The sequence below is a fragment of the Marmota flaviventris genome, chromosome 10 (genome assembly GCF_047511675.1).
Source record: "Marmota flaviventris isolate mMarFla1 chromosome 10, mMarFla1.hap1, whole genome shotgun sequence".
Lineage (NCBI taxonomy): Eukaryota > Metazoa > Chordata > Mammalia > Rodentia > Sciuridae > Marmota > Marmota flaviventris.
Window position 1 is genome coordinate 121462000 of NC_092507.1, and position 72089 is coordinate 121534088.

The 72089-nt window shown below is 45.1% G+C and overlaps 1 protein-coding gene and 1 non-coding gene across 2 annotated transcripts; both read left to right on the forward strand.

The window, feature by feature from the left end:
- Positions 1–8996: 8996 nt before the first annotated feature.
- Flg (filaggrin) lies at positions 8997–32078 on the forward strand. The gene is made up of 21 exons (XM_071618662.1): positions 8997–9134; positions 9709–9801; positions 10852–11025; positions 11152–11526; positions 11581–12800; positions 13098–13209; positions 13336–14324; positions 14442–14770; positions 14837–15894; positions 15949–16100; positions 16317–16508; positions 16626–16954; positions 17021–20492; positions 20790–20876; positions 20994–23060; positions 23178–24152; positions 24270–25904; positions 26202–26336; positions 26454–28520; positions 28638–29204; positions 32069–32078. The coding sequence occupies exons 1-21, from the start codon at positions 8997–8999 to the stop codon at positions 32076–32078; spliced, it is 16176 nt and encodes a 5391-aa protein (XP_071474763.1).
- A 2060-nt stretch (positions 32079–34138) lies between these two features.
- Positions 34139–34245, forward strand: LOC114106754 (U6 spliceosomal RNA). Its single transcript, XR_003585247.1, has one exon. It is a non-coding gene; the product is annotated as a U6 spliceosomal RNA (small nuclear RNA).
- The last annotated feature ends 37844 nt before the right edge of the window (positions 34246–72089 follow it).

The following is a 72089-nucleotide window of genomic DNA, read 5'->3' on the forward strand; positions in this document are numbered from 1 at the left end:
AGATGACTACAGCTCCTATAGGAAATCACTTAACCACAAATTCCAACTCCCCTTCACTCCTACAGCCTCAGTCATACATCTCAAAGGGTTGATCCCTTGAATCGTGACAACCTGACCCACATCAGCAGCCCAGAGGCCATATGGCAACATAATGCCTTTCCAGCCCACTGGATAGGAAAAGGGAGGGACAACCAATTGAATGATTGTAATTGAAATCCTGTAATTTATGATTTGTCAATAACTCCTGCCTTTGGGAAGTTCTCTTCACCCCTTAACAAATTCTGGCAGCTACAATATGTAACTAAAAGCACCTGAAGCATTTCTGAAAGCATTTTATTGTGTGGTACCAATAAGATGAAGAATAAGGTCTCTCTGGGGATTGACTGCCAAGGTCCCGACCAGTTCAACATTCTCTGGGCAATGAAAAGGAACTCACTATCTCCACAGATAATTATTTTTATGTTTAAACAATTCTATTTAAAAATTTACTCACTTATACAAGCTCCAAATATGATTTCACATGAGTTCTACCCATTTTTCTGAGTTCTACCTGCTGTGGAATTATGTGGCCTGAGTAGACTTCTTTTCTATATTACAGCCACTCACATGACTAGAGACAGATATTATATCATGCATCCATCTATCATTTCACTTGGTTCTTCCTACCACTATCCATTCAATCTTCCCAGTTGCATTACTCAAAACACATATCAAGTTGCCTATATTCTTATTGAAAAGTGATCAACAGAACAAAGAGGTATAGAAACAATCTGATAAATGCTGAACTAAGAACACTACCACTTGTTCTAGTTAATGTACTCTTTTATAGTCTACAATAGCACTCATTACCCTTTTGGCTATGACATCGCTGCTCTTGCCACAATATTACTTCTTTTATTCATATCTTTTAACCTGTCTTTATGAAGTTTAATTTAGAACCAAAGTCAGGATTTTATTTTGTTTTAGAAATATTCTTTTATTAAATGTGAATCATTGTTACAACATGCTAAAATCTTCTTGCATCCTTAGTCATAAAAATATTTGCCATCTGTCCACCCTTTCATTCAAGTTATTGATGAAATATAATGATTATGACATGATCAAAAGAACAGACCATTAATGACTACTCTCCAAATTGATATGAATTTGAAGATTTGGGCCTTCTGGCCATTAAAATGTCAGAGTCCAGATTTATCATCCTTGCCACTCTTGTACTCTATTAATCTTAAGTTCTCTTACATTGGATAGTCTAGTCTCCTGCAATGATTTCCACAGGTAAGTTCACCTAGGACTTGGGGCACTCTGAGAGAAACCACTGTTTTAAAAATATCAAATATAAATAAAACTAACAAAAGAAATGAAAAAAGCTCATACTGAGAGCAACCTGATATAGTGGAAATAATGTGAGAACAGGAGTCTGAATGACCTGGGATTGAATCCTAGTTGCTTACCTTATCACCATCAGTTCTCTCATCTTTAAATAAGAGATAATAATAATGACCTCACAGGATTGTTCTGAAGATTAGAATACATGCAAAATCTTACCACATTCTTGGTATATAATGAATACACAATATAGATTACTATTATTATTCTAGCAGGGTAGGAGACAATAACTATACTGGCACACAAAGACAATTAAACCCAAGAAGAAAAAATGAAAACATACATTTATTGAAAAGTGACCATCAGATCTCTATATGCTGTGAATGTTAACTGATATTCCAAAAAAGAAGACTTGATAGTCTAATAAGATTAGGAATGAGGGCATTAAAGCTTTTGAAATCTCAGACATATTTTTCTTTGAACCTAAACAATATTGTCAACCCCTTTCTTAATTGCTCATGTCCCTGGTAATTTTTATAGGGTCCAAAAATGCTAAACATGATTCAGATTCAGTCAATGCCAGAGTAAGAAGAATACAAAATGTGGGAGTTGGGGGTTTCAGACACATAAATAGATGATTGAAATATCATCAGCGCTATAAGAAAAGTATATCCAGAACGTGTGAGGGAATAGCAACTTAAATGAAGATGTAAGTTAAGGCTTTATGAACAAGGTGATGATTCAGGAGGGCATTAAAGGTGGAGATAAGTTAAGGAATGAGGAAAGTATGTAGGTAATGAGGAAAGTATGTAGAGACTGGGGGGCTCTCAGGCCAGTGAGGAGACCATGTATAGACAAGAACTCTCTGGGCAGAGAGGAGAACACGTGGAGATATTTTTGAAGAGTGGACCACTACAAGATTATCCACAGAATATCGATCCTTCTAGACTGAGTTTTCCATAATAGTCTGGTAGTAAGAGAAATGGATTCATGTCTATTGTGAAGGGGATTGTATGTCAAGTAAAAGTTTAGAACTCAGCCAGCAAATGGAATGACATTTTAAGATTGAAAGATGAATTTGGCAAACTAATAAAGAAAAAGTCTAGTTATGATACTTTTTACAAATACCCAATTGAAAGCTAGTGAGGTCCAGAACTAAAATTGCAGCACTGAAGACAGAGTAAGCTGCATAAAGAATATTTTAAGTCTGGGTAGAAATGACATGGGCAGGGAAGTAAAGGAAAGGAAGAAATGAAAAATGACTTTGTCTAGTTTGAGATGTTCAGTGGATGGGGATGCTATTAATCAATATGTTGACTTCTAGTAGGGAACACAAAAATAAATTGTTTTGACCAATGTAGACTAAAGTAATAAGGGGCATCCAAGTCGAGATGCAATCTGTTCGACATAGTGGTATGGATTATCGAGAGAGAGACTGGGGAGTTTGTTATTCTGGAATATCAGAAAACCAACTGTATAAAGAAGAACATGTCTCTGATCCCCAAACGTAATAACATTAAAAACAAGGTTAACTTAGACTAATAATTCTTGACTAATAAACTCAGGCTCTTCCTAATGACTACTTCTAACACAAGAACTCACATTCTTGCTCTTTTGAAAAAATCAAAAGTAAACTGGCCTTATCTTCTTCACTCATCATAATTTCTAGAATATCAGCATTCATCTTATGGCAAGTTCTCTCATTACCCAGAGATGGAGTTCATAGATTAAAAAGGGAGAGGTAGGCACTGGTGATGTTTTTCTATCACAGATTGAACTTCAGTTTTTAAAAAGTTTGTAGTGTACCCTTATAGAGACAAGGATCAAGAAGTACATTTATCAACAGGTATTTATCAAAGTCAAAGTAGGGATCACCAAAAAAAAAAACAAAGTAGGTATGTGTCTTGCACACAAAGAATCTGCAATAAACAATCAGACTCTTCCATAAAATCTCCAATACATGGGGCTTATATAAACCCAAATTTGAAGCTTGCTAAAACAAGTACAGATGAGTACGTGAGGATGTTGGGAAGTAAACATATGTCACTGGAGAAATAGAGGTGGAGATATGGGTGGATCTGGGTTTGGTTAAGAATGAATCAGATCATCCCACAGAGGGTGGCTCCTCCCTGAATGGACTTGCTATAAAAAGGCCATTAATCAGACTTCAGTACCCAGCAAGCTCCTTCAGCTGCATTCTATTTGCTCTTCTTGTGAACAGGTAAGAGGAATACATTTAACTTTGCCTACTTAGTGTTAACCAAAGTGGAAATCTGGATGAATGTGTACTCTGAGGAAAAAAAAAGTACTGGTGTTTGGGGTTTTTCCTTTATCTTTGGTGTCACTATCACTAAAAGTTTATTTCTATATAGAAAGAAAATGAGGGCCAAAATCTATTTTCCATGGGACGTTCAATGATCTCTTTGTGTTGTTAGACTGTCCTCTTATACATTCATATAACAAATATACATCATCTATCTTTGTATTTGCCAAGAGCTGCTCTTAGCACTGGTTTTTACAGAAGTGAATTATATAAACTCCCTACTCTGAGAGGCTTACATTTAGTAGGGGGAGACATTCAGTAAACAATAAATAAATGAATAAGATAATTTCAAATTATGTCAAGAACAATGAAGAAAATAAAAGAGTGGTAGAGTAATAGGAGGAAGAGAGTATTTTAAATTGTAAGGCCAAGGAGGACCTTTCTAGGAAATTAACTTTATTTGCCTATTGAATAAAGTTTCTTTTTTTTAAATTGGCACATAATTGCACATATTTGGGGGTAGATATGATATTTTGATACATATATACAATGGGTCATGATTAAATCAAAGTAATTAGCATACCTATCACCTCAAACACTTATCATTTCTTTGTGTTGGGAACATTCAAAACCATTCTCTAGCTATTTTGAAACATAAAGCAAATTATTGTTAACTATGGTAACCCTATTGTGCTATAAAATATAAATATTCCTCCTATCTAACTGTATGTTTAGTTTCCACATATAAGTGAGAATATGTGGTCTTTTTATTTCTGTGACTGGCTTATTTCACATACTACAATATCCTTGAGGCTCAATCCATGTTGCCATAAATGACAGGACTTCATTATTTTTTATGACTAATACTCTACTGTGTATGTATGCCATATTTTCCATATCCATTATCCATCAATAGATACTTACTTTTGTTCCACAGCCTATCTATCATGAATAGTGCTGCAATAAACATGGGCAGGCAGATATCTCTTTGACATACCGATTCCATTACCTTCAGAATATATACTCAGTATTGGGAATGCTAGATTACATGGTAGTTCTATTTTTAGTTTTTTGAGGATACTCCATACTGTTTTCCCTAATAGCTATACCAACATTCCCAGGAACAGTATATAAAGTTCCCCTTTCTCTATATCCTTGCCAGCATTTAGTATTACTTTTTCTAACTGGGATGAGATTCTCCATCGAGCTGAGATCTTAAAGATGAAAGACACTAACCAAGGCAAAGGGCTAGATTCTAAAGCAAAAACTTATTTCAAATTAGAAAAGGAGCCTACAGCAAATTTTTAAAGGGGAATAGTGGTATGTGGTGATATCAGAGAGCTAAACAGGTAGAGGCCAAGTAAAAAGGGTCATAATAGCCAGGTGTGGTGGTACATGCCTATTATCTTAGCAACTCCAGAGGTAGGCAGGATGACCATAAATTCAAGGCTAGCCTCAGAAACTTATCGAGACCCTGTCTCAAAAAAATAAAAATGGCTAGGCATTCGACTCAGTGCTTAAGCATCCTTGGTTCAAATCCCAGTCCCAAATTAAGGTGGTGGGCATAATAGAGTGGATATATTATTTTATTTTTAAAAATATTTTTAGTTGCAGATGGACACAATACCTTTATTTTATTTATTTATTTCTATGTGGTGCTGAGGATCGAACCCAGTATCTCACACGTGCTAGGCAAGTGCTCTACCACTGAGCTACAACCCCAGCCTCTATACATTATTTTAAATACACGAAAAGTCACTAGAGGGGATTAATCAGGATGAGTAAAATAATGTAATGTTTCTAAAAGATCACTAAATTGCTATGTGGAAAACAGGGTTATAGGAATGCAAAAGTGGGATTAAGTTGATAGACTATAGTAGTTTAGGTGAGAAATGGAAATAATAAAAAATCATGAGAAATATCTGTTTGTAGAATCCAAAAACTTTTAACTTATCTTTGATACCCTGTCTTTACACCACACTGATTCATTACCATGTCCAGTCAGCTCTGCTTAAGCAACATGTCAAGTCCACTTCCATTTGTCTCCTTCACCACTATCATCCTAGTCCCACCTCTATTATAGTACATGAAAATACCACAACTTAATTTATCATTTTTCTAATGATAATTATTTGGGTTGTTTCTATTTGAAGAGGTATTATAAATAACAGAGCTATAAGCATTTTGTGTGAAACTTTTAGTTACATGTATATATGATTTGGGGGGAATATGATAGAAGTAACTGCTGGTTCTCAGATATTACCAAGAAATTTTTCAAAATGTTTCTTCCAGTTTATACTCTCTTTAGCTGAAAATAAAAGACCTCAGTTCTCCACATCCTAATATTTGCTGATGCCAAGTTTCCTTTTTATCTTTTTAGTCATTTTGGTGGGTATACTGTAGTTCCACAGTATAATTTCAATTTGTATCTCCCTAGTGATTAACAAGGCTGAAAACTTATATATTTATTGGCCACTTGGATATTCTTTTCTGTAAAGTTCCTGTGGCAGAGACCCAATTTTCTGTTGGCTATCTGTATTTATTTATTTATATGAGTTATTTTTATATTCAAGACAAAGCACTTTATTGGTTATATGTGCTATTTATGTCTTCCACTCTATGGCTTGTCCTTCTCTCCTTTAAAGGTAATTTTTAAATGAAAAGACAATCCTACTTTTAATGCAGTCCAACTTTCTAATCATTTTATGAATAGTACTTCGAGTTCTATTAAGAAGTATTTACCTACCCTGAGGTCTTGAAGGTAATCTATATCTTTTATGTAAGATCTATTTTTATTCCATATGGAAATTCTCTTAACCCAGAACAATCTACTCAGAAGTTACACTTTCCCTACTGACTGAACCACCATCTGTGTCATAAAACAAAAGCCCAGAGTGATACAGGGTCTGATTTTGGACTACTAACTTACATTGTTCCTTTTGTTTAGCCATGGACCAATGCCATATTGTCTCCCTTTATAATACACATTACTATCTGGTATATCCTTCAACTTTTCCAAGATTGTTATATCTAATCTTAGTTCTCTTCATTTTCATATCAATTTTAGAAATCATCTTATCAATCTTTACTTTTAAAAACTTCAGGGATTTTAAATGTAATTTTATTGCCTCTGTAAATAAATTTCAGGAGATCTGATATTTTAACAATATTGAAGCTTTCAATCCACAAATAAGGTCTATTCTTCTATATTCACCATCTGTGTACAGATCTTTCATTAGATTTCTAGAAATTTTCTATTTTTTATGTTTTTATAAATAGTATCCTTTCTTATTTCACTGTTTTACTATTATGTAGAAGTATAATTGGTCTTTGTATATTTATCTTATAGTCAGTAACACTGATAATTTTACTTATTCTAAGAGTTTAGCTATACATTCTTTTTGATTTTCCACATACAAAAATATCATTCTGTAATTAAGGACAGTTTTATTACTTCTTTTCTAATTACTCTCTTTTTAATTGTTTTTCTTTATTGCTATGGCTAAGACCGTTATCCCAGGGCTGAACAGGATGAAATCAGGTATATTAAGTCTCATTCCCAAACCTGGAGGTGAAATTTTCTACATTTTACCATTAAATATGATTTTTGCTATAACATTTTCAGACATAATTGATGTGTTTTGTTTATAAATCAGAATTAATGTTGAATTTAAAGGTTTATTTATTTATTTTTAAATCTCGAGAGGTTTATATAATTTCACCATTACTTTAGCTCTGTAGTTGATTGGTTTTCCAATATTAAATCAAACTTGAATTTTTTGAAATAAAACTTACTTAGGAGTGTTGCAAATTCCTCTAATAAAACATCGAACGATGCTTACTATTATTTCCTTTCAGATTATTGTACCTATATTTTTGGGAAAAAATATACTGAAAATTTCATTTCTTTTAATATGGTTCTGAGATTTTTAATGAATTGAGAAGTTAATGTTTCCTCTTTTTATTTTCTCTGAAACAATCTGTGTAATGTTTGTATTGTAATGATTTTTGGATATGGTCTTAAATACCATCATAAATAAGAATGGCTGAAAAAAATATTAAATTTTACAAGGCACATAACTGTATTTTAAAAATTCAGTCTTTATAATCTTCCACAAAGCCAAAATCTGGTCTTCTTTACATACATTAAAATTAATAATAAAAGTATATATAATTCTACTAATTTATTTCATACTTTATATTAATCATGCTTCTTTTATGTTTTCTCCTTCTTTCTTTTCTTTTTCTTCTTTCCTGACTTATATTGAATTACTGGAGCTTTTATTTCCTCTTCTCCTCTAAAATAGTTTAGAAGATTTAAATTCTATTCTTGTAGTGAACAAACTTACCAAAATGTACATTTGATTTAACCAGTTAAAATTGATCAATATCTATTTCCTCTTACCAAGAATCCAAGGCCCACAATTACTTTAATTCTGATTACTACATATACATTCGTGTCTTTCACATTGCTTTCTATACTATTTTAGATTCACCTGTTTTTAATATAGTCATTGTAACTATTTCTTAAAATCAATGTCTATTTACACTTATTGAGACATTTATTAATTTTTTGACCATCAATGATATAACTGCACGTTATTTCTTAAATGGTAAAATAAAAACAAATCAAAACCAAATTTGTTTTAACATTAAAAAGCTACTGAAGTCACACTATCCAATTAAAAATAGTTTAAACTTTACAAAATGTTTTTAAAAAAGGTAAATTGAATATTCAGTTTTTGCCTTGACAGCGGGCAAATTGCATTTCTCAGCAACTTTACTGTTTATAAAAATCATCTTTTGGGGGTGGGTAACCAGGGCTTGAGCCCAGTGGTACTCAACCATCGAGTCACATCCCTAGTCTTTTTTATTTTTGAGATGGGGTCTTACTAAGTTGCTAAGGGCCTCACTAAGTTGCTGGTGGCTGGCTTTGAACCTACAATCTTCCTCAGCCTTCCACGCTGCTGGGATTAAAGGTGTATGCAAACATACCAAGTGAAAATCAGCTTCTGATCATTGATTTTCAGCTAATTATTCTAGTAAATACTCTAGTGAGTTTTTCTAAATCTTGTATGAGCAACAGCCATTAAAACAAGGGGATTATCTTACGTTGAGCATAAAAAGGTCTATAAAGCTACAAAACTACTGTTGCAAATGGGTTCAAGTCCCAGAAATTAGCAGTCTTAGGAAATCTGTCAAATTCTTTCTTGATTCTACGTAGATGAAATTCTAGGTGGACAGTAAAGAGATTTCATGATCAGCATTCGTTTACAAAGATAGACTACATAAGGGCTATAGGTTTAAAATGTGGAAAATCACTATAATAATTAAAACAATTTTTTAAAAAATGAAGTATAAGTAAACTTTTATTTCTTCTTTCTAGGTTCACATATACTGCCTAAAGATGTCTACCATCATGGAAAACATCATTGCCATCATTGATCTATTCCAAAAATATTCAGAAACAGATAAAGAAACTGAAACTCTGAGCAAAAAAGAGCTGAAGGAACTTCTGGAAACAGAGTTTCAGCAAATTCTGAAAGTAAGAGCTATGTGATAAGACCATAATAGAACTTTCCTGATCTTCAGCAATGATCTAACGAAGTATTGTCCTGAATGTTTTTTGAACCATTTAATTTGTAAGTGAATCTGAGTTAGTCTTATTTCAAAGAGGTAGAAATTTTTTTCATTTACCTTTAAGTAAACTGCATGTACATGCACAAACACACAAAGTGAAAGAAACAAACATCTTTCCTTCTAAAAAATGAATGCCAATTTGTTACTCTATATATTGTTCTTCCCAAATCAAGTTTAATAACAGGGTATTTCTTAAAACATGAACTGTGATTTAAAATCATGACTCTTAAATAATAAAAACACACATTTATCACATCAAAACTTTAAATTCTTTCATACTAACTCTTTAAAACTTACCTAAAACACAGTATCTACAAAATTTACCTAAGTAAAGATGAGGTAAAAACATCACAGAAAACAACTAAGACTCTGGTTTCGTTTTTTCATAAAAAGCGTTCATATAACGAAAATGCATGCTGATTTCCGTAGCTGACAATGGGAATAATATGACAATCTCCTTCTATCATTTCTCCTTACAGAATCCAGATGACCCTGACATGGCAGATGTCTTCATGGAAATGCTAGATATAGACCACAACGAAAAAATAGATTTCACAGAATTTCTGCTGATGGTATTCAAGCTGGCTCAAGCATATTATGACTCCACAAAGAGTCAAAATTACCGAAAATCAAGTTCAAAAGGAAAAAGGCATAGTCATCTTGATGAAAATGAAACAGAGGATGGAGAAGAAGATGTGGAAATTGAAAGAAAAAGAACATCGAGGCATTCAAGAACAGATAGAAAGTCAAGATCCAAAGGCGCAACAGGAAAAGGGAAAAACAAACATAGGACAAGGTCTGGAGAGCTTGGAAGAAGTGACTCAAGCAAACGTACAGAAAGAGAACATAGACAAAAACACCATGATACAAAGGTAAAGAACAAAAAGAGGTCTAACTCATCTGAAGTCAGAGAGATAAGAGAAAACACTATCAGTAACGACAGTGAAAGACAAAAATATTCTCAAGAATCAAACACACATAGTACATTGGGTGCAAATAAAAAACACACTCATGCACACAAGAACACAAGAGAAAGCATTAGACATGACAGAAATACGGACAGGGAGACTCAAGAAAACACACAGTATAGGCCTGACAATGCAAGAGAAGAATCAAAAACAACACGACACACACAAGACAAAGAGCAGTCAACGGGAAGCGCCGGGCACTCAGGCACAGGCTCCTCTCGCAGGCAGGCTGAATCTGCCCACGGGCACGCAAGAACAGGCCCCAGGGCAGGGCAGGAAACCCACCGCGAGCACTCAGCGGACAGCTCCCGGCGCCACGGCGCGGGGCAGGGGCAGTCCACCTCCCGGGGCGACAGACGCCGAGAACCCAGCCTCAGTCAGGCCAGCGACAGCGAAGGGCACTCAGAAGACTCGGCCAGGCAATCCCCATCGGCCCACGGAAGGTCCGGGTCCACGCCGAGGACCCAGCAGGGATCTACCCAGGGCCACGCACGAGACAGCTCCAGGGACACCGGGTCGCGTCAGGGACAGACTCCTAGACACACGCAGTCGGACACCGCTCACGGGCAGTCAGCCTCCAGCTCGAGGGGAGGACAGGGGAGCCGTCACCAGCAGGGGCCAGACAGCTCCAGGCACCCGCAAACCTCCTCTGAGGCCAGTGGCCGCGGACACAGCGAGGCCAGTGACAGCGAAGGCCTGTCGCAAGACTCAGAGAGTCAGTCCGACGTAGGCCACGGCCGGTCCGGGTCCCGACAGGGCCACCGCCAGGAATCCACCACTGGCCGGTCCGGGGAGAGGTCCAGGCACTCCGGGTCTCGCCTGTACCGGGTAGACACTCAAGAACGGTCCGAGTCCGCCAGCAGACAGGGCCAGTCCGGTGCCAGGGCAACACAGAGCTCCCGCCAGGAGCAAGCACGGGACAGTTCCAGACACGGGGCCTCCCAGGACAGGCAGACGTCCACCGGCAGACACGTCGACTCCTCCCGTGGAAGGACCGGAACCAGCTCCGGCCGAACACAGGGATCCCGCCACGAGCAGGCCCGAGACAGCTCTGGGCACTCCGAGTCCGACGAGGGTGAGTTCACTGCTCAGGGGCACTCAGCATCCGGCAGTAGACGGGGAGGACAGGGATCCCGCCAGGAGCAGGCACGGGACAGCACCGGGCACTCCGGGTCCCATCACCGCCAGCAGGCCTCCCAGGGACGGTCCGGGTCTTCCCGCGGCCAGTCAGGATCCACCAGTGCAAGCAGACAAGCCCACGGCCACCAGCAGGCAGCGGACAGCACCAGGCACTCAGGCACAGGCTCCTCTCGCAGGCAGGCTGAATCTGCCCACGGGCACGCAAGAACAGGCCCCAGGGCAGGGCAGGAAACCCACCGCGAGCACTCAGCGGACAGCTCCCGGCGCCACGGCGCGGGGCAGGGGCAGTCCACCTCCCGGGGCGACAGACGCCGAGAACCCAGCCTCAGTCAGGCCAGCGACAGCGAAGGGCACTCAGAAGACTCGGCCAGGCAATCCCCATCGGCCCACGGAAGGTCCGGGTCCACGCCGAGGACCCAGCAGGGATCTACCCAGGGCCACGCACGAGACAGCTCCAGGGACACCGGGTCGCGTCAGGGACAGACTCCTAGACACACGCAGTCGGACACCGCTCACGGGCAGTCAGCCTCCAGCTCGAGGGGAGGACAGGGGAGCCGTCACCAGCAGGGGCCAGAGAGCTCCAGGCACCCGCAAACCTCCTCTGAGGCCAGTGGCCGCGGACACAGCGAGGCCAGTGACAGCGAAGGCCTGTCGCAAGACTCAGAGAGTCAGTCCGACGTAGGCCACGGCCGGTCCGGGTCCCGACAGGGCCACGGCCAGGAATCCACCACTGGCCGGTCCGGGGAGAGGTCCAGGCACTCCGGGTCTCGCCTGTACCGGGTAGACACTCAAGAACGGTCCGAGTCCGCCAGCAGACAGGGCCAGTCCGGTGCCAGGGCAACACAGAGCTCCCGCCAGGAGCAAGCACGGGACAGTTCCAGACACGGGGCCTCCCAGGACAGGCAGACGTCCACCGGCAGACACGTCGACTCCTCCCGTGGAAGGACCGGAACCAGCTCCGGCCGAACACAGGGATCCCGCCACGAGCAGGCCCGAGACAGCTCTGGGCACTCCGAGTCCGACGAGGGTGAGTTCACTGCTCAGGGGCACTCAGCATCCGGCAGTAGACGGGAAGGACAGGGATCCCGCCAGGAGCAGGCACGGGACAGCACCGGGCACTCCGGGTCCCATCACCGCCAGCAGGCCTCCCAGGGACGGTCCGGGTCTTCCCGCGGCCAGTCAGGATCCACCAGTGCAAGCAGACAAGCCCACGGCCACCAGCAGGCAGCGGACAGCACCAGGCACTCAGGCACAGGCTCCTCTCGCAGGCAGGCTGAATCTGCCCACGGGCACGCAAGAACAGGCCCCAGGGCAGGGCAGGAAACCCACCGCGAGCACTCAGCGGACAGCTCCCGGCGCCACGGCGCGGGGCAGGGGCAGTCCACCTCCCGGGGCGACAGACGCCGAGAACCCAGCCTCAGTCAGGCCAGCGACAGCGAAGGGCACTCAGAAGACTCGGCCAGGCAATCCCCATCGGCCCACGGAAGGTCCGGGTCCACGCCGAGGACCCAGCAGGGATCTACCCAGGGCCACGCACGAGACAGCTCCAGGGACACCGGGTCGCGTCAGGGACAGACTCCTAGACACACGCAGTCGGACACCGCTCACGGGCAGTCAGCCTCCAGCTCGAGGGGAGGACAGGGGAGCCGTCACCAGCAGGGGCCAGACAGCTCCAGGCACCCGCAAACCTCCTCTGAGGCCAGTGGCCGCGGACACAGCGAGGCCAGTGACAGCGAAGGCCTGTCGCAAGACTCAGAGAGTCAGTCCGACGTAGGCCACGGCCGGTCCGGGTCCCGACAGGGCCACCGCCAGGAATCCACCACTGGCCGGTCCGGGGAGAGGTCCAGGCACTCCGGGTCTCGCCTGTACCGGGTAGACACTCAAGAACGGTCCGAGTCCGCCAGCAGACAGGGCCAGTCCGGTGCCAGGGCAACACAGAGCTCCCGCCAGGAGCAAGCACGGGACAGTTCCAGACACGGGGCCTCCCAGGACAGGCAGACGTCCACCGGCAGACACGTCGACTCCTCCCGTGGAAGGACCGGAACCAGCTCCGGCCGAACACAGGGATCCCGCCACGAGCAGGCCCGAGACAGCTCTGGGCACTCCGAGTCCGACGAGGGTGAGTTCACTGCTCAGGGGCACTCAGCATCCGGCAGTAGACGGGGAGGACAGGGATCCCGCCAGGAGCAGGCACGGGACAGCACCGGGCACTCCGGGTCCCATCACCGCCAGCAGGCCTCCCAGGGACGGTCCGGGTCTTCCCGCGGCCAGTCAGGATCCACCAGTGCAAGCAGACAAGCCCACGGCCACCAGCAGGCAGCGGACAGCACCAGGCACTCAGGCACAGGCTCCTCTCGCAGGCAGGCTGAATCTGCCCACGGGCACGCAAGAACAGGCCCCAGGGCAGGGCAGGAAACCCACCGCGAGCACTCAGCGGACAGCTCCCGGCGCCACGGCGCGGGGCAGGGGCAGTCCACCTCCCGGGGCGACAGACGCCGAGAACCCAGCCTCAGTCAGGCCAGCGACAGCGAAGGGCACTCAGAAGACTCGGCCAGGCAATCCCCATCCGCCCACGGAAGGTCCGGGTCCACGCCGAGGACCCAGCAGGGATCTACCCAGGGCCACGCACGAGACAGCTCCAGGGACACCGGGTCGCGTCAGGGACAGACTCCTAGACACACGCAGTCGGACACCGCTCACGGGCAGTCAGCCTCCAGCTCGAGGGGAGGACAGGGGAGCCGTCACCAGCAGGGGCCAGACAGCTCCAGGCACCCGCAAACCTCCTCTGAGGCCAGTGGCCGCGGACACAGCGAGGCCAGTGACAGCGAAGGCCTGTCGCAAGACTCAGAGAGTCAGTCCGACGTAGGCCACGGCCGGTCCGGGTCCCGACAGGGCCACGGCCAGGAATCCACCACTGGCCGGTCCGGGGAGAGGTCCAGGCACTCCGGGTCTCGCCTGTACCGGGTAGACACTCAAGAACGGTCCGAGTCCGCCAGCAGACAGGGCCAGTCCGGTGCCAGGGCAACACAGAGCTCCCGCCAGGAGCAAGCACGGGACAGTTCCAGACACGGGGCCTCCCAGGACAGGCAGACGTCCACCGGCAGACACGTCGACTCCTCCCGTGGAAGGACCGGAACCAGCTCCGGCCGAACACAGGGATCCCGCCACGAGCAGGCCCGAGACAGCTCTGGGCACTCCGAGTCCGACGAGGGTGAGTTCACTGCTCAGGGGCACTCAGCATCCGGCAGTAGACGGGGAGGACAGGGATCCCGCCAGGAGCAGGCACGGGACAGCACCGGGCACTCCGGGTCCCATCACCGCCAGCAGGCCTCCCAGGGACGGTCCGGGTCTTCCCGCGGCCAGTCAGGATCCACCAGTGCAAGCAGACAAGCCCACGGCCACCAGCAGGCAGCGGACAGCACCAGGCACTCAGGCACAGGCTCCTCTCGCAGGCAGGCTGAATCTGCCCACGGGCACGCAAGAACAGGCCCCAGGGCAGGGCAGGAAACCCACCGCGAGCACTCAGCGGACAGCTCCCGGCGCCACGGCGCGGGGCAGGGGCAGTCCACCTCCCGGGGCGACAGACGCCGAGAACCCAGCCTCAGTCAGGCCAGCGACAGCGAAGGGCACTCAGAAGACTCGGCCAGGCAATCCCCATCGGCCCACGGAAGGTCCGGGTCCACGCCGAGGACCCAGCAGGGATCTACCCAGGGCCACGCACGAGACAGCTCCAGGGACACCGGGTCGCGTCAGGGACAGACTCCTAGACACACGCAGTCGGACACCGCTCACGGGCAGTCAGCCTCCAGCTCGAGGGGAGGACAGGGGAGCCGTCACCAGCAGGGGCCAGACAGCTCCAGGCACCCGCAAACCTCCTCTGAGGCCAGTGGCCGCGGACACAGCGAGGCCAGTGACAGCGAAGGCCTGTCGCAAGACTCAGAGAGTCAGTCCGACGTAGGCCACGGCCGGTCCGGGTCCCGACAGGGCCACGGCCAGGAATCCACCACTGGCCGGTCCGGGGAGAGGTCCAGGCACTCCGGGTCTCGCCTGTACCGGGTAGACACTCAAGAACGGTCCGAGTCCGCCAGCAGACAGGGCCAGTCCGGTGCCAGGGCAACACAGAGCTCCCGCCAGGAGCAAGCACGGGACAGTTCCAGACACGGGGCCTCCCAGGACAGGCAGACGTCCACCGGCAGACACGTCGACTCCTCCCGTGGAAGGACCGGAACCAGCTCCGGCCGAACACAGGGATCCCGCCACGAGCAGGCCCGAGACAGCTCTGGGCACTCCGAGTCCGACGAGGGTGAGTTCACTGCTCAGGGGCACTCAGCATCCGGCAGTAGACGGGGAGGACAGGGATCCCGCCAGGAGCAGGCACGGGACAGCACCGGGCACTCCGGGTCCCATCACCGCCAGCAGGCCTCCCAGGGACGGTCCGGGTCTTCCCGCGGCCAGTCAGGATCCACCAGTGCAAGCAGACAAGCCCACGGCCACCAGCAGGCAGCGGACAGCACCAGGCACTCAGGCACAGGCTCCTCTCGCAGGCAGGCTGAATCTGCCCACGGGCACGCAAGAACAGGCCCCAGGGCAGGGCAGGAAACCCACCGCGAGCACTCAGCGGACAGCTCCCGGCGCCACGGCGCGGGGCAGGGGCAGTCCACCTCCCGGGGCGACAGACGCCGAGAACCCAGCCTCAGTCAGGCCAGCGACAGCGAAGGGCACTCAGAAGACTCGGCCAGGCAATCCCCATCCGCCCACGGAAGGTCCGGGTCCACGCCGAGGACCCAGCAGGGATCTACCCAGGGCCACGCACGAGACAGCTCCAGGGACACCGGGTCGCGTCAGGGACAGACTCCTAGACACACGCAGTCGGACACCGCTCACGGGCAGTCAGCCTCCAGCTCGAGGGGAGGACAGGGGAGCCGTCACCAGCAGGGGCCAGACAGCTCCAGGCACCCGCAAACCTCCTCTGAGGCCAGTGGCCGCGGACACAGCGAGGCCAGTGACAGCGAAGGCCTGTCGCAAGACTCAGAGAGTCAGTCCGACGTAGGCCACGGCCGGTCCGGGTCCCGACAGGGCCACGGCCAGGAATCCACCACTGGCCGGTCCGGGGAGAGGTCCAGGCACTCCGGGTCTCGCCTGTACCGGGTAGACACTCAAGAACGGTCCGAGTCCGCCAGCAGACAGGGCCAGTCCGGTGCCAGGGCAACACAGAGCTCCCGCCAGGAGCAAGCACGGGACAGTTCCAGACACGGGGCCTCCCAGGACAGGCAGACGTCCACCGGCAGACACGTCGACTCCTCCCGTGGAAGGACCGGAACCAGCTCCGGCCGAACACAGGGATCCCGCCACGAGCAGGCCCGAGACAGCTCTGGGCACTCCGAGTCCGACGAGGGTGAGTTCACTGCTCAGGGGCACTCAGCATCCGGCAGTAGACGGGGAGGACAGGGATCCCGCCAGGAGCAGGCACGGGACAGCACCGGGCACTCCGGGTCCCATCACCGCCAGCAGGCCTCCCAGGGACGGTCCGGGTCTTCCCGCGGCCAGTCAGGATCCACCAGTGCAAGCAGACAAGCCCACGGCCACCAGCAGGCAGCGGACAGCACCAGGCACTCAGGCACAGGCTCCTCTCGCAGGCAGGCTGAATCTGCCCACGGGCACGCAAGAACAGGCCCCAGGGCAGGGCAGGAAACCCACCGCGAGCACTCAGCGGACAGCTCCCGGCGCCACGGCGCGGGGCAGGGGCAGTCCACCTCCCGGGGCGACAGACGCCGAGAACCCAGCCTCAGTCAGGCCAGCGACAGCGAAGGGCACTCAGAAGACTCGGCCAGGCAATCCCCATCCGCCCACGGAAGGTCCGGGTCCACGCCGAGGACCCAGCAGGGATCTACCCAGGGCCACGCACGAGACAGCTCCAGGGACACCGGGTCGCGTCAGGGACAGACTCCTAGACACACGCAGTCGGACACCGCTCACGGGCAGTCAGCCTCCAGCTCGAGGGGAGGACAGGGGAGCCGTCACCAGCAGGGGCCAGACAGCTCCAGGCACCCGCAAACCTCCTCTGAGGCCAGTGGCCGCGGACACAGCGAGGCCAGTGACAGCGAAGGCCTGTCGCAAGACTCAGAGAGTCAGTCCGACGTAGGCCACGGCCGGTCCGGGTCCCGACAGGGCCACGGCCAGGAATCCACCACTGGCCGGTCCGGGGAGAGGTCCAGGCACTCCGGGTCTCGCCTGTACCGGGTAGACACTCAAGAACGGTCCGAGTCCGCCAGCAGACAGGGCCAGTCCGGTGCCAGGGCAACACAGAGCTCCCGCCAGGAGCAAGCACGGGACAGTTCCAGACACGGGGCCTCCCAGGACAGGCAGACGTCCACCGGCAGACACGTCGACTCCTCCCGTGGAAGGACCGGAACCAGCTCCGGCCGAACACAGGGATCCCGCCACGAGCAGGCCCGAGACAGCTCTGGGCACTCCGAGTCCGACGAGGGTGAGTTCACTGCTCAGGGGCACTCAGCATCCGGCAGTAGACGGGGAGGACAGGGATCCCGCCAGGAGCAGGCACGGGACAGCACCGGGCACTCCGGGTCCCATCACCGCCAGCAGGCCTCCCAGGGACGGTCCGGGTCTTCCCGCGGCCAGTCAGGATCCACCAGTGCAAGCAGACAAGCCCACGGCCACCAGCAGGCAGCGGACAGCACCAGGCACTCAGGCACAGGCTCCTCTCGCAGGCAGGCTGAATCTGCCCACGGGCACGCAAGAACAGGCCCCAGGGCAGGGCAGGAAACCCACCGCGAGCACTCAGCGGACAGCTCCCGGCGCCACGGCGCGGGGCAGGGGCAGTCCACCTCCCGGGGCGACAGACGCCGAGAACCCAGCCTCAGTCAGGCCAGCGACAGCGAAGGGCACTCAGAAGACTCGGCCAGGCAATCCCCATCCGCCCACGGAAGGTCCGGGTCCACGCCGAGGACCCAGCAGGGATCTACCCAGGGCCACGCACGAGACAGCTCCAGGGACACCGGGTCGCGTCAGGGACAGACTCCTAGACACACGCAGTCGGACACCGCTCACGGGCAGTCAGCCTCCAGCTCGAGGGGAGGACAGGGGAGCCGTCACCAGCAGGGGCCAGACAGCTCCAGGCACCCGCAAACCTCCTCTGAGGCCAGTGGCCGCGGACACAGCGAGGCCAGTGACAGCGAAGGCCTGTCGCAAGACTCAGAGAGTCAGTCCGACGTAGGCCACGGCCGGTCCGGGTCCCGACAGGGCCACGGCCAGGAATCCACCACTGGCCGGTCCGGGGAGAGGTCCAGGCACTCCGGGTCTCGCCTGTACCGGGTAGACACTCAAGAACGGTCCGAGTCCGCCAGCAGACAGGGCCAGTCCGGTGCCAGGGCAACACAGAGCTCCCGCCAGGAGCAAGCACGGGACAGTTCCAGACACGGGGCCTCCCAGGACAGGCAGACGTCCACCGGCAGACACGTCGACTCCTCCCGTGGAAGGACCGGAACCAGCTCCGGCCGAACACAGGGATCCCGCCACGAGCAGGCCCGAGACAGCTCTGGGCACTCCGAGTCCGACGAGGGTGAGTTCACTGCTCAGGGGCACTCAGCATCCGGCAGTAGACGGGGAGGACAGGGATCCCGCCAGGAGCAGGCACGGGACAGCACCGGGCACTCCGGGTCCCATCACCGCCAGCAGGCCTCCCAGGGACGGTCCGGGTCTTCCCGCGGCCAGTCAGGATCCACCAGTGCAAGCAGACAAGCCCACGGCCACCAGCAGGCAGCGGACAGCACCAGGCACTCAGGCACAGGCTCCTCTCGCAGGCAGGCTGAATCTGCCCACGGGCACGCAAGAACAGGCCCCAGGGCAGGGCAGGAAACCCACCGCGAGCACTCAGCGGACAGCTCCCGGCGCCACGGCGCGGGGCAGGGGCAGTCCACCTCCCGGGGCGACAGACGCCGAGAACCCAGCCTCAGTCAGGCCAGCGACAGCGAAGGGCACTCAGAAGACTCGGCCAGGCAATCCCCATCCGCCCACGGAAGGTCCGGGTCCACGCCGAGGACCCAGCAGGGATCTACCCAGGGCCACGCACGAGACAGCTCCAGGGACACCGGGTCGCGTCAGGGACAGACTCCTAGACACACGCAGTCGGACACCGCTCACGGGCAGTCAGCCTCCAGCTCGAGGGGAGGACAGGGGAGCCGTCACCAGCAGGGGCCAGACAGCTCCAGGCACCCGCAAACCTCCTCTGAGGCCAGTGGCCGCGGACACAGCGAGGCCAGTGACAGCGAAGGCCTGTCGCAAGACTCAGAGAGTCAGTCCGACGTAGGCCACGGCCGGTCCGGGTCCCGACAGGGCCACGGCCAGGAATCCACCACTGGCCGGTCCGGGGAGAGGTCCAGGCACTCCGGGTCTCGCCTGTACCGGGTAGACACTCAAGAACGGTCCGAGTCCGCCAGCAGACAGGGCCAGTCCGGTGCCAGGGCAACACAGAGCTCCCGCCAGGAGCAAGCACGGGACAGTTCCAGACACGGGGCCTCCCAGGACAGGCAGACGTCCACCGGCAGACACGTCGACTCCTCCCGTGGAAGGACCGGAACCAGCTCCGGCCGAACACAGGGATCCCGCCACGAGCAGGCCCGAGACAGCTCTGGGCACTCCGAGTCCGACGAGGGTGAGTTCACTGCTCAGGGGCACTCAGCATCCGGCAGTAGACGGGGAGGACAGGGATCCCGCCAGGAGCAGGCACGGGACAGCACCGGGCACTCCGGGTCCCGTCACCGCCAGCAGGCCTCCCAGGGACGGTCCGGGTCTTCCCGCGGCCAGTCAGGATCCACCAGTGCAAGCAGACAAGCCCACGGCCACCAGCAGGCAGCGGACAGCACCAGGCACTCAGGCACAGGCTCCTCTCGCAGGCAGGCTGAATCTGCCCACGGGCACGCAAGAACAGGCCCCAGGGCAGGGCAGGAAACCCACCGCGAGCACTCAGCGGACAGCTCCCGGCGCCACGGCGCGGGGCAGGGGCAGTCCACCTCCCGGGGCGACAGACGCCGAGAACCCAGCCTCAGTCAGGCCAGCGACAGCGAAGGGCACTCAGAAGACTCGGCCAGGCAATCCCCATCCGCCCACGGAAGGTCCGGGTCCACGCCGAGGACCCAGCAGGGATCTACCCAGGGCCACGCACGAGACAGCTCCAGGGACACCGGGTCGCGTCAGGGACAGACTCCTAGACACACGCAGTCGGACACCGCTCACGGGCAGTCAGCCTCCAGCTCGAGGGGAGGACAGGGGAGCCGTCACCAGCAGGGGCCAGACAGCTCCAGGCACCCGCAAACCTCCTCTGAGGCCAGTGGCCGCGGACACAGCGAGGCCAGTGACAGCGAAGGCCTGTCGCAAGACTCAGAGAGTCAGTCCGACGTAGGCCACGGCCGGTCCGGGTCCCGACAGGGCCACGGCCAGGAATCCACCACTGGCCGGTCCGGGGAGAGGTCCAGGCACTCCGGGTCTCGCCTGTACCGGGTAGACACTCAAGAACGGTCCGAGTCCGCCAGCAGACAGGGCCAGTCCGGTGCCAGGGCAACACAGAGCTCCCGCCAGGAGCAAGCACGGGACAGTTCCAGACACGGGGCCTCCCAGGACAGGCAGACGTCCACCGGCAGACACGTCGACTCCTCCCGTGGAAGGACCGGAACCAGCTCCGGCCGAACACAGGGATCCCGCCACGAGCAGGCCCGAGACAGCTCTGGGCACTCCGAGTCCGACGAGGGTGAGTTCACTGCTCAGGGGCACTCAGCATCCGGCAGTAGACGGGGAGGACAGGGATCCCGCCAGGAGCAGGCACGGGACAGCACCGGGCACTCCGGGTCCCATCACCGCCAGCAGGCCTCCCAGGGACGGTCCGGGTCTTCCCGCGGCCAGTCAGGATCCACCAGTGCAAGCAGACAAGCCCACGGCCACCAGCAGGCAGCGGACAGCACCAGGCACTCAGGCACAGGCTCCTCTCGCAGGCAGGCTGAATCTGCCCACGGGCACGCAAGAACAGGCCCCAGGGCAGGGCAGGAAACCCACCGCGAGCACTCAGCGGACAGCTCCCGGCGCCACGGCGCGGGGCAGGGGCAGTCCACCTCCCGGGGCGACAGACGCCGAGAACCCAGCCTCAGTCAGGCCAGCGACAGCGAAGGGCACTCAGAAGACTCGGCCAGGCAATCCCCATCCGCCCACGGAAGGTCCGGGTCCACGCCGAGGACCCAGCAGGGATCTACCCAGGGCCACGCACGAGACAGCTCCAGGGACACCGGGTCGCGTCAGGGACAGACTCCTAGACACACGCAGTCGGACACCGCTCACGGGCAGTCAGCCTCCAGCTCGAGGGGAGGACAGGGGAGCCGTCACCAGCAGGGGCCAGACAGCTCCAGGCACCCGCAAACCTCCTCTGAGGCCAGTGGCCGCGGACACAGCGAGGCCAGTGACAGCGAAGGCCTGTCGCAAGACTCAGAGAGTCAGTCCGACGTAGGCCACGGCCGGTCCGGGTCCCGACAGGGCCACGGCCAGGAATCCACCACTGGCCGGTCCGGGGAGAGGTCCAGGCACTCCGGGTCTCGCCTGTACCGGGTAGACACTCAAGAACGGTCCGAGTCCGCCAGCAGACAGGGCCAGTCCGGTGCCAGGGCAACACAGAGCTCCCGCCAGGAGCAAGCACGGGACAGTTCCAGACACGGGGCCTCCCAGGACAGGCAGACGTCCACCGGCAGACACGTCGACTCCTCCCGTGGAAGGACCGGAACCAGCTCCGGCCGAACACAGGGATCCCGCCACGAGCAGGCCCGAGACAGCTCTGGGCACTCCGAGTCCGACGAGGGTGAGTTCACTGCTCAGGGGCACTCAGCATCCGGCAGTAGACGGGAAGGACAGGGATCCCGCCAGGAGCAGGCACGGGACAGCACCGGGCACTCCGGGTCCCATCACCGCCAGCAGGCCTCCCAGGGACGGTCCGGGTCTTCCCGCGGCCAGTCAGGATCCACCAGTGCAAGCAGACAAGCCCACGGCCACCAGCAGGCAGCGGACAGCACCAGGCACTCAGGCACAGGCTCCTCTCGCAGGCAGGCTGAATCTGCCCACGGGCACGCAAGAACAGGCCCCAGGGCAGGGCAGGAAACCCACCGCGAGCACTCAGCGGACAGCTCCCGGCGCCACGGCGCGGGGCAGGGGCAGTCCACCTCCCGGGGCGACAGACGCCGAGAACCCAGCCTCAGTCAGGCCAGCGACAGCGAAGGGCACTCAGAAGACTCGGCCAGGCAATCCCCATCCGCCCACGGAAGGTCCGGGTCCACGCCGAGGACCCAGCAGGGATCTACCCAGGGCCACGCACGAGACAGCTCCAGGGACACCGGGTCGCGTCAGGGACAGACTCCTAGACACACGCAGTCGGACACCGCTCACGGGCAGTCAGCCTCCAGCTCGAGGGGAGGACAGGGGAGCCGTCACCAGCAGGGGCCAGACAGCTCCAGGCACCCGCAAACCTCCTCTGAGGCCAGTGGCCGCGGACACAGCGAGGCCAGTGACAGCGAAGGCCTGTCGCAAGACTCAGAGAGTCAGTCCGACGTAGGCCACGGCCGGTCCGGGTCCCGACAGGGCCACGGCCAGGAATCCACCACTGGCCGGTCCGGGGAGAGGTCCAGGCACTCCGGGTCTCGCCTGTACCGGGTAGACACTCAAGAACGGTCCGAGTCCGCCAGCAGACAGGGCCAGTCCGGTGCCAGGGCAACACAGAGCTCCCGCCAGGAGCAAGCACGGGACAGTTCCAGACACGGGGCCTCCCAGGACAGGCAGACGTCCACCGGCAGACACGTCGACTCCTCCCGTGGAAGGACCGGAACCAGCTCCGGCCGAACACAGGGATCCCGCCACGAGCAGGCCCGAGACAGCTCTGGGCACTCCGAGTCCGACGAGGGTGAGTTCACTGCTCAGGGGCACTCAGCATCCGGCAGTAGACGGGAAGGACAGGGATCCCGCCAGGAGCAGGCACGGGACAGCACCGGGCACTCCGGGTCCCATCACCGCCAGCAGGCCTCCCAGGGACGGTCCGGGTCTTCCCGCGGCCAGTCAGGATCCACCAGTGCAAGCAGACAAGCCCACGGCCACCAGCAGGCAGCGGACAGCACCAGGCACTCAGGCACAGGCTCCTCTCGCAGGCAGGCTGAATCTGCCCACGGGCACGCAAGAACAGGCCCCAGGGCAGGGCAGGAAACCCACCGCGAGCACTCAGCGGACAGCTCCCGGCGCCACGGCGCGGGGCAGGGGCAGTCCACCTCCCGGGGCGACAGACGCCGAGAACCCAGCCTCAGTCAGGCCAGCGACAGCGAAGGGCACTCAGAAGACTCGGCCAGGCAATCCCCATCCGCCCACGGAAGGTCCGGGTCCACGCCGAGGACCCAGCAGGGATCTACCCAGGGCCACGCACGAGACAGCTCCAGGGACACCGGGTCGCGTCAGGGACAGACTCCTAGACACACGCAGTCGGACACCGCTCACGGGCAGTCAGCCTCCAGCTCGAGGGGAGGACAGGGGAGCCGTCACCAGCAGGGGCCAGACAGCTCCAGGCACCCGCAAACCTCCTCTGAGGCCAGTGGCCGCGGACACAGCGAGGCCAGTGACAGCGAAGGCCTGTCGCAAGACTCAGAGAGTCAGTCCGACGTAGGCCACGGCCGGTCCGGGTCCCGACAGGGCCACGGCCAGGAATCCACCACTGGCCGGTCCGGGGAGAGGTCCAGGCACTCCGGGTCTCGCCTGTACCGGGTAGACACTCAAGAACGGTCCGAGTCCGCCAGCAGACAGGGCCAGTCCGGTGCCAGGGCAACACAGAGCTCCCGCCAGGAGCAAGCACGGGACAGTTCCAGACACGGGGCCTCCCAGGACAGGCAGACGTCCACCGGCAGACACGTCGACTCCTCCCGTGGAAGGACCGGAACCAGCTCCGGCCGAACACAGGGATCCCGCCACGAGCAGGCCCGAGACAGCTCTGGGCACTCCGAGTCCGACGAGGGTGAGTTCACTGCTCAGGGGCACTCAGCATCCGGCAGTAGACGGGGAGGACAGGGATCCCGCCAGGAGCAGGCACGGGACAGCACCGGGCACTCCGGGTCCCATCACCGCCAGCAGGCCTCCCAGGGACGGTCCGGGTCTTCCCGCGGCCAGTCAGGATCCACCAGTGCAAGCAGACAAGCCCACGGCCACCAGCAGGCAGCGGACAGCACCAGGCACTCAGGCACAGGCTCCTCTCGCAGGCAGGCTGAATCTGCCCACGGGCACGCAAGAACAGGCCCCAGGGCAGGGCAGGAAACCCACCGCGAGCACTCAGCGGACAGCTCCCGGCGCCACGGCGCGGGGCAGGGGCAGTCCACCTCCCGGGGCGACAGACGCCGAGAACCCAGCCTCAGTCAGGCCAGCGACAGCGAAGGGCACTCAGAAGACTCGGCCAGGCAATCCCCATCGGCCCACGGAAGGTCCGGGTCCACGCCGAGGACCCAGCAGGGATCTACCCAGGGCCACGCACGAGACAGCTCCAGGGACACCGGGTCGCGTCAGGGACAGACTCCTAGACACACGCAGTCGGACACCGCTCACGGGCAGTCAGCCTCCAGCTCGAGGGGAGGACAGGGGAGCCGTCACCAGCAGGGGCCAGACAGCTCCAGGCACCCGCAAACCTCCTCTGAGGCCAGTGGCCGCGGACACAGCGAGGCCAGTGACAGCGAAGGCCTGTCGCAAGACTCAGAGAGTCAGTCCGACGTAGGCCACGGCCGGTCCGGGTCCCGACAGGGCCACGGCCAGGAATCCACCACTGGCCGGTCCGGGGAGAGGTCCAGGCACTCCGGGTCTCGCCTGTACCGGGTAGACACTCAAGAACGGTCCGAGTCCGCCAGCAGACAGGGCCAGTCCGGTGCCAGGGCAACACAGAGCTCCCGCCAGGAGCAAGCACGGGACAGTTCCAGACACGGGGCCTCCCAGGACAGGCAGACGTCCACCGGCAGACACGTCGACTCCTCCCGTGGAAGGACCGGAACCAGCTCCGGCCGAACACAGGGATCCCGCCACGAGCAGGCCCGAGACAGCTCTGGGCACTCCGAGTCCGACGAGGGTGAGTTCACTGCTCAGGGGCACTCAGCATCCGGCAGTAGACGGGAAGGACAGGGATCCCGCCAGGAGCAGGCACGGGACAGCACCGGGCACTCCGGGTCCCGTCACCGCCAGCAGGCCTCCCAGGGACGGTCCGGGTCTTCCCGCGGCCAGTCAGGATCCACCAGTGCAAGCAGACAAGCCCACGGCCACCAGCAGGCAGCGGACAGCACCAGGCACTCAGGCACAGGCTCCTCTCGCAGGCAGGCTGAATCTGCCCACGGGCACGCAAGAACAGGCCCCAGGGCAGGGCAGGAAACCCACCGCGAGCACTCAGCGGACAGCTCCCGGCGCCACGGCGCGGGGCAGGGGCAGTCCACCTCCCGGGGCGACAGACGCCGAGAACCCAGCCTCAGTCAGGCCAGCGACAGCGAAGGGCACTCAGAAGACTCGGCCAGGCAATCCCCATCGGCCCACGGAAGGTCCGGGTCCACGCCGAGGACCCAGCAGGGATCTACCCAGGGCCACGCACGAGACAGCTCCAGGGACACCGGGTCGCGTCAGGGACAGATTCCTAGACACACGCAGTCGGACACCGCTCACGGGCAGTCAGCCTCCAGCTCGAGGGGAGGACAGGGGAGCCGTCACCAGCAGGGGCCAGACAGCTCCAGGCACCCGCAAACCTCCTCTGAGGCCAGTGGCCGCGGACACAGCGAGGCCAGTGACAGCGAAGGCCTGTCGCAAGACTCAGAGAGTCAGTCCGACGTAGGCCACGGCCGGTCCGGGTCCCGACAGGGCCACGGCCAGGAATCCACCACTGGCCGGTCCGGGGAGAGGTCCAGGCACTCCGGGTCTCGCCTTTACCGGGTAGACACTCAAGAACGGTCCGAGTCCGCCAGCAGACAGGGCCAGTCCGGTGCCAGGGCAACACAGAGCTCCCGCCAGGAGCAAGCACGGGACAGTTCCAGACACGGGGCCTCCCAGGACAGGCAGACGTCCACCGGCAGACACGTCGACTCCTCCCGTGGAAGGACCGGAACCAGCTCCGGCCGAACACAGGGATCCCGCCACGAGCAGGCCCGAGACAGCTCTGGGCACTCCGAGTCCGACGAGGGTGAGTTCACTGCTCAGGGGCACTCAGCATCCGGCAGTAGACGGGGAGGACAGGGATCCCGCCAGGAGCAGGCACGGGACAGCACCGGGCACTCCGGGTCCCATCACCGCCAGCAGGCCTCCCAGGGACGGTCCGGGTCTTCCCGCGGCCAGTCAGGATCCACCAGTGCAAGCAGACAAGCCCACGGCCACCAGCAGGCAGCGGACAGCATCAGGCACTCAGGCACAGGCTCCTCTCGCAGGCAGGCTGAATCTGCCCACGGGCACGCAAGAACAGGCCCCAGGGCAGGGCAGGAAACCCACCGCGAGCACTCAGCGGACAGCTCCCGGCGCCACGGCGCGGGGCAGGGGCAGTCCACCTCCCGGGGCGACAGACGCCGAGAACCCAGCCTCAGTCAGGCCAGCGACAGCGAAGGGCACTCAGAAGACTCGGCCAGGCAATCCCCATCCGCCCACGGAAGGTCCGGGTCCACGCCGAGGACCCAGCAGGGATCTACCCAGGGCCACGCACGAGACAGCTCCAGGGACACCGGGTCGCGTCAGGGACAGACTCCTAGACACACGCAGTCGGACACCGCTCACGGGCAGTCAGCCTCCAGCTCGAGGGGAGGACAGGGGAGCCGTCACCAGCAGGGGCCAGACAGCTCCAGGCACCCGCAAACCTCCTCTGAGGCCAGTGGCCGCGGACACAGCGAGGCCAGTGACAGCGAAGGCCTGTCGCAAGACTCAGAGAGTCAGTCCGACGTAGGCCACGGCCGGTCCGGGTCCCGACAGGGCCACCGCCAGGAATCCACCACTGGCCGGTCCGGGGAGAGGTCCAGGCACTCCGGGTCTCGCCTGTACCGGGTAGACACTCAAGAACGGTCCGAGTCCGCCAGCAGACAGGGCCAGTCCGGTGCCAGGGCAACACAGAGCTCCCGCCAGGAGCAAGCACGGGACAGTTCCAGACACGGGGCCTCCCAGGACAGGCAGACGTCCACCGGCAGACACGTCGACTCCTCCCGTGGAAGGACCGGAACCAGCTCCGGCCGAACACAGGGATCCCGCCACGAGCAGGCCCGAGACAGCTCTGGGCACTCCGAGTCCGACGAGGGTGAGTTCACTGCTCAGGGGCACTCAGCATCCGGCAGTAGACGGGGAGGACAGGGATCCCGCCAGGAGCAGGCACGGGACAGCACCGGGCACTCCGGGTCCCATCACCGCCAGCAGGCCTCCCAGGGACGGTCCGGGTCTTCCCGCGGCCAGTCAGGATCCACCAGTGCAAGCAGACAAGCCCACGGCCACCAGCAGGCAGCGGACAGCACCAGGCACTCAGGCACAGGCTCCTCTCGCAGGCAGGCTGAATCTGCCCACGGGCACGCAAGAACAGGCCCCAGGGCAGGGCAGGAAACCCACCGCGAGCACTCAGCGGACAGCTCCCAGCGCCACGGCGCGGGGCAGGGGCAGTCCACCTCCCGGGGCGACAGACGCCGAGAACCCAGCCTCAGTCAGGCCAGCGACAGCGAAGGGCACTCAGAAGACTTGGCCAGGCAATCCCCATCCGCCCACGGAAGGTCCGGGTCCACGCCGAGGACCCAGCAGGGATCTACCCAGGGCCACGCACGAGACAGCTCCAGGGACACCGGGTCGCGTCAGGGACAGACTCCTAGACACACGCAGTCGGACACCGCTCACGGGCAGTCAGCCTCCAGCTCGAGGGGAGGACAGGGGAGCCGTCACCAGCAGGGGCCAGACAGCTCCAGGCACCCGCAAACCTCCTCTGAGGCCAGTGGCCGCGGACACAGCGAGGCCAGTGACAGCGAAGGCCTGTCGCAAGACTCAGAGAGTCAGTCCGACGTAGGCCACGGCCGGTCCGGGTCCCGACAGGGCCACCGCCAGGAATCCACCACTGGCCGGTCCGGGGAGAGGTCCAGGCACTCCGGGTCTCGCCTGTACCGGGTAGACACTCAAGAACGGTCCGAGTCCGCCAGCAGACAGGGCCAGTCCGGTGCCAGGGCAACACAGAGCTCCCGCCAGGAGCAAGCACGGGACAGTTCCAGACACGGGGCCTCCCAGGACAGGCAGACGTCCACCGGCAGACACGTCGACTCCTCCCGTGGAAGGACCGGAACCAGCTCCGGCCGAACACAGGGATCCCGCCACGAGCAGGCCCGAGACAGCTCTGGGCACTCCGAGTCCGATGAGGGTGAGTTCACTGCTCAGGGGCACTCAGCATCCGGCAGTAGACGGGGAGGACAGGGATCCCGCCAGGAGCAGGCACGGGACAGTACCGGGCACTCCGGGTCCCATCACAGCCAGCAGGCCTCCCAGGGACGGTCCGGGTCTTCCCGCGGCCAGTCAGGATCCACCAGTGCAAGCAGACAAGCCCACGGCCACCAGCAGGCAGCGGACAGCACCAGGCACTCAGGCACAGGCTCCTCTTGCAGGCAGGCTGAATCTGCCCACGGGCACGCAAGAACAGGCCCCAGGGCAGGGCAGGAAACCCACCGCGAGCACTCAGCGGACAGCTCCCGGCGCCACGGCGCGGGGCAGGGGCAGTCCACCTCCCGGGGCGACAGACGCCGAGAACCCAGCCTCAGTCAGGCCAGCGACAGCGAAGGGCACTCAGAAGACTCGGCCAGGCAATCCCCATCTGCCCATGGAAGGTCTGTTTCATCACATGAGTCTGTACCCATCCATTCTACTGATAGCCCCAGAGAGTCTCTTTATTATCAAGGAGTGATGAAGGATCAGCAGTTGTCTGATTCTTCTCCTGAAATATCAGAATATGATACAGGAAATCAAGGTGATCATTTTCCCATTCATCCTGAATCAGATCATAGTTCAGGAGTAGAATCTTGTGGTGATCATCACAGTTCTGAAGTTAATTATTTTCCCTCATTTATCAGTGAAAGTCGTCACTATGGATCAGGTATAGGTTGGAGGCATGGCAGTTATGGTAGTGGTGCATATGAATATGGTCAGTCAGGATTTGGCAAATCTCAAGCTAGATTCATTAGTGAAAAATGCAGTCCTGTGGAATTAACAAAGAGGTATGAAAATAGAAAATCACCTGGATATGGAATACAATATATGAGATCCAGTATATTAGGCAGTAATAGAGAGCCAGAAATGCATAACTGTTCAAGTGATATATCAAGACAGCTGGGGTTCATTCAGTCCCCAGGATACTATTATTATGAATGAGAAATCAGTAAGCAATCACTTTAAATAGAATTAAACCAAGTAGTAGGAGAAAGAACCTATTAACACTTTGTTCTAGAAAGTTTACCAATTACTTTCATAGATGTTTCTTATCTATTTGAAATATGCTATACTCTTTCATTACTTTGGTGATAGTTTCTTTTTATTCTCTAGACCTTTTAAACCTTATATTTAGAAAATATTAAGGAAATTAATATCATTCAAATCTAAATTTGCAAAACTATTAAGAATGTGTAGTTGAAATAAGGATTCTTTTTTTCAAAACTTTAAATGTTAGATCCTCTCTCAATTAATATATGAATTTTTCTGAAAAGTATCTAAGGAAGTAAATATGCTAAATCATTCTTTTGGAGGCCAGAGCCACTATATCACACCATGGCTCAGCACATCTTCCCATATTATTCTTCTACTGGAAGTCTGTTTTCTTAGCATTCAAAAAAATCACATTGGATTAAAAATTGTGCAAGGTATAAAATTCAATAAAAGTTGATCTTATTACCTAGCTTGTCTCTTTTATGCTTTTTTTCCTCAAGTGCAAAAAGGGTTTTCTTTTCCATGTGTAGGATTTAATCTCTTTTGTATACCATAGGAAATCTGAACATATAGCAATATATACTATGCAAAAGTGGTAAATAAGAAGGAATTTAATCAAATCATATGTGTTCCCCGATATAATCATTGTCCCACATTATCACCTTTTCAAAGTTAAAACACTTTGTTGAATCATAAATATTTCTACCATTAATATGAAATCACTAATCCAAGTGTTTAACAGCCACATCAAAGCAAGAATTATTGACTGTGGGTCCTTCTGCCAAAGATGCTGGCAAATGCTTTCAAGGGAGTCTAATGAAAGTACAGAACTTAGCTGAAATGTCTTAACACAAAAGCAATTTAAAAAATGCCTCTGGGCTTGGGCAATAGCTCAGTGGTAGAGCATCTGCCTCGCTCGTGTGAGGCACTAGGTTCAATCCTCAGCACCACATAGAAATAAATAAAGATATTTTGTCCATCTACAACTAAAAAATATTTTTAAATAAATAAGTAAAAAGAAAGAAAATGCCTTCCTTTCCTGAAAGGACAACAGATGAACTTTTATGATTTAGGCAATTAGATAAAGAAAGGGCAGGAGGGAAAAAATAGTACAAATGTCAACAATTTTCTTCTACTAGAAGGAAAATCCTTCTGTGAGACCCCTACCAATGTTTACTTCCCATAATATCCAACTGGTGGTGGTATGTAGGCCAGTGTTCTCATTTTGCCGATGAGTCTATCACACAAATAACGCACACCAAAATATTAATTAGATTTCAAATCTTCAAGTTCAAGATTGACAATTTTATAATAGAATTTATAAAAGTTTCCTTTCTTGAACTTTTATTTTAATAAATTAAACTGAATTAAAATTGTCAGTATTTAAATGATCTCAAAAGGGGACAGGGACTGAATGAAAAAGGAACAGGCTCATTTTTAAATTAGCCTCAAATAATAAAATGTCTATGTTTGCTCCCCACAAGCCACTTAAAGGTAGTACTTCTCTCCTACCAGTGTTTCCATGCTTGAAGTACAAACCCCATGTATCCTTACTAAGCAACAAATTTCATGAAGTACCCGACCTGCAGGCCTCCCAGAGCTTTAACAGACACGGGTGCCCTAGTCTCAGTTTATTCAGCTCTCTCCTGTAGCCCCACTCTAGAGTCTGGCCTAACTGACTGAAAAATACAAAAACTGTACTGAGGAAACAGTGCAGACCTGGCCCTCCTAAACTTGGGAGATATTTATGGACACTAACAGGCATTACAAGAGAGACAGATATGTGTCCCCTATGAGAGCAAAACTTCTCCATGATGAAAACATATACAACTGAAATTGTCTTCTTTCACATCCCCCTACCCACTAAGGACAGACTTACTTGAAATTTCCTTTTGTTATCTGACAGAAAATCAGTTTACCCAATAAATTGAAACAAGATTCACTGGAAACATGAATTTTCTCTGTTCTCTTCCCTTATAAAATTTCTTTTTGTCTTTATTCTTTACTCAGTTGACCAACTCTCTCAGTAAATTATGAATTTCCATAATAATATGGAAATAATAATAATAAGTTTTTCTTTCACTGAAATAATCTCAAGGGACCAACTATGTCTTACGTCTCTCTTTTCTCTACACAAATATTTTCTCAATGCACATCAATCCGTGACAACCTTATCCACTGGGTAAAGTCACTCACAGCAGAAGAACTGGAAGAAGACAAAGACCAGCACAAACTTAACACTCATAATCAGTTGTTGACTGCTCATTTGCAGTGTCCTGTGAGAGGGTTCCTATAAGTGCAGTCCACAGAAAACTGCACTGCTGGTCTGCAAACCTTATTAGTGGTACACAGCAAGATAAGCACAAAATCAAGGATAAGGATTTAGAAATATTTTATAACAATTTGGCATTGGCACATTTGAGGGTGTGACCATTTTTAAAATTTTATAAAGTATCAGTTCCTAATAGATTAGAAATATTAACCCTGATCTTTCACCACAGATAGTATAACACTGTTCTATGGTTCTCACTACAAATGGTTGAGTTTGTATTCTATCTAATAGACAAGCTACTGAAGACTTATGAACAAAGGAACACTCTAATCAAATGTATACATTAAGGATCTGGGATGGTCTAGAAAAGATAAAAGATAGGGAGGTCTGCCTGTAACAAGGCAATGGTCCAAGGTAAAGATAAAATGACTCTGAATCGAGTCAGTGGTAGTATGATGTTTGAAAAATGAGGTCAACTAAATTTGATCATTAATTGAATCTGGAGAGTAAAAAAGAGAAAAGCATTGAGGATTTTTCTAGATGCTTATATCTATATTTCAAAAAGGAGAATGTGAGTCTTCAGCATATGTGTAGCTTACTGAACTGGTTGAAAGTACGGGCTTTGAACTTAGATGCTATCTAGGCAAAATCTCAACCCTAGCAATTAACTGTGTGGATCTTGGAAAACTTACTGCAGATTTCTATTTCTTGGTTTCCTCTTCTGAAAAATTCCATGTAATAACAGTACCTACCTTGGCATCATTACAAAGATTGAGTTGATACATGAAAAGCACTTAATATGGGGTCTGGCACATGTTAAACACTCAATAAATGTTTGCCAATATGGATGAAGCTATAGGCATGACTGAAATGAGAAAGTGAAGAGTGAGAGCCAAAGATAGAATATTGAGAAAAATCCACCAAAGTTCTTCCCACAGTCAAATAACAAATATGTGATAGAAAGAAGATTTTCAGCCTGGTTCTGACTTCCAATCCCATGCTCTCATCACTAAAAAGGAGTGTTTTCAAAGTTTAAGTATGCCAAGAATAGTCAAGTAAAGTCAGAAATGAAATATGGTCTTAGCACAAAGGTGCATGCCTATAATCCCAGAGGCTCAAGAAGCTGAGGCAGGAGGATCACGAGTTCAAGCCAACCTCATCAAAAGCAAGAAATTTAAGCAACTTTGTGGGAATCTGTCCCTAAATAAAATACAAAATAGGGCTGAGAATATGGTTCAGTAGTCAAGTGTCCCAGAGTTCAATCCCTAGTACCCCAAAAAGAAATATGGTCTTTAATATCTTGACATTTGTGATCCTGGAAAGAGCCATTTCTGTGGAGAGAGAGTTATATAAACAAACTGTTAGAAAACTTAAGGGTAACTGATTTTTGAGAAATTGGACACAATAAATACAGATTATTTCTGTGAGGAAGCCAAAAACTGCTTTCTAACCAAATCCTTTAGTTTTCTCCATTTCTAGCATCCTTGGTTGTGGGGATTCTGGAGGTAACAGTCTGCAGGAGATAACTTCTGAAAATTAAGTAGAGAATGGGGCATGTAAGAAGCCACAGTAAAGACGCTTAATTTTTGCCTCCCTCACTTTATTAAGGAATAATTGACAAACAAAAATTGTGTGTTTAGATATATGTATACATTGTGAAATGATTGCCACAATCTAGCTAATTAACATATCCATTACCTTTCATAGTTAACTTCTGTGGGTGTGTATATGGTGAGACTACAAGATCTACTTTCTTAGCAAATTTCAATATATAATTATTAGCTACAGTCAACAGACTGTATGTATATTAAGTCTCCAATAATTATTCATCTTGAAAATTAAGGTTTGTACCTTTTCTCAATATTTCTCCTTTTCTCCCATGCCTTTAGTCCCTGAAACCACCATTCTACTCTCTGCTTCTATGAGTTTGACTTTATATTGAACTTCAAAATTCTCAAAGTGAAAGTTTGTTTTAATCTAAGCTGGGATTTTCCTTTTGATTCCCCGGCACATTTGATTCCAGAAAAATGAAACAGTTTCTAAATAATGTGTAAAAGTATAAATATAATAGTGCTCCCTTCCAGAGCACATATAGTAAAATTAGAATGATATAGAGAATATTATCATGGCCCCTGTGCAAGGATGACACGCAAATTCATGAAGAGTTCCATAAGTTTAAGGAAAACCTAATCAAAGGAGAAACCAAATCAAGTTAAATACCAAAAATAAACAACAATGGCTGGGAATACAAATCATGTCTCAATAATAACCCTGAATGTTAAACTAAACAATCAATCAATGTTAAACGAAACAATGCCTAAACTCAACAATCAAAAGACATAGACTGGCAGATTGGATTAAAAAAAAAAAAGACCCAACAATATGCTGCCTCCAAGAGACTCATCTCATAGAAAAAGATATCCACATACTGAAGGTGAAAGGTTGGGAAAAATCACACCGCTCACATGAACTATGGAAGCAAGCAGGGGTATCCATCCCCGTATCAAATAAAGTAGACTTCAAGCCAAAGTCAATCAAAAGGGATAAAGAAAGATATTTCATACTGCTTAAGGGAACCATTCATCAGCAAGACATAACAAATATAAATATATATGCCCCAACCAATGGAGCATCTACATCCATCAAACAAACTCTTCTCAAGATCAAGAGTCAAATACACCATAACACAATAATTCTGGGTGACTTTACCACACCTCTTTCACTACTGGAAATGTCGTCCAAAAAAAAGTTGAACAAAGAAACTACAGAATTCAATAATACAATTAATAACTTAGACTTAACTGACATATACAGAATATTTCATCCATTAATGAACGAATACACTTTCTTTTCAGCAGCAGATGGATCCTTCTCTAAAATTGACCATACATTATGCCACAAAGCAATTCTTAGCAAATATAAAAAAGTAGAGATACCACCCTGCATTCTATCAGATCATAATGGAACGAAATTAGAAATCAATGATAAAATAAAAAATAAAAGCTACTCCAACACCTGATGACTAAATAATATACCACTAGTTGCAAAAGACATCAAGGAGCAGATTAAAAAATTCTGAGAGGTGAATGAGAACATAGATACAATGCATCAAAATCTCTGGAACATTACGAAGGCAGTACTAAGAGGAAAGTTCATTGCATGGAGTTCATTCCTTAAAAGAAGAAAAAGTCAACAAATAAATGACTTAACATTACATCTCAAAGCCCTAGAAAAAGAAAGAACAAATCTACACCAAAAGCAGCAGAAGACAGGAAATAATTAAAATCAGTGCTGAAATCAATGAAATTGAAACAAAAGAAACAACTGAAAAAATTGACAAAACAAAAAGTTGGTTCTTTGAAAAAATAAATAAAATTGGCAAACCCTTAGCCATGCTAACGAAGAGAGGAAACTCAAATCACTAACATACATGATGAAAAAGGAACTATCACAACAGACACTACAGAAATACAGAAGATAATTAGAAATTATTTTGAAAACCTGTACTCCAATAAAATAGAAAGTATCGAAGGCATGGACAAATTTCTAACATCATATAATTTACCCAAGTTGAATCAGGATTTAAACAGATCAATTTCAAGCAATGAAATAGAAGATGCCATCAGAAGCCTACCAACCAAGAAAACTCCAGGTCTGAATGGAACACAGCTGATTTCTACAAGACCTTTGAGGAAGAATTAATACCAATATTCTTCAATTTATTTCAAGAAATAGAAAAAGGGGCAACACTTCCAAACTCATTCTATGAGGCCAATATCACTCTGATTCCAAAACCAGGCAAAAACACATCAGAAAAAAAGAAAAAGAAACTTCAGACCAATACCTCTAATGAACATAGATGCAAAAATTCTCAATAAAATTCTGGCAAATCAAATACAAAAACATATCAAAAAGATCATGCACCACGATCAACTGGGATTCATCCCAGGGATGCAAAGTTGGTTCAACATACAGAAATTGATAAATGTAATTCATCACATCAATAGACTTAAAGATAAGAACCCTATGATCATCTCAATGGAAGCAGAAGAAATCATTTGACAAAATATAGCACCCCTTTATGTTCAAAACACTAGAAAAACTTGGGATAACAGGAACATATCTCAACATTGTAAAAGCTATCTATGCTAAGCCCCAGCCCAACATCATTATAAATAGAGAAGAATTGAAAGCATTCCCTCTAAAAACTGGAACAAGACAGGGATGGATGCCCTTTTTTCATGACTTCTATTTAACATAGTTCTTGAAACTATAGCCAGAGCAATTAGACAGACAAAAGAAATTAAAGGGATATGGGTACGAAAAGAAGAACTCAAATTAGCACTATTTGCCAACGATATCATTTTATATTTGGAAGACCCCAAAAATTCCTCAGAAAACTTCTAAAACTAAGTAAATGAATTCAGTAAAGTAGCAGGATACAAAATCAATACCCATGCATCAAAGGCATTTCTGTATATCAGTGACAAGTCCTCTGAAAGAGAAACTAGGAAAACTACCCCATATACAGTGGCATCAAAAAAATAAAATAAAATTCTTGAGAATCAATCTAACGAAAGAGGTGAAAGACCTCTACAATGAAAACCACAGAATGCTAAAGAAATTAAAGATGACCTTAGAAGATGGAAAGATCTCCCTTCTTCTTGGATAGGCAGAATTAATATTGTCATAATGACCAAGCTACCAAGAGCATTATACAGGTTTAACGCATTCCAATCAAAATCCCAATGACATTCCTCATAGAAATAGAAAAAGCAATCATAAAATTCATCTGGAAAAAATAAGAGACACACAATAGCTAAAGTAATCCTTAGCAGGAAGAGTGAAGCAGGTGGTATCACTATACCAGACCTTAAACTATACTACAGAACAGTAACAAAAACAGCATGGTAATAGCACCAAAACAGACTGGAAGACCAATGGTACAGAATAGAGGATACAGAGACTAACCCACAAAACTACAGTTATCTTATATTAGATAAAGGTGCCAAAAACATGAATTGGAGAAAAGCTAGCCTCTTCAACAAATGGTGCTGGGAAAACTGGAAATTCATATGCAACAAAATGAAATTAAACTCCTATCTCTCACCATGCACAAAACTCAACTCGAAGTGGATCAAGGACTTAGGAATTAAACCAGAGACCTGCATCTAATAAAAGAAAAAGTAGGCCAAAATCTCCATCATATTGGGCCTCATCATATTGAATTAGGCCCCTACTTCCTTAATAAGACTCTTATAGCATAACAATTAAAATCAAGAATTAATAAATGGGATAGATTCAAACCAATAAAAGCTTCTTCTCAGCAAAAGAAACAGTGAGGTAAACAGAGACCCTACAGCTTGGGAGCAAATTTTTACTACTTGTATATCAGATAGAGCACTAATCTCTAGGGTATATAAAGAACTTAAAAAGCTAGACATCAAAAAAAAACAAATAACCCAATTAATAAATGGGCCAAGGACCTGAACAGACAATTCTCAGAAGAATATATACAATCAATCAACAAATATATGAAAAAAAAAAGTTCAACATCTCTAGCAATTAGAGAAATGCAAATCAAAACTCCTCTAAGATTTCATCTCACTCCAGTCAGAATGGCAGCTATTATGAAGACAAACAATAATAAGTGTTGGTGAGGATGTGGGGAAAAAAGCACACTCATACACTGCTGGTGAGACTGTAAAATGCTGCAGTCAATATGGAAAGCACTATGGAGATTCCTTGGGAAATTGGGAATGGAACCACCTTTGGACCTAGCTACCCCACTCCTCGGTCTATACCCAAAGGACTTAAAAACAGCATACTATAGGAACTGGGGATACCAACCTTGCCCATGATAGAGTCACACTCCCTGGCTAGGTGCTGAGGCTCTCAGTCACAGAAATGTGGAAGAGCTTTCCCCACCCTTCTTGGTTCAAGTGTCAGTGTTTAGTGCATAGGTGTGTCTTGCTACAGCCCCATGAGTGGAGCTTCGCTCACCTGTTCCTTTGTAATATACCCCTTGCCCTGTTTAGGATGGAGTCTTCCAGGAAGTGCCTTGTATGTGTCCCCTTCTCTTACTGTACCCTTGGGTGTGGCCTACCCAGGTGTCAGTCAACCTGCTGACAGTGGACATAATGAAGATAGACTCAGCCCCCTGAAACCTGACCCCTTCCCTCATTTGAATAGCTTCTCCTCAATAAAAGGGGTCAGTATGTGCTATCGCTCTCTCTCTTCCTGCAGACCCTTAAGGTCAGAGGAGCCGTCACAGCGACCCCAAAGAAAAAGGTATTGTGTCTCTTATGTGATTATTTTGTGCAGCCCAATTAGACCAATTTAACTGGAGTGACCCCTGAGCCTTTTAGTCACGAACAGAAACCCGGCAGGACACAGCCCCATCAATGTTTAAAGCTGCACAAATCACAATAACTAAACTGTGGAACCAACCTAGATGCCCTTCAGTAGATGAATGGATAAAGAAATTGTGGTATATATACACAACAGAATATTATTACTCAGCAATAAAATAAAATCATGGCATTTGCAAGTAAATGGATGGAGTTGGATAATATAATTCTAAGTGAAGTTAGCCAATCCCCCAAAACCAAATGCCGAATATTTTCTCTGATATAAGGAGGCTGATTCATAGTGGGGTTGGGAGGGGGAGCATAGGAGGATTAGATGAACTTTAGATGAGTAAAGGGGTGAGAGTAGAAGGGAGGGGGCATGGGGGTAAGAAAGACGGTAGAATGAGATGGTCATCATTACCCTAAGTACATGTATGAAGACACAAATGGTGTGAATGTACTTTGTATACAACAAGAGATATGAAAAATTGTGCTCTATATGTGTAATATGAATTGTAATGCATTCTGTTATCATATAAAACAAATTAGAATTTTAAAAAAGTATAAAAACATTAATCATTGCCTAATAGGGCAATTTCAGGGTCTAAATAAGGGGCATGTTGCCTCAAAAGTCACATGATCAAGGTGACAACTTACTGTAAAGATGTTCAAGGGAATAGGAGACATGAGGAAAAAAATAAATCATAGTCATATCCTACACTATTACTAAAGTAACTCAGATATTGTCAATAAGACTGTGGTTTATAATTTAACAAATAATGTGCATTTTTAGTTTCACATGAAAATGAGCAAAATAGTCCCTAGCTTTTTGCTAAACCATATTGCCATCAGTTATCATTTCTCTTCCCTTTCAGAAAGCAGTGATAACTGATGGCAATGTGAATTCGTGATTGTTCTACTCTTCTCAGCATCTTTCCCAACCTAGTATGTGAGGAAAGGATGGCCAAGACATAGCAGTAGATGACTGAACTCTAGCTATGTGTCCAGCATGTTTCCATATATCTCATTCAAAGAGAAAGATGAAAATAAGGATTAGAATAATCAGCATTTAGATAATGTGTTTGTTGCTTCATCCTAGATACAGCATTGCTATATTCTTTCATTAGAAGGAAAGTATTAACGATCTAATTGTCAGACTCTCTATTAGATGTTGAAATTACAATGATGGGGAGACAGATCTGCCCTTCAGGGGCTCACTGACTACAGAGGAAAGACACAACCATATGGCAAATACATTTTTATTTTAAAAAAAGGATAATAAGGTGCAATGATATTATATTGCCGCAGTCTGGCTGGACACAAATCACGAGCCACTCAAGCAGAAACAAACTTTATTTCCGAACTCCCACAGCATTCCATGCACACTCCCCGGGAACTCTCCCAAACGCCACCCACGCGGCTCCTCCAGGAACACACCACACACCAACCGGAACTCACTCCCCCAGGCTGCGCGCGCACTCACTCTCGGAACCCCACGAGAACTCAACAGGAACTCCAAAGTAGTGGGCGCCTGAGGCAGCAAGAGCCATCCTATTACCGGACAGTAAAGGTCTAATATACAATTGAATATACAACCTGTTTCAATCCAACATCACCTTAATGGCTCGCCTCTCAACCATACTTCTGGTAAAATGCAAGGGGCCATTCCGACTCGGCTGTGGCTCTCAGCATCTCCCCCATTCTGTTTAATTAAACACCAAGCAAGTGGCTTAGGGACCGTGCCTGTTTTAGGTTGTCCAATACTACATATGGTCCTTACCCGTCATCAGATGAGCTGACCTCAAGGCGTCAGCCTCCTATCTTAGGTTGGTACCATTGCAATTGGATCTTACCCGTCATTGACTACCGGTCCAGCATACAGCCATACTTGTGGATAGGCCTTTGCACCAGTGGCGGGGTGAGGTTCTTTGCCTCACCTCTATTGGCCCCCAAATTTGGCCTTGGTGCCAGTGGGGGGTGAGGTTCTTTGCCTCATCTCTGTTGGCCCCCAAATTTGGCCTTGGTGCCAGTGGGGGGGTGAGGTTCTTTGCCTCAACTTTGTTGGCCCCCAAATTTGGCCTTGGTGCCAGTGGGGGGGTGAGGTTCTTTGCCTCATCTCTGTTGGCCCCCAAATACCAGTGGGGGGTGAGGTTCTTTGCTTCACCTCTGTTGGCCCCCAAATTTGGCCTTGGTGCCAGTGGGGGGGAGGATACAAAATGCCACGACACCAAGCCAAATGACGGCTCTTTTTGGAAAAATTATACCACTGATGACACCACCAGCAAAGATACCCCAGCACTACCACAATTCGCTGCACCAACAGATAGTTCACAATGCATACAAGTGATACATAGTCCAGGCAAGTTCTGCAAGCAGTTCAAAGCAGAGGAATCCAGCAATGTGTCCATTTCCTCCCAAATAGACTCCTTGATTGAGCATCACTTGTTGAGTTATTATTCATTGATGCATCAGTTTCTACAGTTTACTGTGATAGCTATCGAAGAAGCTGTAGTTTGGTTTTATCTTTGTCTTCACCGGCACTGGGATTAAGATAGGAATTCTGGCAATGATGGCTAAAAAGAAATTATGTAACATTCCAGCAGGCACTAAGAAAACAATTTTCTGAACAATTTACATCATCCTGAACAGAATTATTAGATATAATGAAAAGGAAAGGTGAAAGTAAACAAACAGATCTGTTAACTACCTTTAAAAACAATCCTCAACAGCTGTTTACCTAATTTAAATTAAACCATTTAAATCACGTGAATAAAAAAAATATTTGGATCCATTTTTTCATGAGCACTCCTCATATATGATATATGACATATGCACATACAGACATACAACACAAAACAGAAGTGTGCACACATAACATACAACACATGAGACAATAGTAAAGGCTTTGTAGCTTTACACAGGTGAAATCTCCATTGCAATGTTTAAAAACTCCACAGTCAAAAAATAGAACTGATCAGCAAAACATTAACCTAGGTCTGTATGAGCTCAAAAAATAAAATAGAACTTTATGATGTGGGAAAAGGCAATAATAAAATAGATATTGAAAAAAGCATCCTGGTTACCACCTGGGTTTGACTCTTTTTTTGATATCCCATCCTTCTTCCTGTAACTTGCATATAGGTCTGAAGGTATTCCCACAAGCAAGCCTCAAGGTTTTTTACATTTGAAATAGGACTTAATGGTGATCATTATTCATTAGCCTCCAGGTGTGGGAGACTCACTGTCACAGATGTAAGAATAGCCAAGCTGGAGCTCTGGATATCAGCTGTTATGGATTTGAGTAATATCACCTTCTTTTTGGTCTGTAGAAATCACTTTGGTTAATCTCTCTGGAATCCAAATCGGCTGCTGTTCTCCCTGTGGAAACACACAAACAGAACCCCGACTCCAGACAATCACTGGGTCAGGACCTTTCCATTGTCCTGTTAGAATATCCTTCCAAAGTACCTTAGGCTTATGTACATTTTTTGGACACATATGCCTTTCCATAGCACTAAGCCCTGATGAATCCAAATTTTAAAAGTTTAGAGTAAAAAGTTTAGAGTAAAAAGGGTTATTTTAAGTTTATCTTTGGGGGATATATACCCCTTTCCAAATCCCTCTTTTTGCTTTAATAAGTACATTTTAATAGTTTGATGAGCTCTTTCAACTATGCCTTGTCCCTGAGGATTGTATGGAATTCCTGTTATATGAGTAATGCCAAATGATGAGCAAAATTTTTTAAAAGAGGTAGAGGTATAGCCAGGAGCATTATCTGTTTTTAACTGTTTTGGAACGCCCACAGTGGCAAAATTTTGTAAGCAATGAGCTATAATATCTTTAGTTTTTTCTCCGGCATGAAGGGAGTCCATCAAAAATCCGGAATTAGTATCAACTGTAACATGCAAATATTTTAATTTTCCAAATTCTGGCAAGTGTGTGACGTCCATCTGCCAAATATGGTTAGGTATCAGTCCTCTAGGATTGACTCCAAGATTAACTTGTGGTAAAAAGGTCACACAATTTTGACATTGTTTTATTATATGTCTGGCTTGTTCCTTAGTTATTTTAAAACGCTTTTGTAAAGTATTAGCATTGACATGGAACCTTTTATGAAAATTTATAGCTTCTTCTATTGTGGAGAAAATATGTATGTCATGTGTAGATTTATCTGCTAAATCATTGCCCAAACTAAGGGCTCCAGGCAATCCTGTATGTGCTCTGATATGTCCTATAAAGAATGGATCTTTTCTGTCCCAGATTAGACTTTGTATAGTGGAAAACAAAGAGAAAACAGTAGAGGAAGGAGAAATCCTACCAGCATCTTCAAGGGATACTACAGCATTAACTATATACTGACTATCAGAAAATAAATTAAATACAGAATCTTTAAACATCACAAAAGCTTGTAATACTGCATTAAGCTCTACGTTTTGAGCTGATTGTTTGGGTACTAAAAATGTAAAAGTTTGATCAGGGTAACTACTGCTCATATACCATTATTTGACCCATCAGTGAATATATTTGGAGCATTCATGATAGGTGTTTTTCTTGTCATTTTTGGAAAAACTACAGGATGCGAAGACCAAAAAGACAATTATGGATTAGATGGTAAGTGATTATCAAATGAAACATTAGATTTACACATGATTATTGCCCAAGTATTTAACTCATTAGCTAACTCAGCAATTTGATCCATAGTATATGGAGTAATAATTTTATTGGGAGAAATTCTAAACACTCCCTTTGTATTAATTGTATTAATATTATTTGGAGATAATTTGGAGAAATTCTAAACACTCCCTTTGTATTAACAGTATTAATTGTCCTACAGCCTCAGGATACCTTGTAAGAATAGTGTTAGGAGAATAAGATAAATGTATCCATAATAATGGACCTTCTTGACAAAATACTCCTGTAGGAATATTTTTGTTGGTATTACAATAAATAATAAACACAACTTATAACAATTCTATCCAAATGCATATTTTGCATATATGTTTCAATGATTTTTAATGCCTTTCTTACTTCAAGCGTTAACATGCGGGGTGAATTTGGACCTGATGGACCTTTTAGGATATCAAATAAAGGTCCCAACTCTCCTGTTGGTATGCCTAGATAAGGCCTTATCCAATTTATGTCTCCTAATAACTTTTGAAAGTCGTTAAGTGATTTGAGTTGATCTACTCGTATTTGAATTTTTGGTGGACGGACCATGGTTGAGGATAATAGAACTCCTAAATAATTAATTGGAAGATTTAATTGTACTTTATCTATTGCTATCTCTAGATTATAATTTTTAATGTTTGTAAGTGTGGTATAACATTCTAGCAATGTGTTTTTATCTTTGTGTGCTAACAATACATCATCCATACAGTGAAATATTTGTAGTTGAGGATTTTGATTTCTAAGTGGCTGGATTGCTTTGTTAACATAAATTTGACACATAGTTGGGCTGTTAGCCATCCCTTGAGGGAGTACTTTCCATTCATATCTCTGATCAGGACCTTCATGATTCAGTGCAGGGATAGTAAATGCAAAATGTGGACTATCCTCAGGATGAATTGGAATTGAAAAAAAAAACAATCTTTAATATCTATAGCTAAAACATACCAGGTTTTTGGCAAAGCAGACAATTGGGGAATCCTCAATTGAGCAGGTCCCACAATAATCATCTCATTATTAATGGCTCTTAAATCTTGCAATTATCTCCATTTACCAGATTTCTTTTTAATGACAAAAAAGGAAATATTATGGGGAGATACGGAAGGTTGTATATGTCCCTCCGCTAACTGTTGCTTGACCAGGTCATGGGCTACTTGTATCTTTTCTTTAGTCAGGGGCCACTGAGGAACCCATACTGGTCTTTCTGATTTCCAAGTAATTTTTATTGTCTCAGTGACCCCTTCTGAAAACCCAATCCATGTCTATTTATTCCTTGATCTATTTGAATTGGTGCTGCTATACCTTGTTCTTGTTCTCCTAATCCTTTCTTTCCTAAAACCTTGTCTAGCCCTAATAGTGGGTGCATTTGGATTGATGTTATTTGTTAATGTCAAACCTAATTGATCTAGGACATCTCGTCCCCATAAATTTATAGGAAGATGATCCAATATATATGGCTGTATAGTTCCTTCACAACCTTCAGGATCCTTCCAATCTAATACCATTGCACTTCTATGGGGATTAGTTGCCACTCCTAGGCCTCGAAGCGTTTGAGTGGACTGTTGTAATGGCCAATGTTTCAGCCATTCTTGACAAGAGATGATGCTAAGGTCTGCACCAGTGTCCAGTAGCCCATTAAATTCATATCCTTGAATATTCAGTTTTAGCATTGGGCGAGAATCTAAATTTAAAGACAGCATAGCCCAATCTACACCTGTGGAGCCTAATCCCCTGGAACCTCTTTCTATAGTACTACTGGAAAATTTATCATGCAGGCTGGGTATTATTAATAACTGTGCTATTCTATCTCCTGGTGAAATTACTGACATACCCCTTGGATAACTGGCTATAATTTTTATTTCACCTTCATAATCGGGATCAATTACCCCAAGACTAATCATAAGTCCTTTGAGAGTAGAAGAACTGCATCCTAACAATAAGCCTACTATTCCTTTGGGAAAAGGTCCTTTTACTCCTGTGGGAATCATTTGAACTCCCATCTCTGGAGTTAGTATTGCTCTAGCGGAGGCGCAGATGTCCAAACCTGCACTCCCTCTGGTTCGTCTGATGAGAGATCTGATGGATAATGTGTTCTGGGAACTACCCTGATGGTGTTGCTAGGTTCCTCCATGGTGTTGCTGGGTTCCTCCAGTGCCCCGTATATTTGTGGTCGTGGGCCCCGGAGCATTGGGCCCCCTTGTCCGTTTTTTGGCATTGGAGCCTGATGCCTTTCTCCACAATATCGTGGGTAAATACCTGGTCCTTGTCCGTTTTTTGATAACGGAGTACCCTCTGTGGTGGTTTGGGAATGGCATTCATTAGCCCATTGTCTCCCTCTATGGCATCGTGGGCAAATACCCGGTATGCTACCCCTTTGATACCTAGCTTTGTTAAACCCTCCTCCTATGGGGCAACTCCTTTTAAAATGTCCTGTTTGTTCACAATTGTAGCATGTTTTCAGCCTGGCATCTAAAGCCCGTTGTATTGAAGCTGCCAAGACTTGCCCTTGTTCATTAATGTCTCTACATAATTTAATATATGTGTTTAAATCTTCATATTTCCATGGTCTAATGACCTCCCTGCACCCTTTGTTTGCTTGGTCATAGGCTAGCTGTTTAATTAATGGCATTGCTTGCTCTGTAACCCCAAAAACTCTGGTAGCTATTTGAATAAGCCTATCTACAAATTCAGCGTAAGGTTCATTAGCTCCTTGTATTACCTTAGATAATTGACCTTGTAAATCTCCATGTACTTGTAAAGTCTTCCATTCCCTAAATGCATCTGCAGCAATTTGCGAGTATATGGCAGGATCATATGCAATTTGTTGCAGCTGACCCTCATAAGGTCCTTTTCCTAACAACATATCTAGATTTCTCTGAGGATAACCGGCTGCTGCATATCGCCTAGCCGTCTCCATGCAAAATTACTCATTGGCAACCTTCCATAACAAATATTGCCCTCCATTTAGCACAGCTTTACACATACTAGCCCAACCTGCTGGTGTCATGTCCAAGTTGGTAATGGATTCGACCATGCTTACAGTGAAGGGTGCTTGGGGACCATAGGTTGTTACAGCCTCCTTTAACTGCTTCACTGTTTTGAAATCTAAAGCATGGTGAATTCGCTGCCCTCCTGCCTGCTCAAGTACATGGCATGCCAATCTTTGAGGTCCTGTCTTAGGATCCCATCTATCAACTATGGGGATTGGAGGCCCCATGGGTGGAGCTGTTGGTTGGATACTTACGCCCTCTGGTGATAGAAAGGTGTCAGTAGCAGCCTCCTGTTGTAACTTCTTTCCTGATCGAAAAAATTTAAATTTTTCTTTAAATTTTCTTCCTCTGTCTGATTAGCTCAAGAGACCTTCTCTTTTGCTTGATCTAAAATGTCTTCTACCATAATCTGAATCTCTAACAATTTACTTAACACTCTTTCAGTTTGTTTTTTACTAATTTCTGATCTACTATAACACAAAACAAAACCGAAACAGAATGGAACAAAAAATCGTTGTATCAATTTTCCTATTTTCTTGGCATGTGCATTTGTGGTCTATTTCTATCTCTTCCTCAGGGGCGAACAACTTCAAACCTTGAGCCAACCATTTTTCCCAGTTTGCCTGAGAAGGTTCTAGGGATAGGCAGCTTGAAACAAAAACAAAACAAATCAAAACAAGAACACATTGTTTTTTGAAATGGTCACCCATTCTCTCGCCTTCCCTCAGGGGCGAGCAATTTCACTTACCTCTGAGCTTCAGGCATTCCCCCCACGGGCCACCAAATGCTGCAGTCTGGCTGGGCACAAATCACGAGCCACTGAAGCAGGAACAAACTTTATTTCCGAACTCCCACAGCATTCCACGCACACTCCCTGGGAACTCTCCCAAACGCCACCCACGCGGCTCCTCCAGGAACACACCACACACCAACTGGAACTCCCTCCCCCCGGGCTGCGCGCGCACTCACTCTCGGAACCACACAAGAACTCAATAGTAACTCCAAAGTAGCGGGCACCCGAGGCAGCAAGAGCCATCCTATTACCGGACAGTAAAGGTCTAACATACAATTGAATACACAACCTGTTTCAATCCAACATCATCTTAATGGCTCGCCTCTCAACCATACTTCTGATAAAATGCTAGGGGCCATTCTGACTCAGCTGTGGCTCTCAGCAGTATATAGTGCAACCACCTGACCTCGTTTAAAGGTGAGGAAGAAATGGCTCCAATAAACCTGAATTTAGGAGGAATGTAGACTGAATTTTTATGAACGGCTGGGAATGTGCCAGGTAAACTTGGAAAGAAGAGTGTCCCAAGAGAGATTAAATATCTTATATAAAATCCCACAGATAAGAAAAACGAATGTGGGCTTAAGAAACTAATAGTAGTTCAGCATAGCCAAGATATATAATGAATGTAAGTGACATGGCATGATAATTCCATATAAAAACATGAAGAACTAACTTTTCTTCAAAATTGTAACATAAGGCATCAAAGATTACCATCTGCTTCAGAAATAATCAGCAATACTTGAAGTAAGACTGCCACCTATTGGCTGAACAGATACCAGACTTCATCCAGACCCATCAGGCTTAATGTCTCCCCTATGCTGAAAACTGCCATACTTGTTTAGATGATTTACCTGCCTATGCCCTTCAGGCATATGATAAGTGATCCCTCCCATATTGACAAAAGTATACCAAAGCTTTCCTCTTCACTATCAACCCCCATTTCACTCTACCATCAGACAGAGGAACTTAAAATTAGTCAAGAGCACCAAGAAGGTACAGAAATGAAAATCAACCGAGCGTAAGACCGCCCCTTCCGACTAGCAGACCACCATGGGAGGTCAAGCCCAGCGGTCCAGATCTACCCACACTGGCCTGTGCGGGTTCCAGGTGCACAGCAGGCTCAGTCCACCCCTCCCCTGGAGGGGCAGACCCCCACCAGAGCCTAGGGACTGGCGCAGGACTGCCCCTTCCAACCAGCAGATCACTGGGGGAGGTCAAGCCCATCCACCCACACCAACTTACAGGCAGGACCCAGATCCAGGATGCAGTAGCATTCACTGAGGGACAGACACCAGCAGGGTCTGGAAGCCCAACATCAAGGTGAGGTACAGACAATCTGCACGGGTACTACAAGAATATAGGGAAGAAACTGTAATATCTCAGATCCATACTGCAAGAAAAGAAGACACACAGACAACATGAAAAAACGAGAGGAAAGTATCCCAAACAAACCAGGACACTACAATAACCGAACCCATGGACAGCAAAGTTAATGAAATGTCAGAGAAGGAGTTCAGAAGGTTCATAATTAAAATGATCTGTGAATTAAAGAATGAACTAAATGAGAAAATACAGGCAAAAATCGATCACTCCAACAATGAGATAAGAGAGAAAATGCAGATAGCAAAAGATTACTTCAAGAGAGAGTCTGAAAAAAAAAAACAGTCAGATATCCTTGAAATGAAGAATACAATAAATCAAATTTAAAAACTCAATAGAAAGCATAACCAACAGACTAGATCACTTGGAAGAAAGAACATCAGATAATGAAGACAAAGTATACAACCTGGAAAATAAAGTTGATCACACAATGAAGATAGTTAGAAACCATGAACAGAATATCCAAGAATTATGGGACAGCATCAAAAGACCAAATATAAGAGTTACTGGGATAGAAGAAGGCACAGGGTTGCAAAACAAAGGAATGCAAAATCTCTTCAATGAGATAATATCAGAAAATTCCCCAAGCATGAAGAACAAATTGGAAAACCAAATACAAGAGGCTTACAAGACACCAAATGTACAAAATTACAACCGATCAACACCAGGGCACATTATAATGAAAATGCCTAGCATACAGAATAAGGACAGAATCTTAAAAGCTACAAGAGAGAGGATCTCACATAATGGAGGAGATCAATTCATATCTCAGATTTTTCAACCCAGACCCTTCAAAGCCAGGAGATCGTGGAATAACATATACCAAGCTCTGAGAAAAAAAAAAAAGATGCCAACAAAGAATTTTACATCCAGCAAAACTAAGCTTTAGACTTGATGATGAAATAAAAACCTTCCATGATAAACAAAAGTTAAAAATATTTACAACTAGAAAGCTTGCACTACAGAACATCCTCAGCAAAATATTCCAAGAGGAAATGAAAAACAATGATGACAATCAGCAGAGGGAGGGATTACACTAAAGGAAAATCTAATCAGAGGAGAAACCAAGTCATGTTAAATATCAAAAATAAACAACAATGGCTGGGAATAAAAATCATGTCTCAATAATAACCTTGAATGTTAATGGCCTAAACTCACCAATCAAAAGACATAGACTAGCAGGTTGGATGAAAAGAAAAGACCCAACAATATGCTGCCTCCAACAGACTAAAATCATGTCTCAATAATAACCTTGAATGTTAATGGCCTAAACTCACCAATCAAAAGACATAGACTAGCAGGTTGGATGAAAAGAAAAGACCCAACAATATGCTGCCTCCAACAGACTCATCTCATAGAAAAAGGCATCCACAAACTGAAGGTGAAGGCTTGGGAAAAAGCATACCACTCACATGGACTGCAGAAGCAATCAGGGGTTTCCATCCTCATATCAAATAAAGCAGACTTCAAATTAAAGTCAATCAAAAAGGATAAAGAAGGACACTACATACTGTTGTAGTGTCCAACCAACACCAACAAGACGTAATAATTATAAATATATGTGCCCCAAACAATGGAGCATCTACGTTCATCAAACAAACTCTTCCCAAGTTCAAGAGTCAAATAGACCACAACACAATAATTTGGGGTGACTTTAACACACCTCTTTCATCACCAGATAGATCTTCCAAACAAAAGTTGAATAAAGAAACTATACAACTCAATAATACAATCAATACCTTAGACTTAACTGACATACATAGAATATTTCATCTTTCAATGAGAGAATACACTTTTTTCTCAGCAGCACATGGATCCTTCTCTAAAATAGACCATACATTATGCCATAAAGCAACTCTTAGCAAATATAAAAAAGTAGAGATACTACCCTCCTTTCTACCAGATCATAGTGGAACAAAATTAGAAATCAATGATAAAGTAAAAAATAAAATCCACTCCATCAATAAATAATATGCTACTGAATGAACAATGGGTTAAAGAAGACATCAAGGAAGAGATTTAAAAATTTTTAGAGGTGAATGAGAACATAGATACAATGTGTCTAAATCTCTGGGACACTATGAAAGCAGTTCCAAGAGGAAAGTTCATTGCATGGAGTTCATTCTTTAAAAGAAGAAAAGGTCAACAAATAAATGACTTAACATTACATCTCAAAGCCCTAGAAAAAGAAAGAACAAATCTGCACCAAAAGCAGCAGAAGACAGGAAATAATTAAAATCAGAGCTGAAATCAATGAAACTGAAACAAAAGAAACAACTGAAAAAATTGACAAAACAAAAAGGTGGTTCTTTGAAAAAATAAATAAAATTGACAGACCCTTTGCTATGCTAATGAAGAGAAGAGAGAAAACTCAAATCACTATCATACGTGATGAAAAAGGAAGTATCACAACAGGCACTACAGAAATACAGAAGATAATTAGAAATTATTTTGAAAACCTGTCTCCAATAAAATAGAAAGTATCAAAGGCATGGACAAATTTCTAGAGTCATATAATTTGCCCAAATTGAATCAGGAAGATATACACAATTTAAACAGATCAATTTCAAGCAATGAAACAGAAGACGCCATCAAAAGCCTACCAAACAAGAAAACTCCAGGTCTGAATGGAACACAGCTGAGTTCTACAAGACCTTTAAGGAAGAAATAATACCAATATTCTTCAATTTATTTCAAGAAATAGAAAAAGGGGCAGCACTTCCAAACTCATTCTATGAGTCCAATATCACTCTGATTCCAAAACCAGGCAAAAACACATCAAAAAAAGAAAAAAGAAAAAAAAAAGAAACTTCAGACCAATACCTCTAATGAACATAGATGCAAAAATTCTCAATAAAATTCTGGCAAATCAAATACAAAAACATATCAAAAAGATCATGCACCACGATCAACTGGAATTCATCCCAGGGATGCAAGGTTGGTTTAACATACGGAAATTGATAAATGTAATTCATCACATCAATAGACTTAAAGATAAGAACCCTATGATCATCTCAATAGAAGCAGAAAAAGCATCTGACAAAATATAGCACCCCTTTATGTTCAAAAAACTAGAAAAACTTGGGATAACAGGAACATATCTCAACATCATGAAGCCTATCTATGCTAAGCCCCAGGCTAACATCATTCTAAATGGAGAAAAATTGAAGGCATTTCCTCTAAAAACTGGAACAAGAAAGGGATGCCCTCTTTCTCCCCTTCTATTTAACATAGTTCTCAAAACACTGGCCACAGCAATTAGACAGATGAAAGAAATTAAAGGGATACACATAGGAAAATAAGAACTCAAATTGGCACTTGCTGATGATGATTCTATACCTGAAGACCCTAAAAGATCCACCAGAAAACTTAGAACTAGAAAATGAATTCAGCAAAGTAGCAGGATATAAAATCAACACCCATAAGTCAAAGGCATTTCTGCATATCAGTGAAAAATCCTCAGAAAGGGAAATGAAGAAAATTACCCCATTCTCAATAGCCTCCAAAAAAATAAAATAAAATACTTGGTAATCAATTTAATGAAAGAAGTGAAAGATCCATATAATTAAAATTACAGAATCCTAAAGAAAGAAATCAAAGAAAACCTTAGAAAATGGAAAGATCTACCTTGCTCTTCGATAGGCAGAATTAATATTATCAAAATGACCATATTTCCAAAAGCACTATACAGGTTTAATGCATTCCAATCAAAATTCCAATGATATTCCTCTTAGAAATAGAAAAAGCAATCATGAAATTCATCTGGAAAAAATAAGAGACACAGAATAGCTAAAGTAATCCTTAGCAGGAAGAGTGAAGCAGGTGGCATCACTATACCAGACCTTAAACTATACTACAGAACAACAGTAACAAAAACAGCATGGTATTGGCACCAAAACAGACTGATAGACCAATGGTTCAGAATAGAGGACACAGAGACTAACCCACATAATTACAGTTTTCTTATATTAGATAAAGGTGCCAAAAACATGCATTGGAGAAAAGATAGCCTCTTTCTGGGAAAACTGGAAATCCAAATGCAACAAAATGAAATTAAACCCCTATCTCTCACCATGCACAAAACTCAACTCAACGTGGATCAAGGACCTAGAAATTTAACCAGAGACTCTCCATCTAACAGAAGAAAAAGTAGGCTCTAATCTCCAACATGTGGGATTAGGCCCCAACCTCCTTAATAAGACTCCTGTGGCACAAGAATTAAAATCAAGAATAAATGGGATGGACTCAAACTACAAAGTTTATTCTCAGCAAAAGAAACAATCTGTGAGGTGAATAGAGAGCCTACCACAAATATTGGCCCAACTGTAACTCTATCTTGGGAGCAAATCTTTGCCCCTCACACATCCGATAGAGCACTAATCTCTAGGGTATATAAAAAAATAAATAAATATCCGAATCAATAAATGGGCCAAGGACCTGAAAAGAAAATTCTCAGAGGAGGATATACAATCAGTCAACAAACATGAAAAAATGTTCATCATCATTAGCAACTAGAGAAATGCAAATCAAAACTCCTCTAAGATTTCATCTCTCTCCAGTCAGAATGCCAGCTATTATGAATACAAGCAACAATAAGTGTTGGTGAGGATGTGGGGGGAAAGGTACACTCACACATTGCTGGTGAGACTGCAAATTAGTGCAGCCAATACGGAAAGCAATATGGAGATTTCTTATAAAACTGGGAATGGAACCACCATTTGACCCAGTTATTCCTCTCCTCAGTCTACACCCAAAGGACTTAAAAACAAAATATAACAGGGACACAGCTCCATCAATGTTTAAAGCAGCACAATTCACAATAGCTAAACTGAGGAACCAACCTAGATGCCCTTCAGTAAATGAATGGATAAAAAAAATGTGGCATATATACACAATGGAATATTACTCAGTGATAAAAGAGAATAAAATCATGGCATATGCAGGTAAATGGATGGAGTTAGAGAAGATAATGATAGAGAGATCCAACATGGCGGCAGGCACGGAGGTATCAAGTCTCTGACCTCTCCAGCTGCGCGGGCATAGGGAGTCTTAAATTGTCTAAATGCCGTTTGCTCAAGATCACTAGGCATTGCTGAGCTAACGTGGATCTGGGGCGAATAGCCTGCTCCTATCAGAACACACACCGAGCCCGAAGCGGCCGAATTCAGGCTCCTGTTCGCCTGCGTCTCGCAGACAAACTGCTCTGGCTCAGTGCTAAAGAACCCGCGGAAACTGCTTCTCGGTCCGGGTCCCGCCGAATACTGTGGAGGTAAATACCAACCGAGCCTTCATAGGCAGTGGCAACAGGACTGAGACGGGGCTTGAGAGGGCCGGTCAGGACCCACCCGTTGCTTTGGTCACCCAGCAAAGGGAACGAAATGCTGCCATTCGCATGGGATACCAACATGGCAGAGAACTGACGTCATCAGAAAGAGGCGGAGGAGATAACTTCATTGATACCAGCGGCGACAGGTGTGTAATCCCCTAGCCCCCGCCTCCACACAGCGGGGAAACCTCAAGGGCCTCTCCCAGCTCTCCCGTGAGCGCAATAGTCAGGCCGAGGGATTCAGGAGTGGCGTGGGACTGGCGGCGCCGGACCCCAGGGCTACCACTCCCACCAGCGCAGACAACTGAGGACTCTTGCACCAGCTCCTGGGGGCGTGGCTACCGGAGGGCAAGCAAAATACGCCGAGGGCTCTCAGCCCCAAGCTCCACAACCTTAGGGGCTGAGGGATTGGCAAGCAGGGATAGTGTGCCCAGTTGTTCAAGACGACAGGGCTCCCGTGAGCAGCAGACCTGGCGTGTAGCCAGTATTGTGGTGAGCGTCACCTGTGAACGGGGCCAGTGGCGAGGTGACTAGACACAAGAAATGGCCCGAGGCACTCAGGAGTGGAGACCCGCCCAGTCGGGGAGGAGGAGCTGCTGCATAGTGATTGTTTCCCGCGCACTGAGAGGAGAAGCATGGCCCGGTGGGCACAGCTCCACCTACTGGAAGAGAAGTTAATCGAACACTAAGACTGCATTTTTTAATTTTTTTTTTAATTTTAATTTTTTAAAATATTTTTTGTATTATTTTTTTATTTTTTATTATCACTTTTTTATTATTTTTTAAATTTTTTTCTTTTTTATTCTCTATTTTTTTCTTTTGTCTTTTCATTTCTTTAAATTTCCTTATTCCCCTTTCCTTGAATTCTATCTGTTTACTCTCATTCTCTTTAGTGACTTCTTCCCTTCCCTTCTAATACCTTTCCTCCCAAGCAATTCGACGCTGTTTATGTGTAATTTACTAAATATGTATAGGTCAATGTTCCGGGATGTTATATAGTGCTACCAAGACCTTAACTTCCCCCAAATACACCAGATGATTCTCCTATTAATATCCCTCGTCAGTAGAGCAACCTTCCAAGGTTGCCAAGAGATACCAACCTCAATACCATCACATCATTCGACCTAAATATAAGTCCCAAGACCAAACCGCAGACCGCTATATGCCATCATAATCCGTACACAGTTTAGGAAACGAATGAATCCACACTAAAGTGCAACAAAACTCATCATCTCTAGTCATAGTCTCCCATCACAAAAGAGAGACCCCAGAGACACACAAAACCAAATAAATTTATAGGAGTAAACAGTAACTTAGCAGTCAAACAGAGCAAGAAGTAACATAAGCAGCATGAAAAAGCAAGGAAGAAAAGGAGTACAAACAATGCAGGACAGCCTAAATATACAGGAGGACCTAGAGGCATCAGAAAAATGGCCAAAAAAAGAACTCAAAGAATACCTTAGACAGATGGAATGGAATCTTAGAGAGGATATGAGACAGCAAATTCAAACAATGAAAGAACTCATTGAAAATGAAATACACAAGCAAATAAAAGAAGCAAATAAGCATCTTTATCAGGAGATAGAGATTATAAAAAAAATCAAACAATAATTTTAGAAATGAAGGAAACTATAACCCAAATTAAAAACTCAAATGAGAGTATCACCAACAGAGTGGAGCAAGTAGAAGCCAGAACGTCAGATAATGAAGACAAAATATATCATCTTGAAAAGAGTCTAGCCAACTCAGGAAGGATGGTAAAAAATCACGAGAAAAACATCCAAGAGATATGGGATAACATAAAAAAAAAACCAAACTTAAGAGTCATCGGGATAGAGGAAGGCATAGAGGTTCAAACCAAGGGAATGGACAACCTGTTGAATGAAATAATTATAGAAAACTTTCCAGACATAAAAAAGGAAATGGATGTATAAATTGTAGATGCATACAGGACACCGAGCATACAAAATCACAGTAGACCAACGCCAAGACAAATTGTTATGAAGATATCCAATATACAGAACAAAGAGAAAATATTAAAAGCTTCAAGAGAAAGGAGACAGATTACATTCAGGGGTAAACCAATAAGGTTAACAACGGATTTTTCATCACAGATGCTGAAAGCGAGAAGATCCTGGAACAACATATTTCAAACTCTGAAAGACAATGGATGCCAACCAAGAATTTTGTACCCAGCAAAATTAAGCTTCAGGTACGACAATGAAATAAAAATCTTTCATGATAAACAAAAGTTAAAAGAATTTGCAGCCAGAAAACCAGCATTGCAAAGCATCTTGAGGAAAACACTACACGAGGAAGAAATTAAAAACAATAACCAAAACCAACAGTGGGAAGTACCTCAGTAAGCCAGAGAGCAGGGGGGAAGCTAATCATGGAGAAACAAACCAAATTAAAAAAAAAAAAAGATAAATAATCAAACATGGCAGGAAGTACAAATCATATATCAATAGTAACTCTAAACATAAATGGCTTAAACTCACCAATAAAGCAACACAGGCTGGTAACATGGATTAAAAAAACAAATCCAACAATATGCTGCCTCCAGGAGACACATTTGATTGGAAAAGACATACACAGGCTGAAGGTGAAAGGTTGGGAAAAAACATACCACGCACACGGTCCTCGTAAGCAAGCAGGGGTGGCCATCCTCATCGAATAAAATTGACTTCAAGATTAAGTTAATCAAAAGGGATAAGGAAGGACATTATATACTGTTAAAAGGAACCATTCACCAACAAGACATAATAATTATCAATATTTATGCACCAAATAATGGTGCTGCGACATTCATAAAACAAACTCTCCTCAAGTTCAAGAATCAAATAGACCACAACACAATAATTATGGGTGACTTCAACACTCCTCTCTCACCATTGGACAGATCCTCCAAACAAAAGTTGAATAAAGAAACAATAAAACTCAATATCACAATCAATAACCTAGACTTAACTGACATATATAGAATATATCAACCATCATCAAGTGGATATACTTTTTTCTCAGTAGCACATGGATCCTTCTCAAAAATAGACCATATATTATGCCATAGGGCAACCCTCAGTAAATATAAAGGGGTGAAGATAATACCATGCATTTTATCTGATAATAATGGAATGAAACTGGAAATCAACGATAAAAGAAGGAAGGAAAAATCATACATCTCATGGAAAATGAACAATATGTTACTGAATGATCAATGGGTTACAGAAGACATAAAGGAGGAAATCAAAAAATTCTTAGAGACAAATGAAAATACAGACACAACATATCGGAATCTATGGGACACAATGAAAGCAGTTTTAAGAGGGAAATTCATTGCCTGGAGGTCATTCCTCAAAAAAAGAAAAAAACCAACAAATAAATGAGCTCACACTTCATCTCAAAGCCCTAGAAAAGGAAGAACAAAACAACAACAAATATAGCAGAAGGCAAGAAATAATTAAAATCAGAGCAGAAATCAACGAAATTGAAACAAAAGAAACTATTGAAAAAATTGACAAAACTAAAAGTTGGTTCTTTGAAAAAATAAATAAGATCGACAGACCCTTAGCCATGCTAATGAAGAGAAGAAGAGAGAGAACTCAAATTACTAACATATGAGATGAAAAAGGAAATATCACAACAGATGCTACAGAAATACAGAAGACAATTAGAAATTATTTTGAAACCCTATATTCCAATAAAATAGAAGATGAGTGAAGACATCGATAAATTTCTTAAGTCATATGATTTGCCCAGACTGAGTCAGGAGGATACACACAATTTGAACAGACCAATATCAATGGATGAAATAGAAGAAGCAATCAAAGGACTACCAACCAAGAAAAGCCCAGGACCGGATGGGTATACAGCGGAGTTTTACAAAACCTTTAAAGAAGAATTAAAACCAATACTTTTCAAGTTATTTCAGGAAATAGAAAAAGAGGGAGCCCTTCCAAATTCATTCTATGAGGCCAACATCACCCTGATTCTGAAACCAGACAAAGACACCTCAAAGAAAGAAAACTACAGACCAATATCTCTAATGAACCTAGATGCAAAAATCCTCAATAAAATTCTGGTGAATCGGATACAAAAACACATCAAAAAAATTGTGCACCATGATCAGGTAGGATTCATCCCTGGGATGCAAGGATGGTTCAATATACGGAAATCAATAAATGTTATTCACCACATTAATAGACTCAAAGATAAGAACCATATGATCATCTCGATAGACGCAGAAAAAGCATTCGACAAAGTACAGCATCCCTTTATGTTCAAAACACTAGAAAAACTAGGGATAACAGGAACTTACCTCAACATTGTAAAAGCTGTCTATGCTACTAAGCCTCAGACTAGCATCATTCTGAATGGAGAAAAATTGAAGGCATTCCCTCTAAAATCTGGAACAACATAGGGATGCCCTCTATCACCACTTCTATTCAATATAGTCCTCGAAACACTGGCCAGAGCAATTAGACAGACGAAAGAAATTAAAGGCATAAAAATAGGAAAAGAAGAACTTAAATTATCACTATTTGCGGATGATATGATAATATATCTAACAGACCCAAAAGGGTCTACAAAGAAACTACTAGAGCTAATAAATGAATTCAGCAAAGTGGCAGGATATAAAATCAACACGCATAAATCAAAGGCATTCCTGTATATCAGCAACAAAACTTCTGAAATGGAAATGAGGAAAAACACCCCATTCACAATATCCTCAAAAAAATAAAATACTTGGGAATCAACCTAACAAAAGAGGTGAAAGACTTATACAATGAAAACTACAAAACCCTAAAGAAAGAAATAGAAGAAGATCTTAGAATATGGAAAAATATACCCTGTTCATGGATAGGCAGATCTAACATCATCAAAATGGCGATATTACCAAAAGTTCTCTATAGGTTCAATGCAATGCCAATCAAAATCCCAATGACATTTCTTGTAGAAATAGATAAAGCAATCATCTAATTCATATGGAAAAATAAAAGACCCAGAATAGCAAAAGCAACTCTAAGCAGGAAGTGTGAATCAGGCGGTATAGCGATACCAGATTTCAAACTATACTACAGAGCAATAGTAACAAAAACAGCATGGTACTGGTACCAAAACAGGCGGGTAGACCAATGGTACAGAATAGAGGACACAGAGTCTAATCCACAAAGTTACAACTGTCTTATATTTGATAAAGGGGCTAAAAGCATGCAATGGAGGAAGGATAGCATCTTCAACAAATGGTGCTGGGAAAACTGGAAATCCATATGCAACAAAATGAAACTGAATCCCTTTCTCTCGCCATGCACAAAAGTTAACTCAAAATGGATCAAGGAGCTTGATATCAAATCAGAGACTCTGCGACTGATAGAAGAAAAAGTTGGCTCCGATCTACAGACTGTGGGGTCGGGCTCCAAATTTCTTAATAGAACACCCATAGCACAAGAGTTAATAACAAGAATCAACAAATGGGACTTACTTAAACTAAAAAGTTTTTTCTCAGCAAGAGAAACAAGAAGAGAGGTAAATAGGATTACATCATGGGAACAAATTTTTACTCCTCACACTTCAGATAGAGCCCTAATATCCAGAGTATACAAAGAACTCAAAAAATTAAACAATAAGATAACAAATAACCCAATCAACAAATGGGCCAAGGACCTGAACAGATACTTCTCAGAGGAGGACATACAATCAATCAACAAGTACATGAAAAAATGCTCACCATCTCTAGCAGTCAGAGAAATGCAAATCAAAACCACCCTAAGATACCATCTCACTCCAGTGATATTGGCAGCCATTATGAAGTCAAACAACAAGTGCTGGCGAGGATGTGGGGAAAAGGGTACACTTGTACATTGCTGGTGGGACTGCAAATTGGTGCGGCCAATTTGGAAAGCAGTATGGAGATTCCTTGGAAAGCTGGGAATGGAACCACCATTTGACCCAGCTATTCCCCTTCTTAGACTATTCCCTAAAGACCTTAAAAGAGCGTGCTATAGGGACACAGCTACAACAATGTTCATAGCAGCACAATTCACAATAGCTAGACTGTGGAACCAACCTAGATGCCCTTCAATAGATGAATGGATAAAAAAAATGTGGCATTTATACACAATGGAGTATTACTCTGCACTAAAAAATGACAAAATCATGGAATTTGCAGGGAAATAGATGGCACTAGAGCAGATTATGCTAATTGAAGCTAGCCAATCCCTAAAAAATAAATGCCAAATGTCTTCTTTGATATAAGGAGAGCAACTAAGAACAGAATAGAGAGGAAGAGCATGAGAAGATCGCCACTAAACAGGGATGAGAGGTGGGAGGGAAAGAGAGAGAGAAGGGAAATTGCATGGTAAAGGAAGGAGACCCTCATTGTTATACAAAATTACATATAAGAGGAAGTGAGGGGAAAGGGGGAAAAAAACAAGAGAGAGAAATGAATTACAGTAGATGGGGTAGAGAGAGAAGACAAGAAGGGAGGGGAGGGAAGGGGAGGGGAGGGGAGGGGAGGGGAGGGGAGGGGAGGGGGGATAGTAGAGGTTAGGAAAGGCAGCAGAATACAACATACACTAGTATGGCAGTAGGTAAAAAAGTGGATGTGTAACCGATGTGAATCTGCATTATGTATATAGGGTAAAAATGGGAGTTCATAATCTGCTTAAATCAAATGTATGAAATATGATATGTCAAGAATTTTGCAATGTTTTGAACAACTAATAAAAAATAATAATAATAATAAAGAAGATAATGATAAATGAAGTTAGTCAATCCCAAAAAACCAAATGCTAAATGTTTTCTTTGATATAAGGAGGCTGATTCATAATGGGACAGGGAGAGGGAGCATGGGAAGAATAGATGAACTCTAGATAGGGCAGAGAGGTTGTAGGGGAAGGGATGGGGCATGGGTTATTAATGATAGTGGAATCTGATGATCATTATTATCCAAAGTTCAGGTATGAAGACATGAATTGCTGTGAATATACTATGTATACAATCAGGTATATGAAAAATTGTGCTCTATATATGTTATAAGAATTATAATGCATTCTGATGTCATATATAAATAAAAAAAAGAAAAAAAGAAATGAAGACCAATGGAATGAGAAAAAGCAAATGCTATTTAGACCACAAATACTGGCCCAACTGTAACTCCATGCCAGGCCAGGGACTACAACAAATACAAACATATTAGAGAAAATACATGGGGGAAAAGGTGGGGAAAGGAGCTTAGTATGAATGGACAAAAAAGAAAAACAGAAAACAACCCAAGTAAATATTTCTGTTAACTGCCATAGAAGAATTTTAATAAGAATAAAAATTCAGTAACATAACATATTCAAGAAGAGATTAGTTTAAAAAGAGAGAGAATGAAAGGGAAATTGGAAGTTAAGAAAACCAAAAATAAATACATTTGTAAATCTAAAACATGAATTACTGAAAAATCAAGTTACTAGCAGTGTGGAAAAGGCTTGAAATACTCCTAATGAATGCACAAGAAAATGACAAAGATTAAACTCATTAATGAGAAGTTGACAGACATGAAACAGTTAATGAACCTTCATCAAGAACCAAATATATGGAGTAGAAAAAGTATAACCAAATACATAATATAGAAAAATTCCCTGAAATGAAAAAATAGCTTAATACAAAGAAAAAGCTTGCCATATACCCAGAAAAAAAATGAATATAAAATGACCGATACATAGTCATATCCTAATAACTTTATAAAATTTAAAAGATGAAGAATTTTGAGCCTGTAATCCCAGTAGCTTGGGAGGCTGAGGCAGGAAGATCGCAAGTTCTAAGCCAGCCTCAGCAAAAGTGAGGCACCAAGCAACTCAGTGAGACCCTGTCTCTAAATAAAATACAAAATAGGGCCAGGGATGTGGCTCAGTGACTGAGTGCTCCTGAGTTTAATCTCCGGTACCAAAAAAAAAATAAAATAAAAAATGGATTTTGAGAGGAAAGCTGCATTCCAAGCTGTGCTGTAGCTTGGGACAAATGTAGCAGGTGCACAGCTTCTCAGCAAGTTGGCTGAAAGAGGGGCTTCTCTAGAATTGAATATTGGACAATCAAAGTGGCTTGGAGACTCAGAAATTTGGGTACAATAAACAAACAAAGAATTTATCAGTGTTGACCCAGCAGTGCCTGTGGGCCACCAGCATGGATTCACCACAGGAGTGAATCAAATTCACCACAGAGGGTGGAAAAACACAGTTTGGGTACTCAGAAAAAACTGAGATAAAAAATGCTGCCTAATCTTAGCTGATCCAGAGACTACACTGTATGCTGTTGCCTGAAAAGCACGCTTTGTACCTCAACTGCCACACAGAGCTGAGGAGGGAGCATCTTGGGGCAAGCAAACAATCACAGCAACTGTGGGAACCTGGAGATCAAGAAGAAAGAAATGACAAGGCCACAATACCCTGGCAGGCGCCTATCAAGTGACCAAGGCTAGTTCTGGTGGGAACATGAGTGAAACAGGCACAGAGCAGACTGTACCCTGGGGGATTTAAGTTGGAAGGGCAAAGGAATGCCCTCATCACTTCTTCTTTGAGTCTGGCAGCTCATGGGCCAGGAGTGTGAGCAGGCAAGGGTGAATATACTCTCAAGGACTAAGCCCAGAAAGGCTGTGCTCATGGAGCACTGGCCCCTGCACCAAGGTTGGATTTCTTGGGAGGCTCCTGAAAACTAGAATCACATCAGAGATCAGCTTATGGACCTAATCTCTCCCAAGCAGATACCACCCAACAAAGCCTGTAAGGCCTGATTAGACCTAAGCCCCACCTATTGGAACTCCCCTTACAGAATGCTACAGAAACTATACTCCAAAAATGCACTAAACTGGTCTTAGTAGAAAAAACACCAACTGACAGTACTTCTTAACCCAACCCACCTCATACTAGTGAGAAGGAAAGCTAAGTGTTAATACCAAATGATTTTAATCTTAAGCTGCTCCAACTGGCAGCTCAGAGATCAATACAAAAACAAAGTTCTCTCAGACCTTTACAGAAGAACTAATACCAGTCTTTCTCAATTCCATGAAACTGAAAGAGCGGGAACACTCTCAAATACACTCTATGAAGCCAGTATAACCCTGATAGCAAAACCAGACAAAGATGAATCAAGGAAACTACAGACCAATATACCGATGAACATAGATGCAAAAATTCTTAATATTAGCAAACCGCATTGAGAAACACATCAAGGGCTGGGGTTGTAGCTCAGAGATAGAGCACTCACCTAGCATGTGTGAGGCCCTGGGTTCGATCCTCAGCACCACATAAAAATAAATTAATTAATTAAAGATATCGTATTCAACTACAACTAAAAAATAGATATTAAAAAAAAAGGACTAACCTGTATTCCTCCCTACGTTTCCTGTTCCTCAAACCATTGAGGACTCCTTGGAAATTGCTTCCCAATTCTGCTTTCACTCCCACATGTCAAAATTAGATTTCAGTGCCCTGAATACTGAAGACCTCAAGATGCCAGAAAGTTTAAGATAAAGAGAGTTTATCAAGATAAAGAAAGTTAATCAAGCAAGATAATGAAATGATCACAGGAGTTAAGGGGAACACTCTAGTATGGTGGGAAAACTTAAGAGAAGAAAAGCAACCTGGGAATTAGACTTGGGAACCCTGACAATTGAAGGCCTTAATGGAAAAGAAGAAAATAACCACAGGCTATAACTAAAAAAAAAGCGGGGGGGGGGGGGGGGGGGGTCCACATCCTGGGCTCTGCAGCTAGGAAAAAACATGGGCCACAAATATACAATCCTCTCTGCTGAAAAGTTTCCATAAGAAGGCCTCCAAAATCCCAGAGAAGTTTCTAAGCATGTCTCCCAAATGAAGCCACACGAAATATTTATGAAGTGACTTTAGATGGCAGATCACATTAATTTGAAAGAATGAAAGCACAGAACACATTATGGCTGAAGTCAGCCAGGGACAAAAAAAGAAAAGGATGAATACAACTTTTTAGATTTTAACTACTGAGTTGCCACTTTCATCCTCAATTTTCTTCTTATAAAGTGCCTAATTTTTTCGCTGTTTTTCCTGTAAGGTTTTCATCCATAAGGTCTGAAAATACAGAAGAAATCCAAAAGCAAATGGCAATATTTAGAGGTATTAATCTCACAAGTCATAATAATCTGAAATTGTGCTCTATCTTTTAAAAGACATGAAAAGGGCCAGGCGCAGTGGCGCACACCTGTAATCCCAGCCTATCAGGAGTAGGCTAAGGGAGGAGGATCACTCAAAGCCAACCTCAACAATTTAGCAAAGCACTAAGCAACTCAATGAGACTCTGACTCTAAATAAAATACGAAATAGGGCTGGAGTTCAATCCCCATACCAAAAAAAAAAAAAAAAAAAAAAGACATGAAAATGTATCATGGTATTAAGTAGTTTAGAAAGGAGTCCTACTCCATAGGACCCTCATCCAGAAAGACATTTACACTCACAACCATTTCCTTATTAGAAAGAGAAACAAGTATAGAAATTCACCCAATTAAGACAACCAAATTAGGATAACAAACTTGGAGAAGTATAAAATAATAATAGATATACATTTCAATATAACTAAAATTTTAGGTACATGCCAGATAATTAACACAATTAGCTTATCTAATAGGTTAACAGCCTTTAAAATAGGCATTATTATCCTCACTTGAAGCATAAGAAATCAGAGTCAGAGCTCCAAGTCAGTGACTGGAAATGAAAGGGCCAGAGGCAAATTCAAATGGTTAGTGGGCCAAATTCCAAAGCCTTTACAGGTGACATTGTTCCAAGTTGGTTTATGGCCTAATAAGGAGACCAACATAACAAATGATGGTGTTATGGTCTGAGTTAAGATTAAGTTATAGATTATAGATTAGAAAATACAGATGAATAAAATAGTAAGTATAGCCATACTAACTCCATCTTTATGGGTCCTATGTGAAACTGTTATATAAGCTGTTGTTGTTGTTAAGATTTCTTTTTTTAAGGTAAAAGAAAGATGGCAGGAATGAATCTCATGAAAATCAAAGGGTAGATCAACAGAATAGTGGAAAGATACCCAAGGAGGGAGGAGGGAAGGGAATGGGGAAATATTGGAGAATGGTATTTGGTCAAATTATATTGTTATATTGTACATGTACGAATATGTAACAATGAATCCCACCATTATGTACAACTATAAGGAAACAATAAAAAATATGGAAAAAAAAGATTTCTTTTTTTAGTTGTAGATGGATACCTTTGTTTATATATTTTTATGTGCTGCTGAAGATTGAACACAGTGCCTCACACATGGTAGATGAGCACTCTACTACTGAGCCACAGCCCCAGCTCCAATATAAGCTATTTTTAAGAAGTACTAAAAAATTGTTTTTCTGTGCTTCATATACCTGCAAATGTACTCGAATCCAGGCTGTACAACCTCAACTGTGCTTGAATCCAGGATGTGGTTGTCTGATTCTACTCTGCTAACTGCTTTTTTCAGTCCTTGTAACCTGCTTGCTTGGAATTCACACATTCTATATGATTTGGTTTTCTTCCTTAAATATTGGAACCACAGACAGCCTGGCACACTTCTATCAGAAGGTCACTTGGGCTCAGCAGAAGCATCCCCAGCCAGGAAAAGACAGATAAAATAAAATTCTTTAATTTGTTTCAAATTTGGTCTTTGTGTGTTTTCTAAGCAGTCACCCTATAACAATGGTTTTATTTAAGTCAATCCCATCGTATAAATTTACCTCAAAAAGACTTTTATTAAGAATTATAAAATAAAAATTCAAGTATCAGTGGAAACATACCCACACTACCAATTAATTCAGTGCTACTTATTTTGAATGATAATATACTCTGCATGAGTACTAATGGGTCTCAACAAAGAAAAAGTGAAAAGTAGAAGAAGAGTCAAATTCCAGGGAAAATGGATTAAAAGTTTTGAAGAGTGCAAACAATACTTCTAACCTTTTGTGAAGAATTCCAGGGGAGAAGGGAATTCACCCTGAAATAATTAAGACTCAAAGGGTCTATTATACATAATTTTGCTGCTTTGCTTACCAGTACTAGGGATAATCTTAAGAAATGCATGACCCAGCCTTGGGAGATTGTTCCAAGTTGTTTGGTAAATTTTAAAATAGAGACAATCCCTGGGAAACTACAAGAAACTATGAAAGCTAGTCACTTTTCAGGGATGCTAAGAAGCAAAATACTGATGAAGAGACCCAGCGGGTTTTCATGACCAGAAGATTAGAATTAATCAAGGAATCTATGGCTTCAACATAAAAGTACATCATTGGTGACATAAGGCCACACTTGAAGGAATTCTGGAGCTGTATGTATCTCAGTGATTATTCTGGTTATATAGAAGTTCTCAGCTCTAAAAAATGTTTTTCTACTGTTAAATTATCTCCTATTGCTTAACTATCCTCCCCCAGGCTATACCAAGGCAAGAAATACAAATACAAAACACAAATAAGCTGGTGATTCTGTGTAACTACAATTAACTAATTCTCTTGTCTCCACAAAAAAGCCACTGGCCAAACCAATTTATTTCAGGCCCTCAGACTAATGATCTTCAGTCTTTCCAAGTGATTTGCCTTATACAGGATATTTCTCACATCAAAGGACTATAACTTTGATTGCAAACTCAATCTCTTTACTTTGCCAACTGATGTTTGTCCACTCCCAAACCCTTCATAAATAATGTATACAACAGTCAACTCCCCTCCTAAATTATAAGCAATAGTGCATCCAGCTGTGCCTGACCAAGGCCAACCTTTTCACTAGTACAGGAATCTGGAACTACATGCATCTTGCATTCTTAACTCTTATATATTTCTTCTCTGTACCTGCTAGGTAATCCATGGTATTTATTCTCACTTTTTTGATATCCACAGTAAGCATGCTTAAAATTGTCTACAACCCTCTTTCAAAGTAGCAACCAGCATTGAACACATAATTCAAGTAAGGTTTTAACTAGTGTAGAATATAAAAAGAATACCACAGACCACCCCTTCATCTAGATGCCATACTTTTATAAATGCAGTAAAAAATTACATGGACTTTTTGGATACCATATAACATGGCTGGCTCATTTAAACTATTCTGTCTCTCTCTCTGTCTTTCTCTCTCTCTCTCTCTACACCACAAATCTTCATTCTTCCTGGATCTCATAATACAACCTATTTGTCATCTGAATACATTGTCATTCAAGTCACTGGTTAAAATGGTAATTTGCATACAATCAAGGAAATAGCCTTTCTAAATAATAACTAACTACTCTGCAAACTGTTAATAACCTATGAATTAACAACATTCAAAAACTTATTTGTTGTAAGGGCTAAATCCTGAGTATCAGTCCCCTGAGGGTCATTACCATAAATTTCCAACAAGATTGCTAGACTCATTAAATAGTAAAAGTCTCTGAAGAGATAAATAGGGAGAAGTGAAATGTAAGAAAAGCTAATGGTGCTGACAAGAAAGCAAAAACATGGATTTATGTTCATCGTTTTGTGCATGTGTGTATTCCAGGCAATATCTGATACACAGCAGCATTTCCCCTACTGAGTTCCTTAACTAAAAACTAATGTTCTTCAAAAAGAAGAGTTCCAGGGGAAATTCTGGGGAACAATATTGAGCAAATTATATTGTTATGTGGCATGCATGTATGAATATGTAACAACAAATCCCACTATTATGTATAATTATAATGTATTATCAGGGTGACCAACACCTGGACAGGATAGATTCCTGCTCAGGAGGTGTGAGTCATCTGGGAAATAAAAAGTCTGAAATAATCAGTAAGAAATAAAGTCAGAGCCAAAAATTAGATATAAAAGGGGAGCGTCTGATGGGTCTTCCAGTCCTGACAGGAGCTGGAACTGAACAACTGAAAAAGGGCCCCTGATTCTTTATTTAAGGGGGAATAAATCAAAGGCAGAGAGAATGTTTCAGCGGGAAGAGTCTTGGTTCAGTGCTTGGTTCTCAGTGTGGCAGAGGTCTTGCAGTAAACAGATTGATTGGCATTTTAGCAAGCCACACCCATCTCCGAGATGCTGTGTGGCTGAAGCGGGTCACTCCATCTCTGGTGCTGTGCTGAACTTGAGATGGAGCTAGGCAGGACACTACATGAAACAGACATTCTCAAACCAGCAGGGTTGCTACTGGGAGTTCCTGAGGAGGCTTTCCGGCCTAAGGATTTCAACATCGCTTTTGTTCACACACAGTTCATGGATGGCTCCAGGCAATGTATTAATAAAATTATGGAAAAAGGATTCCAGTGTTTAAAACATTTTAAAAACTCCAGTAAGACACAGAGTCTCAGATATTACAGAGCTTTTCAGAGTCAGAGACTTTAATAGGCTATCATATATTGTGGATCCAATAAGATAGTCTATTACTTCCCTACAGTTCCCAAACCATTATAAATTATTTCTCATACAATATCTATTAACCATATCTTACTGGCATGGATATGAGGGTCTGGGGATGGGGACTGTTGACTGACAGACATATGATCAAACAATTATAATGTATGACAAGTGCTACAGGAGAACCCTACGTAGATGCAAGTTGATTTCACTAGAGGGAATGACTTGAATTGCAGGAGAAGTCAGAGAGAGTATTATAAAAGAGAAGACATTTCCAGCCAGATCTTACAGAATATATAAGACAATTTGTCTAGTGGAGAAGAAAATTATAGAGAAAATAGCATTTACAAAGATATTAGGCCATAAGTGATCAAGGATGGTTGGCACCATTCAAAGGAACAAATCCCATAAGAGACAAGTGGTAGGGAAGGAGGCTTAAAAAAAAAAAAAGATTCATGCCTGATTTTGAGGTTTTTATGCCAACTTAAGAAATTTGGAATATATTCTATAGGCAAAGGAGATTTAAGGCAGGTGAGATAATAACACTTGTTTATTGGAAAATGAATCCAGCAGGGGTGTAGGAAAAAGACTGGTGTGGAGAGACCTTAGATATAGGAAAAAGCTAATTATAAACCTTCTAGAAATAATCCAGGTGTAAGATGGCTAGGATCAGAATAAAATCAGCAGTAGTGTAGACAGCAGAAATCTAATTGTACTCAGTTTAATGATAAAGGGCAATCAGGAGACTAAGATAGCTAGTCACTCTTTTCTCATGGACAAGCTCTATATGAACATGGGCAGTATGGATCCAGCATAATAAAAAAGATGGTTCTAGCCACAAACAGTCAAAACTTAGGCCAGGAACGCATAAGGATTGTCACTTACTCAGAGGCAACCCAGATCTTCCAATGAATAGCCTGTATTAGACACAAGGGAAAGAAATGGGTCCACTTATAGACAATCAAAAGGCAGCACTGAATCTTAAGGGTAAAGTTACAGACAAGTATTATTAACACATTCTGGATTCACTATAAGCACATGTCAAGGATTCAGTTATAATCAGGACAATGATGACAAAATACAAACTGTGGACAGAGGGAGAGAGTCAGAATCAACCAATGGGCAGTCTGAGTATGAACAAAGACAGATGGGCTCTAGCACAAGAGGGGGGGAAAAAGAAAAAAATCCACTTACAGAAACTTAAGAAAATCTCTATCACTTTCAATTCTAGGCCTTTTTAGAGCCAGATATCCACTAATGGTCAGTCTGAATCTATACACAGCTGATCAGAACCCAACACCAGAAAGAAAGAGCCAGCCATGAACAGATAGAAGACAGCTCTGGATGATTAGTTCTGTCTTAAAATGGTCATACATAAATTCATGGATAGTTTGGGTCTAATCATGGAGAATCTGAGTCCAGTAAAACACAAAGACACAGAAGATAACTACAGATGCTTGGAGTCTGCTCCTAGATAGTCATTACCAACATACTCTCAAGCCAGTACAAGTAGACAAGAATCCACTTATAGCAGGCTGATGAAGGACAATCAGGAAACTCAGATGAAGAATCAGTATTAACCCATGAAAAGTCTGTTCCAGCAGAAAAGAGAGACAGGATCTAACCATGGATAGGAGATAGCAGTGAACATTCAGGATCTACATCCACATAATCTGTTACTGGTATAAGCAGCAAACAGGCATTCAGTTGTAGTCAGTATAGTGATGGTGAATGACAATCAGGAAGACTGACATAGACTGACACCTTTCACCAATGATCATCTGAACATTATCATAAGCAACCATGGTTCAACACAGGAGGAAGTCAAGATGATAGCCATAGAAAGTGAGAAGCCTTTTCTAGACAGTCAGGATGTTAACATGGCCAGACAATAATCCATGGATATTATGGATCCAGTCAAGGAGAATCTGAGTCCAATATAACATGTAACTTTTATGAACAACCAGGAAATTGTTCTAGGTATTCCAGATCTTCTTGGAGATAATCTGTATCTATAAGTTCTGGATTAAGTATATACACACACTGAAGATCCAATCACCATCCATGGATAGACTGAGTCAGAGTATAGAGAGCTGAGACACAAGAGTCAGAAGACGGGTCTAGACATTCAGACTCTTATCAAGAACAGATATACATTGGAAGGCAATCTGGACCTACACATGGATAGCCAAAATCCAGCACCAAAAGTATACAATTTAGCCATGGGCAAATAAGAGACAGCTATGAATACTCACAGTCTACTCACACACAATCATTTACACAGACTGAGACCAACATAAGTAGACAAAGAGGATCTAGTTATAGTTCAGACCCAAAAGGAAAATCAAAAGACAGAGAAACAGAGTCATTTTCTTCCCTGATAAGTCTAGGCATGGCATGGCCATAGGGAGTTTGATCTAGCACAAGAGAAAGAGATTACTTCAGCATAGGAAATCAGAAGACAGCCCAGGATTCTATCAAGGGTAGACATCTACTCATAGGCAATCTGGGTCTACTCATAGAGAATATAATCCCAATACAAGAGAAATATGAGTCTATTTATGGACAATCTAGGTCATCTCATAGACAATCATCTATACAGACTGAATCCACAACAAGAAAACATCAGAAACCCAGTATTAGTCAAGACAGTGGTAGTGAAAGACAATGGGAAGATCAGAGTCAGAACCAACACATGGATGGCACAAGTCCAATTCAAGAAAACAATATGAATCTACTTATGTCTAGTCAATAAACAGGTTCAGACATTCAGGGTCTCATATAGGTCACAGAACTACCAATCAACATTATGAATCTGCCCAGTGATCCTCAGAACCCAATACAGAAGAAAATCAAGGATCCTGCCATGAGAATCTCTGTCTCTAACTCCCCTACTTCCATTTACACTTCAAACCTTTACAATATGATTTCATACCCTTTCAGGCTTTTTGCAGGGTTCCTCTACTACAGCCTGCACATGGATGTTTTGTTCTCCAATGCTCCATCCTTAATTCTCTGCCTGTTTGGTTCATTTTCCAGTCTTATCATTCATAAAGTTGGGTAATTGAACAGAAAAAGTAAAATGCATTTATAAAAATTTATAGATTGTTATTAGCAATTTCTATGTCTGAAACAAGAGCCTTAGAAGTTCTAACTCTAAGATATTATAATTGGTCACAGTGATCTGATGATACTATCAAACCTAATATATATCTGTAACAGTGATATGTAAGATCAAATTGGGTAGAAACTTCAAAATGGAAGTTTCATATAGCTTAACACTGTAATTGATCCCCAAACAATAAAAAATTTGATATAATATTATTAAAATTTAAACGTAACACATGAGAATGCCAAGGAAGACAAGTATACACTGTCTTTTAATCATGACCATCAATAGTAAGTGTGTGTGTGTGAGTGTGTGTGTGTGTGTGTCTCTGTGTCTATGTTTTCATAGGGCCTAAGCTACAAAGAACTCTCAGAAGTAACATGGAAGATGAGGGGGAAAGGACAGAAAGAGCAAAGAAGAAAAAAATATATGTAGAATTTCCCTTAGACTCAGCAGATGGTGATATAGGCACATCATTCTGCCATCCACACAATCAGGAAACAGTGAGTATTCAAAGATGGCATGAGAACCTGGATATTCCTAGAAAGAAGCAGATAAGTTTGAATCTTCTCTTCTCCACTTAAAACCTAAGTGATACGAAACAAGTTATACATTTTCTCTGAGCCTCAGTTTTCTCATCTGCGAAATGGAGGTAATAATACCTAAGTCATGAAATTGTTATGAAGATTAATGAAATGATGTACATCAGCACACAGAGCGCTGTGGTTGGCAAAAAAAGAGAGCATAATTTCCCTTCTTCTGCCAACACATGGAAAGGAGGCACTGAAAAATCTTGAGCGTCAAACATACCAAAGAAATATTTTCTCATAAAGCCAAATGTTTTGAGAGGGAAAAACCACTAACCAAACTTATGATGGGAAACTCTTCATGCCAACCCTGTAAACTGTGGAATACATACCATAGAAATCATAAACTACTACCCCACATACCAATATTCACAGATATGTGCCCTTTTACCTCTCAAAAAAATGAGTGTCTCTGATGTTCCACACTTTCTAGTCCTTCTCTTACCCGTG

Excerpts from the sequence above, each read along its gene's own strand:
- Flg (XM_071618662.1), top strand. The coding sequence starts at position 8,997 with ATGTCTACCATCATGGAAAACATCATTGCCATCATTGATCTATTCCAA. Across the intron at positions 12,801-13,097 it reads CACTCAGAAGACTCGGCCAG|TCAGTCCGACGTAGGCCACG; the intron begins GCAATCCCCATC and ends AGACTCAGAGAG. Across the intron at positions 16,509-16,625 it reads GACACTCAAGAACGGTCCGA|ACACGTCGACTCCTCCCGTG; the intron begins GTCCGCCAGCAG and ends GTCCACCGGCAG.